Source organism: Schistocerca serialis, chromosome 1 (genome assembly GCF_023864345.2).
Source record: "Schistocerca serialis cubense isolate TAMUIC-IGC-003099 chromosome 1, iqSchSeri2.2, whole genome shotgun sequence".
NCBI classification, from domain to species: Eukaryota; Metazoa; Arthropoda; class Insecta; order Orthoptera; family Acrididae; genus Schistocerca; species Schistocerca serialis.
This window is the reverse complement of record NC_064638.1, coordinates 590,421,644-590,493,732: the sequence shown is the minus strand read 5'-3', so window position 1 is coordinate 590,493,732 and position 72,089 is coordinate 590,421,644.

Here is a 72,089-nt window from a genome sequence, read left to right as displayed (position 1 = left end):
AGATTAAGTAGTGTGTAAGCTTAGTGACCGATGACCTCAGCAGTTTGGTCCCATAGTCCTTACCACAAATTTCCATTTTCCAGTCCATGGACCCTTTATGTCAGAAAAGGACAGTTCAGGCTGGTGGAAACACTTTAATGGTGTGGGGCGTGTGCAGTTGGAGTGATATGGGATCATTGATACATCTACATACGACTCTGACAGGTAAGACATATGATCACGCGCATCCATACATATCCATTGCGCAATCCGATAGGCTTCGACAATTCCAGTAGTACAATAAGTCACCCACACGTACAGAATAGCTACAGAGTGGCTCCAGGAACACTCTTCTTGGTTTAATTACTTCCGCTGGCCACAAAACTTCCCACACATGTACATGATTGAGCATTTCTGAGGTGCCTTGCATCGACCTCGACCCCTTCGTACTCTTACGGATTTATGGACAGACCTACAGAATTCATGGTGTCAATTCGCACCAGCACAATGTTGACATTAGTCGAGTCCACGACACGCCGTGTTTCTCCACATCTCCGTGCACGCGGTAGCCCTACACCATATGAAGCAGGTGTACCAGTTTCTTTGGCTCTCCAGTGGTTAAGAGTACACCAATTTTAAGGCAAAATGTGCTACTACCTTTTAGTACATTTTTAAACATGCCAACAAGCAGAAGGATGACGTAAAATCCTTTAAATCATACTATGTAATGATAAGTTTCAATTACAAATAATTTTATATATGAGATATTTTCAAGGTAACATTCACACAGTAACGATGGTGCTTTAGTTTCACCATATGGCCATTCCGCAATATCTTTCTGCAAGATAACATCCTTTCTCTCTTTTCTTGTCAGTTTTTGATACAGAATCAGAACCTAGAATGTTCAGCCTGACGTAAGAGCCACTTTTTACTCTTATCAGTTAAATGGAACAGTTTTAAATGTTATTGTATGACGACTCAAAAACAGGAGTTAAAATGGGTATAAAAAGTCTGGCACGTATTTGTTGTTCGCGGAAGTGCATAGGACTCGTCTTCCCAGGTAGTAGTAAGCGCCCCTCTAACCGAAGAGCAAACTGCGAAATAAGCAATGATTTTATCTTGGAACTCTTCCATTTGATCCGTGTTTGCATAGAAAAACAGTAATATCAGAAACTGAGTTCGCCTTGATGCAAAAAACCTTAATATTCGTTTATTTCTTTACTATCCCAAACTAGTTTCGGCGACAAATATCACCCTCATCAGTGGGTTTTTTTTAAATCTAAAACATGCAGAAAATAGCATGGTTATACAATCTCAGTAAAACATTATTGCATGTTTACTATTCGTCTTTTAAAATATAGTTTTATGTTGAAACATTCATACTACCTTATTCATTGTATGTTACAGCATGTTTTAAGCAATTATTGGCGCTGTCTGCAACATATTTTTTGTGCTCTTTCTCTTCTCTGTTGCCGTTTTTCTACTTAGCGAACATCACATGATCTGCAACCACGTGAGCGACTGTTAGTAAACAAATGCAAAAAGGTGAACTTCGTATGTCAGCAATATACAAGGTAAGTCACCGAACATCACCGCTGGATATATTTCGTAAACCACATCAAATACTGACGAATGAATTCCACAGACCGAACGTGAGGAGAGGGGCTAGTGTAACTGGTTAATACAAACCATAAAAAAATGCACGGAAGTATGTTTTTTAACACAAACCTACGTTTTTTTAAATGGAATCCCGTTAGTTTTGCTAGCACGTCTGAACATATAATTAAATACGTAATCATTGCCGTTTGTTTCATTGTAAAATGTTAATTACATCCGGAGATATTGTAAACTAAAGTTGACGCTTGAGTACCACTCCTCCGCTGTTCGATCGTGTGTATCGGAGAGCACCAAATTACGTAGGGATCCAAAGGGAACGGTGATGGACCTTAGGTACAGAAGATACTGGAACAGCACGTTAAGTTCACATGCTAACACCTTTTTATTGGTCTTTTTCACTGACGCACATGTACATTACCATTAGGGGTGAAGTACACGTACACACGTGGTTTCCGTTTTCAATTACGGAATGGAATAGAGTGTGTCCCGACATGTCAGGCCAATAGATGTGCAATGTGGTGGCCATCATTTGCTGCACACAATTGCAATCTCTGGCGTAATGAATGTCGTACACGCCGCAGTACATGTGGTGTAATGTCGCCGCAGGCTGCCACAATACTTTGTTTCATATCCTCTGGGGCTGTAGGCACATTACGGTACACATTCTCCTTTAACGTCCCCCACAGAAAGAAGTCCAGAGGTGTAAGATCAGGAGAAAGGGCTAGCCAATTTATGCGTCCTCCGCGTCCCATGAAACGCCCGTCGAACATCATGTCAAGGGTCAGCCTAGTGTTAATTGCGGAATGTGCAGGTGCACCATCATGCTGATACCACATACGTCGACGCGTTTCCAGTGGGACATTTTCGAGCAACGTTGGCAGATCATTCTGTAGAAACGCGATGTATGTTGCAGCTGTTCGGGCCATTGCAATGAATGGGGGTGGTCGGCAATGATTCCGCAGCATACATTTACAGTCCACGGTCGCTGTCGCTCTGCCTGTCTGAGCCAGCGAGGATTGTCCACGGACCAGTAATGCATGTTCCGTAGATTCACTGCCCCATGGTTTGTGAAACCTGCTTCATCGGTAAACTGGTAGAACTGCAACGCATTCTCTGTTAATGCCCATTGACAGAATTGCACTCGATGATTAAAGTCAACAGCACGTAATTTCTGATGCAGCGGCACATGAAACGAGTGAAAGCGGTGACGATGCAGTATGCGCATGACACTACTTTGACTCAGTCCACCGGCTCACGCAATTTCCCGTGTACTCATGTGTGGGTTCATGGCAACAGCGGCTAACACACCAACTACACCTGCTTCTCCTGTGACGGGCCTGTTACGGACCGGTTTGCGTGCTACGACCCCACCTGTTGCATACAGTTGGCGGTAGATGTTTTGCAATGCTGGATGCTCTCTGTCCGGGTACCGTTCTGCATACACCCTGCAGGCTTCAGCTGCATTTCGTCGACACTCACCATAGATGAGTATCATATCCGCCTTTTCAGAGTTCGAATACACCATGGACGCAGTTCCTACAACACTACACTATCGCAGACGATTGGTAACAGGGTGTACTACAGTTGGTCTGCGTGCGGAGACGAATGCAGAATAACAATAGCAGCAAACGCTACATGCGGACACTGCGACAGCTACACCAAACCACAGCAGTGAACTACAGCCACACTCGTAAACACGGTGCAGATGCTGCTCACCGGCCGTGGCCCGTGTTTGTTACAACACGCAACTGAACGTCTGAGGTTTCAAGCGTCAACTTTAATTACAATATCTCCGGATGTAATTAAAATGTTACAATGCAAAAACGCGCACTGATTACGTATTTGTTTATATGTTCAGATGTGCTAAACTAACGTGGTTCCATTAAAAAAAACGTAGGTTTGTGCTAAAAAACGAACTTCCGTGCATTTTTGTATGGTTTGTATTAAACAATTACACCGGCCCCTCTCCTCGGTTCGTCAGTATTTGATGTGGTTTACGAAATATATCCAGCTGTAACGTTAGGTGACTCACCCTGTATACTTGTGGTTGTGGTAGTGTTGTGGAAACCCACTATTTGGTGTGTACTGAGCTCTTACTTAGCTATTCGTGTACTCACATTCGTTGGATAATATGTGGCGGCTTCTAGACAGAGAAAAACAATACATTTGCACTTTGTTTCTGATCCAGAATATTACGCCATCTTGCTGTTCGCGTGTGTCGTGAGAGGCGTATTGCGTGTGGCGAGAAAGGCTGTGACTGTAGCCCGAATTACGACGACTTCTGTTCATTGTTTATGTCTCTGTGTGTGCTGGGGAAGTGGTTCTTTTGCGTGTGTGTGCTATCTGTTCTGTGTCCTTGGTCAGTTCTCTCAGAGCGGTGAAGAGTGTGTTGTTGCAAAGTGTTGTCGGTGTAGACTGTTGCTGTTTCTCAGAATGCTTATGACAAACAAGCAGAAATTTCCGAACGATGCACACAGAGCACATGTGAGCTCTAAAAATTGACAGCACACATTGAACTTTTGCAGAACATGTAATGAACAAAAACCAAAAGCCCACTAACATCGAAAACGATCTACGTATTCTGAGAAACAGCAACAGTCTGTACCGACAACTAACAATAGAAGAAAATTACTACATATAAAAGGCTATAGTCGAAGGGAAAAATGTAATAAATGAAAACACAACACTTTGCAACAACACACTCTTTACAGCTCTGAGAGAACTGACCAAGAACACAGAACAGAAAGCACACACACGCAAAAGAACCACATACCCATCACACATAGAGACATAAATAATGAACAGAAGTCGTCGTAATTCGCGCTACAGTTTTTCATACCCTGGTTTCCACAACACTACCACAACCCCGAGTATACATATTGCTGACATACGAAGTTCACCTTTAAGTATTTGTTTACTAACAGCCACTCACATGGTTGCAGATCATATGATGTTCGCTAAGTGGAAAAACGGCAACAGAGAAAAAAAAAGAGCACAGAAAGTATGTCGCAAACAGCACCAATAATTTCTTAAAACATGCTGTAACATACAATAAATAAGGTAGTATGAAAGTTTCAATATAAAACTATATTTCAAAAGACGAATAGTAAACATGTAATGATGTTTTACTGGGACTGTATAACCACGCTATTTTCTGCATGTTTTAGATTTTAAAAAAACCCACTGATGATGGTGATATTTGTCGCCTAAACTAGTTTCGGATAATAAAGAAACAAACGAATAACAAGGTGTTTAGCATCAAGGCGGACTCAATTCCTGATATTACTGCGAAATAAGGGTAGGAGGACTAGAGGATTTTTTTCGTCCTTTTACAAACTGTGACATTAACGTATTTAGTCACACCTAATTACATCGAACAGGCAGGCCTTCAATTATAACAGCATAAGTTAAGTGAAATTACCAAATACCAACTATCAGGCATTTAATAACGGCTTCAGTAAAGTAAGACTACCAAATACATAACTGGCAGGCCATCATCGGTACTTATTTCAGTTAAGTAACCGAGAGTTTGATTTGCCTCCTAACAAGGGGTTCACCAGAAGGTTTATACGGAAGGAGCACAAGACTACACCAAATAGGGAGGCCAACGTAGGTTACAAGGAAAGTAACGGCTTTCCACGGCCATTTTAGTTGCGTGCAGACCGACAAAAGGAATATTAACACAGTAATGGTAATTACGTGTAAGCAAAAATAGCTAGGCAAACGGTATACCCGCGTCACAGCAAGATACCGCCTCTACAACAACAGCGAAAAGCCCGAAAGAAAACTAGGCTGCCAAACCCGGTTCCATTGCCTCAGTAATTGCAAATATTAGGACGCAGGCACCTCCTAGAGCAATATAATTAACAGAGCGATTAGGATTACAGTGCCTGAAGGTATCTCGAAACGAGCACCCGGGCCTATTACAAGATGAAGGTACTTATCTGGTGTTCGAAGACGCTTTTCAAGGTGCTGGGCTGACACCCAAACGTCCAGGTAGCAGCGCGTGACGACGGGGGGTGAGGAGGGGGGGGGGGGGGAGGAGGGTGGAGGCACAGCATTTAAGAAACCACCTTATCACCCGGGATCAGGAAACACCATCGGCTCACACAGTTTAAGACAGCTTGTTAACAAACAACCAAGGCTAGTATCGACTCAGGAGAAGCAAACAACACCTGCAATTCAAAGAACCAACTGGTGGTGAAATAGATGAGAGATAAGAAATCGCAATGATCGCAACAGAACTATAGGTATCAGTAAGAAATTAACAGTTAAGACCTCAAAGTCCAAAACTTAACTGAAGTTGACAACTCTAAGCTGAAGCTTGCCACTTCCAAAGGGGGCTCAGAATTCAGCGTAGCGTAACTGCCTTAACGTCTCTCATCGGTTTCGCACGTCCCAGCGCTGGCTGGCCAGGCTATGAATGAAGACGGCTCTCGAAGTCAGCCACGGATTCAAATCGGCCCACAAATTTAATGCCCAGCAACCACTCGCAGGGCTCCGTGCCAAAGATGCCTGTGCAAGTGCTCACCTTAGTCGCCGGGTGGGTATCTGACACTGTCTTTGATCCATTGTTGTTATTGTTGTGGTCTTCAGTCCTGAGACTGGTTTGATGAAGCTCTCCATGGTACTCTATCCTGCGCAAGCTTCTTCATCTCCCAGTACCAACTGCAACCTACATCCTTCTGAATCTGCTTAGTGTAGTCATCTCTTGGTCTCCCTCTACGATATTTACCCTCCACGCTGCCCTCCAATGCTAAATTTGTGAGCCCTTGATGCCTCAAAACATGTTCTACCAACCGATCCCTTCTTCTAGTCAAGTTGTGCCACAAACTTCTCTTCTCCCTAATCCTATTCAATACCTCCTCATTAGTTACGTGATCTACCCACCTTATCTTCAGCATTCTTCTGTAGCACCACATTTCGATTCTATTCTCTTCTTGTCCAAACTAGATATCGTCCATGTTTCACTTCCATACATGGCTACACTCCATACAAATTTTTTCAGAAACGACTTACTGACACTTAAATCTACACTCCCGGAAATGGAAAAAAGAACACATTGACACCGGTGCGTCAGACCCACCATACTTGCTCCGGACACTGCGAGAGGGCTGTACAAGCAATGATCACACGCACGGCACAGCGGACACACCAGGAACCGCGGTGTTGGCCATCGAATGGCGCTAGCTGCGCAGCATTTGTGCACCGCCGCCGTCAGTGTCAGCCAGTTTTCCATGGCATACGGAGCTCCATCGCAATCTTTAACACTGGTAGCATGCCGCGACAGCGTGGACGTGAACCGTATGTGCAGTAGACGGACTTTGAGCGAGGGCGTATAGTGGGCATGCGGGAGGCCGGGTGGACGTACCGCCGAATTGCTCAACACGTGGGGCGTGAGGTCTCCACAGTACGTCGATGTTGTCGCCAGTGGTCGGCGGAAGGTGCACGTGGCCGTCGACCTGGGACCGGACCGCAGCGACGCACGGATGCACGCCAAGACCGTAGGATCCTACACAGTGCCGTAGGGGACCGCACCGCCACTTCCCAGCAAATTAGGGACACTGTTGCTCCTGGGGTATCGGCGAGGACCATTCGCAACCGTCTCCATGAAGCTGGGCTACGGTCCCGCACACCGTTAGGCCGTCTTCCGCTCACGCCCCAACATCGTGCAGCTCGCCTCCAGTGGTGTCGCGACAGGCGTGAATGGAGGGACGAATGGAGACGTGTCGTCTTCAGCGATGAGAGTCGCTTCTGCCTTGGTGCCAATGATGGTCGTATGCGTGTTTGGCGCCGTGCAGGTGAGCGCCACAATCAGGACTGCATACGACCGAGGCACACAGGGCCAACACCCGGCATCATGGTGTGGGGAGCGATCTCCTACACTGGCCGTACACCACTGGTGATCGTCGAGGGGACACTGAATAGTACACGGTACATCCAAACCGTCATCGAATCCATCGTTCTACCATTCCTAGACCGGCAAGGGAACTTGCTGTTCCAACAGGACAATGCGCGTCCGCATGTATCCCGTGCCACCCAACGTGCTCTAGAAGGTGTAAGTCAACTACCCTGGCCAGCAAGATCTCCGGATCTGTCCCCCATTGAGCATGTTTGGGACTGGATGAAGCGTCGTCTCACGCGGTCTGCACGTCCAGCACGAACGCTGGTTCAACTGAGGCGCCAGGTGGAAATGGCATGGCAAGCCGTTCCACAGGACTACATCCAGCATCTCAACGATCGTCTCCATGGGAGAATAGCAGCCTGCATTGCTGCGAAAGGTTGATATACACTGTACTAGTGCCGACATTGTGCATGCTCTGTTGCCTGTGTCTATGTGCCTGTGGTTCTGTCAGTGTGATCATGTGATGTATCTGACCCCAGGAATGTGTCAATAAAGTTTCCCCTTCCTGGGACAATGAATTCACGGTGTTCTTATTTCAATTTCCAGGAGTGTATATTGATCCATTACCAATCCCCAACTCGACACGCCACTACACTACCTGTTCCCCCCTCAACAGCTTCTTGCAAAGATCTTAGTGGCCTCAAACCAGGCAGATATCTCACGACATATGGAGCTAGTGGCACCAGAAATTCGAAAGGCGACGCCAACAACCCTGACGTGTGTCAGTGGGCTTTTTCTGAAATCTGTCTGTTACTTTATTAATCCACTATACACTAAAAATTCGCAAGTGAAATCAAGTTAAGCAGAAGTATTATCAAAAAATTGTTAGGAGTTAAATACATTTGAAACTTTAGATATCAGAAACTAACACAAATTACGATCTTCAAGAATGGTCAGATTGTTAAGACATTAACGAAACTCAGTACATTTGTAAATGTCAAATGTCCAATGGTAAAACGTCTTATTGCATATCACGGCACAAGACGGTTCACAACCGACGAAGTACTGGCTTAACCGCACACAAGTCAAGCATTTACTTTAACAGTAAACCAAATTGTACTAGCTATAAAACTCTGTAACTGAAGAATTAGCAATACGGGGTGTTTAAAAACAAGTATTATGGTTTTGAGGCTTCGTAGCATTTATTACATTCCCCTTACAGTTATAAATAATAGATCTAATGAAAGAGGTATTCAAAGTTTTTCCTACAGATGTTCGATGTGAGCACCATTCGTCAAATGGAACACAGGAAATTTAGGTGTGAGCTCTGGAAAATTAAGTTTTCTCCAAATATGAAAACGCGTTCCAGGGTGGAACGTGGTCAAGCATCTACGATAAAATATTCGACTGATATTTAAGAGTGGTGATTCAAATCTGTTTCTTAAGACAAATGGATATACATGATACATTATACACTCCTGGAAATTGAAATAAGAACACCGTGAATTCATTGTCCCAGGAAGGGGAAACTTTATTGACACATTCCTGGGGTCAGATACATCACATGATCACACTGACAGAACCACAGGCACATAGACACAGGCAACAGAGCAACATCAATGTCGGCACTAGTACAGTGTATACCCACCTTTCGCAGCAACGCAGGCTGATATTCTCCCATGGAGACGATCGTAGAGATGCTGGATGTAGTCCTGTGGAACGGCTTGCCATGCCATTTCCACCTGGCGCCTCAGTTGGAGCAGCGTACTGGACGTGCAGACCGCGTGAGACGACGCTTCATCCAGTCCCAAACATGCTCAACGGGGGACAGATCCGGAGATCTTGCTGGCCAGGGTAGTTGACTTACACCTTCTAGAGCACGTTGGGTGGCACGGGATACATGCGGACGTGCATTGTCCTGTTGGAACAGCAAGTTCCCTTGCCGGTCTAGGAATGGTAGAACGATGGGTTCGATGACGGTTTGGATGTACCGTGCACTATTCAGTGTCCCCTCGACGATCACCAGTGGTGTACGGCCAGTGTAGGAGATCGCTCCCCACACCATGATGCCGGGTGTTGGCCCTGTGTGCCTCGGTCGTATGCAGTCCTGATTGTGGCGCTCACCTGCACGGCGCCAAACACGCATACGACCATCATTGGCACCAAGGCAGAAGCGACTCTCATCGCTGAAGACGACACGTCTCCATTCGTCCCTCCATTCACGCCTGTCGCGACACCACTGGAGGCGGGCTGCACGATGTTGGGGCGTGAGCGGAAGACGGCCTAACGGTGTGCGGGACCGTAGCCCAGCTTCATGGAGACGGTTGCGAATGGTCCTCGCCGATACCCCAGGAGCAACAGTGTCCCTAATTTGCTGGGAAGTGGCGGTGCGGTCCCCTACGGCACTGCGTAGGATCCTACGGTCTTGGCGTGCATCCGTGCGTCGCTGCGGTCCGGTCCCAGGTCGACGGGCAAGTGCACCTTCCGCCGACCACTGGCGACAACATCGATGTACTGTGGAGACCTCACGCCCCACGTGTTGAGCAATTCGGCGGTACGTCCACCCGGCCTCCCGCATGCCCACTATACGCCCTCGCTCAAAGTCCGTCAACTGCACATACGGTTCACGTCCACGCTGTCGCTGCGTGCTACCAGTGTTAAAGACTGCGATGGAGCTCCGTATGCCACGGCAAACTGGCTGACACTGACGGCGGCGGTGCACAAATGCTGCGCAGCTAGCGCCATTCGACGGCCAACACCGCGGTTCCTGATGTGTCCGCTGTGCCGTGCGTGTGATCATTGCTTGTACAGCCCTCTCGCAGTGTCCGGAGCAAGTACGGTGGGTCTGACACACCGGTGTCAATGTGTTCTTTTTTCCATTTCCAGGAGTGTACTTTAAAACCCCAATGTTAAGAATCGCATACCGACAGTTCAGGTGAACGTGTATCCCATGCGAAATAAAAACTGTCATCCGGCTACTTTCAGCCAGTCCAGCGGTCGGGTAAAAGGTCGTTTAATTAATCGTAACTAATAGCGTGCTGAGTTATGCCAGAAGTGCATTGCTCCATCTTGCCGACAAATAAAGTTCTGTGGTGCACCCTCTTCCAATAGCGGATAGAGCAACGGGATAAGGAAATCCAGTTACAGATGGTACACCGAAAAATAAAGGTCCATAAACTCTGATAGATGGACATAAAAAGTACAATTTTAGGGAAACTTGTTTCAACTACCTCATCTCGTAGGGATTTGGTGGCCCCAGATGCGCACATTGTGTGTGTTTACGTTTTCTCTTAGGTGAAATGCCGATTATCACTGACGACGACACGATCCAGAAAAATCATAGTCAGGCATTCCGTTTGCAAAATTGGCAAGTAAACCTTAGCCTGTAGACATTACGGCTTGTAACAACTGCCACCGGTAAGGTGTACTAATAGATTCCGTCGATTTGTTGTTTCATTTGACGTGTTATTTGTAATTGTAACTTGAGTGTAATAAATGCTACAAACTCTTAATACACCGAGATTCCTTTTGAAAGTCCCGGTGCACCCTAAGTAGGTTTAATGTATTATACAGAACATAAATATGTAGAACTCTAAATATTTAAAATACTGTACAAAACACAACCCCATGTCTACCAACAACAAAAACTTAAGAAATTGGCGAAAACTGCTTATAGCGGTCTCTAGTGCAAATTGCTTAATGTGATTCTAAGATCAATCACTAGCGTGAAGTACGTACCAAACCACATCATGTGCTCCTAGGTACGACGCTCTTTAGGAACACCGTTCTCTTATACAAGCTAGTTGAACAATGACAGAAAGAATTATTCTTTCATTGATAGATACGTAGAATATAAGTGAGCTGCACAGTGATTGCTTTACAATTGTCAGACATTATCAGGATCATCCTACAATCATACGTGAATATACATGCAGTGGGTGTGATACGTTGAGAGTTGTGTGTGTAAACTAATGTAAGAATTTTCGTTGTTTTGAAATCACGCTCATAAGGTTTGAATAGCATAGATATTCGCACGCAGCCTCAGCAGAGAAGTTGCTCTGGACAGAGATGATCTTTGCTCTGTGAAGTTTAGCGCCACATTTATCCGTCGATTGCGACGAGAGGAGAGGAGACTGACAGTTCAGCTTTGGTGTTAGATGTGAACAGTCGAGTTTTGGTATAGTAGCTATAAGCAGCAAACAATGGATATTTTTGCGAATTACATTATGGATAATTTGTCATGGAGGGAGAAGAAATTGGATTTTACTATGGTGCAATTATACGCTTTGTGAGAAATAGATTACAGGTATGATTAAGTCTGTTTTATTTGAGGCAGCAATTTGATAATGCAGCGTTCTTACTTCGTCATGCTTCCAATCAGGAATATTTTTGTTTTTCGTTTTTCGTTGGGCTTTATCGATCATTGTGAGTGAAAGGGATTTTAGAACTAGATTTTCGAATTTTATCCAGGAAAAGGTTATATTCTTGAAGTTTAATTTTTGAAGTTCTTGGATTATTTCTACAGGATCTCACAGTAGGCTAACTGTTCTGGAAGTTTTATCAAATATTATTAAGTCAAATGATAAGAGATTGCTACTTAACCAAGAGGTATTGTCCACATCCCAAGAGTCAATTTCTTTCCAATTCATTTCAAACCAATATCAGAAATAAAGAACCAAGTATGACAGCAGTGTTTTTAGAGAAGGTGTAGCACCTTTGCATATCTCGGTAGTCTGATTTTGCAGCTATGTTGTCGAGACGCGCTGCAGCTATGAGAGCAGTTTTCAGTGCTATGCAGTGCGAGTCACGTAAACCAAATAAGGTAGGAAATCGGTTCTTTCTTTAATGAGGTTGCACAGGGACCAACTTAAATTTCCAACTAATCAGTTTTTCCTGAAATTTCGTAGCCATATTTTGTGAGAATAAGAGGTTTCAGACAGGATATGATTTTCTTAGAATTCTCGCAATCAGGTATTTGTGTGCACTCTCGCAGTTTAATTACGTCACAGTTATGGTAACATAAGCCGAATAAACGATCAACTTAGGACATAAATTACAAAGAATGAAGTCAACAATGTTAATATATTACCAAAAGCTGCATAGCCGTATGAAGATGTTTTAAACGCAACTACCGGTTACACATCAGTATAGACGCATTTTCAGGTTTATCTGTAAAAAATACAAATGATTGAGTGAAAGTTTTGAAATGGGAAATACAGATCGATAGTGTTAATATTCAATAAAAAACAACTGGAAACACCTCATCATTCTTGACTTTTAGTTATTGTAAATTTTATGGCAATTTAAATGATTACCAAGTGTTTTCGAGAAAACATGGATGCTTTTCGTTAAAAAAATTTAGATAAATCCACATTTGCCCAACATGTAGCAGAAGAAGAACATCAAGTAACATACATATCCCATAACCTACAAGTTCTCCACCTAGCCAACAAAGGAAAAAGAATGAACCTTCTAGAAGAAATCGAAATTTACTCACATAAACATGCATCTCCTTCTGACATACTTAACAACCACATACTAAGCACACTCAAGAATCTTTGTATAAATGTGTTATGTTAGTTTATTATCTTCAATACTGCCTAAGTAACAAAATAAAATTGCATACATCGTACTTAGGATACTTCTATCACCCACGTCAATGTTAAGTAAACAGTAGCTTAGCTAGAGCCTCAAAACTTTGGTAAAAAAAATTTTTTTTTAAAGTGTAACTCTGTCCATAGATAAACTGCTTGTATGAAAACAAAACTGTCAGTCGACAACGTGACGGATATCGCAGTGTGCCTGTGTAAAATACGTGACAAAAAGTGTTTGTGCTGTTACAAAAAGAAGAACAGCCAAGATAAAACCAGGAGAGGAGAATGTAAGTAAAATGAACAACCGATAGTGCGTAACTTTAAACTCGCGAAATTGAAGTAAATGATTGGAGTCGTTGCTTTTACACTGGACAGCTGCAGCATCCAAACTGCTGTCGATATTGTACCACTGTAGAAACTGAAGATACATGTAATTTGCCAGCTGAAGATGGGTGCAAACCCGAAATGCATATTGGCATAAATAAAACGCATTTTAAAAAGTGGCTGGTCGCTGTATTTTTATAGTAAAATACCATTATCCACGGCCACGGACCTCAACAGTCCAAATAAAATGGACAAATTGCTATTCCCCAGAAAGTGGTTTGTATGTTACACGAGCTATCAACCTTAAGGTCTGGTATGAGCAGCAATCAGACCAGGAACCAGAAGTTTAGCATCTAAAAGACAATTTAACTTTAAAAACACAAGCAATATTACAAGTCCACTTTCAGCAAAATAAATTTAAACGTAAAGCGTTCAAGCTTTTTACAAAAATATGTACCAAGATCCATCACTAACGTGCACCAGTAGCAGTCGTCTACAAAGCATCATTAGAGTCATAGGAAGAACGGAGGTATCTGCAGCGCCACTCTGTGGAGACGACGTATGCCGCTGCAATCCCTTCCAGGCAGCCAGAGCTCTGAGCCTTGCGGGCCCCCGCCTTCGAGCCACACTTCCCCACCGTCCAGCCTCCCTGGTTTCCTCCAGTTCTGCGCATTCGCGTGTACGACGGGGATTTGTCGGCCTCTCCAGCCGACATCCAATTAGGCCACTTGTGCCGCAGCGACTGCCTCATTCCGCATTCGCTGAAGGACACTCCGGCCAGCGCTGATTAGTGGGACCGACCCGCCCCGTAGATCCACCCCTCCGGATAGTTCGCCTCTGGCCTGCACAGTCTGCAAACTCCTCTCGGTAATTTGATGAGCGGCTTTGTCGGGAAAAAAAAGAGAATCCGCTGTATAAAATTGAGCATATCAACAGTGCCAATTCAGAGCTGCAGTGAAAACAAGAATAGGAAAAATTGTTATGATGCTGTTCACAAGCAGACCTAATTCAAAGCCCGCTGCCGTCGACCAACACTTAATCTGCTTCTCAGAATACATAATAAGTGTACATGGTTTCAGAAACGCTCTCATTTTCCTGATAGCAACCATGGCTCATATTATTCTAGAGATCGGTGACCGCAGCCAAAGTTGTACATGGTGAATAAATATTCAGCACTGGATGTTAACAAAGTTTTATTAAGAAGTCACGACAGGTTTCGCATTAGTGAAGATACGTCTTCAGGTGATAAGTGTCTTTTCTTTTTGTTTTAAGCAATCATGGCGCGGCAAAGTAAACGCTACGAGCCAATTACCACCGTTCATCATCAAGATTAAAAGAATAGTGCGCTAAAAGCGGTTGAAAATGGTGGAACTGACAACCGCTGTTAGCTCGCTGTTGGTTTAACCTTGACGATGAACGTAGGGAATTGGCTCGTAGCGTTTACTTTGCCGCACCATGAATGTTTAAATAAATAAAGTAACTTATCTACCGATGACGCATCTCGACTGATGCGGAACCAGTCTTCATAGCCAGTATGCACCATAAACATGCCACAATCACTATTTTACAAAATAATTTGTATCGTAGCTATTTTCATACTTAGTCGACGTTCATATCTGTGTACTTGTCGTAACGCTCCATAAGCTTTCCTGTGCCTTCTGGATGCATACTTGCTGCCAAGTTGCTGCGCCCGTCAGTGACTTCCACTTTCTCTTCGTTGTTATTTTCGTAGAGCTTCCCGCCAAAAAAAAAAAAAAAAAATCCTTCAGTTCGGGACCAAGTCATGACTATTAGGGGGGTACTAACGAACTTTCCAAGTAACTGTCTTAGGAAATCCTTCTTCTATTCACCAGTATGTGGACGAGTATCCTCATGAAGAAGGACAAAGCCGCTGGGCATGGACATAGCCAGGATTTTGTCAGATAGGGGTTCGATTTCGTAAGGAGGACCTTGAAAACTTTCACGTTTTTCATTTCTTACGAAAACACATTTATTTACGTTCATCGGAGAAGCACACTAATTCACAATTAGATATTTCTTAATTTGGCAATATCATAACTTCTCTCTATTGGCAAACCAAGCAAGCCAGAATTTCTTCAACACAATTTTCTCAATTCAGTCTCAAATGTTATTAAAGCGACTTTCATTCAATTAAAGTTATTCATTTACCATAAGAGACGAAATAATTTCTTAAAATTATTGTTTGAACAGTCAACTTCAAACTATCGCAACCAATTTATTTATAAGAGAAAATGGAATATGCAAGTACTATGAGCTAGAGTTTTGAGATCTTACCACTGATTCACGCGTTGATTTCGACTAGACTTCTCATATATCTGACCTAAAAAAAGAATTTGTATTTATCCATAATAATATGGTTATATAGTCTATGATGCTAATAAGCTCCTCTATGACGTACAAAGTTTGTTGTCCTTTGTGTGGCGTTTAGTTACAAATACATTAGAGTTGTTCTAGTTGGATAGTGTTCCTAGGATATTAAGAATAAGACATTTCACAGCACAACGTCGTTCTAGCAGTAAGCCCTGAAGACATGATATATCGCTGTTCCACAAGTGGGGCATCTTTATGCGCAGTACAAAATGACGATCGCTCGTCGCCTTTAATGTAAATACCGTTCTACGCCTACTGATGAACTATTGCGCAAACCTACATTAAAATTAAATACTGTCTACCTGAGAAATAAATATATATACCTGAAAGAAAGGTAAGTATTGTTGCAAAAATAACGAAAAATTTATATCACTGTTTATACAACTTATAAGCCGTACAGTTTGAAGATAAGAGCAGAACGCCTGGAAAAGAAAAAAAAAATGCTGAACAAAAGAATATGAGTAAAGATAATTAATTTGAATAATTTTTAGTAGATTAGGCACTATTTAATCCACAGTTCAGTCATAAAAATCGGTATGTACGTGTCTTGTATATCAATTATCCTTACATGATAGCCATAGGCAGATTGTAAACTTAGTTAAGCAGCCTAACGAAAAATAACTTAATGTAGCACAGTGAAATAAAAGTATTATTTCTTTATCTGTACTTGTCAAGAAATCAGAATACTATTTGAGGATCAGTTAGGTGAAAGATGGACTTCTTAAATAATTAATTACTTACAAATATGTTGCTGTAATTGAAATTTCTCAGTAATTTCTCTAAAGAACATTAAATCCGTTTCATGTACCTATCAGCACAACAGATCTGTGTTTGACAACTATAGTAATAGTCTTTGCTCCCCTCCTCTTACCATTACATTTAAGACACCATCTCCTGTAAAAGGAAGAGGATAGTGTACAGATTTTAACGCTAGTGAGCCTAAGTAATGCCAAAAATGGACAATAATTGCTCTTGGCAAAGAAGCATGGGCGAAAGCCTTATTACCAAGAGCAATAATGCTGTCGATACATCGATGGTCTGAATCTATAGAAGGCCCGGCTCACAGCTGAAAATGCCTATCCCTTTTTCGTTGTATGACTGAAAATCAAAATAGCCTGTCTTTCACTTTCACTACACGGCAGCTGGATCCAGTGTAACTTAATTTAGGTGATAGCGGGGTCCGGCTTCTTTGCTTTTGCTGGCGATAGTGAATTCGTCATTCTATTCACTAGCACTTTGCTTCTGGACTTTTATGCAAATCTCAGGTTCTGTCATCAGTAGCAATGAGGTTGAAAAACTCCTCATTATCCTTGACTGAGAGATTGTGAAAAGTTAGTACTGCTGCCATTCGTTGTTTCACTGTTTTCATTTGCCAAAATCTCCACTAACAACTTCATAAAGATTTTTTTTATTTATTTCCAAAATCCGTCACAGTTACGATAATAGTCATTTACTTGCAACGACTAGTTTCGGACCGTCACGGACGTTTTAAAATCATAGCTGTAAACAATACATATGGTTTTGGGTGGAGTTCCCCTTTAGCAAAACATAATTTTGTTTTTTGTCCCAGACATGTTTCACTGCAGTTGCAGCATCATCTGTGGGTTTTTTGTTTTACGGATGTTAAACATAAGGAGTGTTCTGTACTGTTTATATACATGTCAATATTAGTTTTTAAATCGCAATTACAGATTTTTTAACAGCTCATAAGAATATGTAATCATACCTTCTTACCACATGGTGCGCTTTTCCTGCAGTATTACGTTTCTATTGTGTCAGTTTTTCTGTACATTATTTTATTACTTCTATTACAATCATAATAATAATAATGATAAATTCTAAAACCTACTCTCTCTACCCCCCTCCCCCCCTCTCTCTCTCTCTCTCCATCACACACACATCACTGAGAGATTCAAAACAGCCACTAATGACATCTTTAACTGTTCCACTGTCCGCCAATTGGTTTTCACACCTTCAATTGTTCAATCGTCCGTCATCTTGTTTTTACATCTGGTAAACATTGACAGTGACAACTTAATATACAGAATTTCACAGTCAAGAAGATGAGGAAAAGAGGAAACGTAAGTGAGACATAATGTAAACAGACACATACACACAACGTTTCACAAAAAGTAAATTAATTTCAGATGTAGCCATAACAGTTTCGAAATCGTATTTTTTGAGTAAATATGTTGTCTACATTATGTTGTATATGGTTGCAGGTGACAAGCTGTAAAGAAATACATTATATGATCTGCTGAAAGGAATGAACAGTCTAATGAGTATATAGTATGAATTTAGAGTAAATCGAAGAAAGAAGAACGTAACGAGAAATAGTAGAAATGAGAACAACGAGAAACTTAACATCAGGATTGATGATCACGAATTGAGTAATTCTGCTACCTAGGCAGTAAAAGATATAATGACGGACGGAGCAAGGAGGACATCAAAAACAGACTAGCAATGGCAAAAAGGGCATTCCTGGCCAAGAGAAGTCTACTAATATCAGTTTGCCTTAATTTGAGGAAGAAATTTCTGAGAACGTATGTGTGGAGTACAGCACTGTACTGTAGTGAAACACGGACTGTAGTAAAACCAGAACAGAAGAGAATCGAACCATTTGAGATGTGGTGCAACAGATGAATGTCGAAAATTAGGTGGACTCATTAGGTAAGGAATGAGGAGGATCTGTGCTGAATCGGTGAGGAAAGGAACATGTGAAAACGCTCACATGGAGAAAGGACAGGATGGTAGGATATCTGTTAAGTAATGAGGGAATGACTTCCACGGTACTGAGGAGGCTGTATAGGGCAAAAACTGTCGAGGAAGACAGACATTGTAAAACATCCAGCGAATAATTGAGGACGTATGTTGCAACAGCTACCCTGAGAGGAAAGGTTTAGCACAGGAGAAGAATTCGTGATGGGCTGCATCAAGCCAGTCAGAAGACTGATGACAAAAAAAAGTGAAAAAAAAAACAGTTAGACTCCATGCGGGAAGATCAGAGCCTTTAAAAATCACATAGGTGGTTAGATTCACTTGGTAAATTTAAGTGTAAGGAAAAATTATCTTTTAGGTAGAGGAATGTTAGGTTATGAAGATATGGCACTATAGAAGGAAGAGAAATAAATTATTTTACTGTGTATGGCATTAGAGAAGGAAGAGAGAGAAATTATTTTACTGTATATGAATAGGAGTAGGGAGGGATTGAGAGCGGCGTTGGTTTTCACCTCTTCAAAGAATTATTCTGACATCTGTGCTAGCGATTTAGATAAAAGTATGGAACACCTACATCTCACCGGCTATATTAGAACTGCAGCGCACTGAAATGGGAGTGCGGGTTCCACTAGGCTACATCCCCTGGTAGGTGCAGATTGGTACTTAGGTGAAGGTGATTAGGTAAACAGAACGCGTTCATATCACAGAGCCATCGATGCCACAAATAATGAAAGTTAGAATATTAACACAGCAAGCAACTGTCAACAGCATATGTAACCACAGAAACGGCAGAAGAGAAAAACTAACATTAATGGATCATTCTCAATAAATATGTTGATGTACGTTTTGAAACAATAGGCCGAAGTAAACTGACGTGATCGATGAGAATCTACATTTGCATTTGAAATGCAGTTATCATAGATCAGATTTCAATGGTAGAATTATTAAAAAACACAACAGTCACATATAGAGCATCAATTTCTGGCATTAGCTATATCTTTGAACAAAATTAATAGAAGAATTTGTAAGAATACTCATCTGAAAAATTGCAGCTACTAAGTGTGCTGTAACACTCAAACATAGCTATGTGACGTTTGATTATTTTCTGATTACTTTTTGGCTATTTTCGACTAGAGTACAACGTTTGTTATCTCTGGATGAAGGCTTAAAATTATCTTGTTACAAGCGAGGGGGCGCAGGGGTTCTTTCTGTTATTTGTATGATGGCTGGAGGTTCATAACATTGTCCATATGGAAAGGACATGGTTCTCCAGGGCACTGCAGCTTGTGGACATCTACATCTACATCTACATTTATACTTCGCAAGCCACCCAACGGTGTGTGGCGGAAGGCACTTTACGTGCCACTGTCATTACCTCCCTTTCTAGTCGCGTATGGTTCGCGGGAAGAGCGACGGCCGGAAAGCCTCCGTGCGCGCTCGAATCTCTCTAATTTTACGTTCGTGATCTCCTCTAGAGGTATAAGTAGGGTGAAGCAATATATTCGATACCTCATCCAGAAACGCACCCTCTCGAAACGTGGACAGCAAGTTACACCGTGATGCAGAGCGCCTCTCTTGCAGAGTCTGCCACTTGAGTTTGCTAAACATCTCCGTAACGCTATCACGCTTACCAAATAACCCTGTGACGACACGCGCCGCTCTTCTTTGGAACATCTCTATCGCCTCTGTCAACACGACCTGGTACGGATCCCACACTGATGAGCAATACTCAAGTATAGGTCGAACGAGTGTTTTGTTAGCCACCTCCTTTGTTGATGGATCACATTCTCTAAGGACTCTCCCAATGAATCTCAATCTGGCACCCGTCTTACCAACAAATTATTTAATATGATCATTTCACTTCAAATCGTTCCGTACGCATACTCCCAGATATTTTTCAGAAGTAACTACTACCAGTGTTTGTTCTGCTATCATATAATCATACGATAAAGGATTCTTCTTTCTATGTATTCGCAATACATTACATTTGTCTATGTTAAGGGTCAGTTGCTACTCCCTGAACCAAGTGCCTGTCCCCTGCAGATCTTCCTGCATTTCGCTGCCATTTTCTAATGCTGATACTACAGCATCATCCGCGAAAAGCCGCATGGAACTTCCGACACTATCTACTCGGTCATTTATATATATTGTGAAAAGCAATGGTCCCATAACACTCCCCTGTGGCACGCCAGAAGTAACTTTAACGTCTGTAGACGTTTCTCCATTAAGAACAAAATGCTGTGTTCTGCTTGCTAAGAACTCATCAATCCAGCCACACAGTTTGTCTGATATTCCGTAGGCTCTTACTTTGTTTATCGGGCGACATTGTGGAACTGTATCGAACGCCTTCCGGAAGTAAAGGAAAATGGCATCTACCTGTGAAACTGTATCTAGTATTTTCTGGGTCTCATATACAAATAAAGCGATTTGGGTCTCACACGATCGCTGTTTCCGAAATCATCCATGTTGATTCCTACACAGTAGATTCTGTGTTTCCAGAAATGACGTCTACATCTACATCCATACGCCGCAATCCACCATACGGTGCCTGGCGGAGGGTACCTCGTACCACAACTAGTATCTTCTCTCCCTGTTTCACTCCCAAACAGAACGAGGGAAAAATGACTGCCTATATGCCTCTGTACGAGCCCTAATCTCTCTTATCCTATCTTTGTGGTCTTTCCGCGAAATGTAAGTTGGCGGCAGTAAAATTGTACTGCAGTCAGCCTCAAATGCTGGTTCTCTAAATTTCCTCAGTGGCGATTCACGAAAAGAACGCCTCTTTCCTCAAGAGACTACCACCCGAGTTCCTGAAGCATTTCCGTAACACTCGCGTGATGATCAAACCTACCATTAACAAATCTAGCAGCCCGCCTCGGAATTGCTTCTATGTCCTCCCTCAATCCGACCTGATAGGGATCCCAAACGCTCGAGCAGTACTCAAGATTAGGTCGAATTAGTGTTTTATAAGCGGTGTCCTTTACAGATGAACCACATTTTCCCAAAATTCTACCAATGAACCGAAGACGACTATCCGCCTTCCCCACAACTGCCATTACATGCTTGTCCCACTTCATATCGCTATGCAATGTTACGCCCAAATATTTAATCGACGTGACTGTGTCAAACGCTACACTACTAATGGAGTATTCAAACATTACGGGATTCTTTTTCCTATTCATCTGCATTAATTTACATTTATATACATTTAGAGTTAGCTCCCATTCTTTACACCAATCACAAATCCTGTCCAAGTCATCTTGTATCCTCCTACAGTCCATCAATGACGACTCCTTCCCGTACACCACAGCATCATCAGCAAACAGCCGCACATTGCTATCCACCCTATCGATAAGATCATTTATGTAGACGGAAAACAACAGCGGACCTACAACACTTCCATGGGGCACTCAAGATGAAAGCCTCACCTCCGATGAACACTCACCATCGAGGACAACGTACTGGAGACATGAGATGCGAGCAAAAAACATGTTCTAAAATTCTTCAACAGATCGATCTCAGAGATATGAGCCTATAGTTTTGCGCATCTGCTCGACGACCCTTCTTGAAAACTGGGAGTACCTGTGCTCTTTTCCAATCATTTGGAACCATCCGTTCTTCTAGAGACTTGTGGTACATGGCTGTTAGAAGGGGGGAAGTTATTTTGCGTACTCTGTATAGAATCGAATTGGTATCCCGTCAGGTCCAGTTGACTTTCCTATACTGAGTGATTTCAGCTGCTTTTCTATTCCTTGGACACTTATTTCGATGTCAGCCATTTTTTCGTTCGCGTGGTGATTTAGAGAAGGAACTGCAGTGTGGTCTTCCTCTGTGAAACAGCTTTGGGAAAAGGTGTTTAGCATTCCAGCTTTACGTGTGTCATCCTCTGTTTCAATGCCATCATCCCGTAGTGTCTGGATATGCTGTTTCGATCCACTTACTGATTTAACGTAAGACCAGAACTTCCTAGGATTTTCTGTCAAGTCGGTACATAGAATTTTAGTTTCTAATTCACTGAACGCTTCACGCATTTCCTTCTTATGCTAACTTTGACATCGTATAGCTTCTGTTTGTGTGAGAGGTTTTGGCTGCGTTTAAACTTGCAATGAGGCTCTCTTTGGTTTCGCAGTACTTTCCTAACTTTGTTGTTGAACCACGGTGGGTTTTTCCCGTCCCTCACAGTTTTACTCGGCACGTATCTGTCTAAAACGCATTTTACCATTGCCTTGAACTTTTTCCATAAACGCTCAACATTGTCAGTGTCGGAACAGAAATTTTCGTTTTGATCTGTTAGGTATTCTGAATTCTGCCTCCTATTACTCTTCCTAAACAGATAAACCTTCCACCCCTTTTTTTATAATCCTGTTTACTTCCATATTTAGGAATGCTGCAACGGCCTTATGATCACTGATTTCCTGTTCTGCGCTTACAGAGTCGAAAAGTTCGGGTCTGTTTGTTATCAGTAGATCAAAGATGTTAACGCCACGAGTCGGTTCTCTGTTTAATTACTCCAGGTACTTTTCGGATGGTGCACTCAGTATAATGTCACTGTCCCTACCACCCGCCCTAAACATCTGGGTGTCCCAGTATATATCTGGTAAAGTGAAATATCCACCTAAGACTATAACATGCTGAGGAAATCTGTGTGAAATGTATTCTATATTTTCTCCCAGTTGTTCAGCCACTAATGCTGGTGAGTCGGGAGGTCGGTAAAAGGAGCCAATTATTAACCTAGCTAACCTCCACCCATAATAATTCACAGGAACAATCCACTTCTATTTCACTATAGTATAAACTACTACTAACAGCGACAAACACACCACCACCGGCTGCATGCAATCTGTCCTTTCTAAACACCGTCTGTGCCTTTGTAAAAATTTCGGCAGAACTTTTCTCTGGCTTCAGCCAGCTTTCCGTACCTATAACGATTTCAGCTCTTGAAGTTCCGGTACTTTACCAACGGCCGGCCGGTGTGGCCGTGCGGTTCTAGGCCCTTCAGTCCGGAACCGCGTGACCGCTACGGTCGCAGGTTCGAATCCTGCCTCGGGCATGGATGTGTGTGATGTCATAGGTTAGTTAGGTTCAAGTAGTTCTAAGTTCTAGGGGACTGATGACCACAGATGTTAAGTCCCATAGTGCTCAGAGCCATTTTGAACTTTACCAACGCAGCTTCGACAGTTTACAATTACAATACCGACTGCTGCTTGATCCCCGCACCCTTTGATGCTGTTGCCCTTTTTGTACTTTCCCGAGGCCATGTAACCTAAAAAACCGCCCGGTACACGCCACACAACTCCTGATACCCGTGTAGCCGCCCGTTGGGTGCAGTGGACTCCTGACCTATCCAGCGGAACCCGAAACCCCACCACCCTATAGCGCAAGTCGAGGAATCTGCAGCCCCCACGGTCGCAGAACCGTCTAAGCCTCTGATTCAGACCCACCACTCGGCTCCATACCAAAGGTCCGCACTCAGTCCTGTCGACGATTCTGCAGATGGTGAGCTCTGCTTTCATCCCAATAGCGAGACTGGCAGTCTTCACCAAATTAGATAGCCGCCGGAAGCCAGAGAGGATTTCATCTGATCCATAGCGACACACATCATTGGTGCCGACATAAGCGACCACCTGCAGATGGGTGCAGCCTGTACCCTTCAAGGCATCCGGAAGGACCCTTTCCACATCTGAAATGACTCCCCCCGGTATGCACACGGAGTGCACAATAGTTTTCTTCCCCTCCCTTGCAGCCACATCCCTGAGAGGCCCCATTATGCACCTGACGTTGGAGCTCCCAACCACCAATAGGCCCACCCTCTGCAACAGCCCAGATCTTGCAGACTGAGGGGCAACCTCTTTTATAGGACAAGCAGCCATGTCCGGCCGAAGATTAGTATCAGCCGGAGACAGAGCCTGAAACTGGTTCATCAGACAAACTGGAGAGGCCTTCCGTTCAGCCCTCCGGAATGTCTTTCCCCCACTGCCATACCTCGAGGCGACCTCCCACTCTACCACAGGTGAGGGGTCAGCCTCAATGTGGGCACTATGCCGGGCAGCCACAGCCGAACAGCCGAAGTCCGATCGGGGGATGCGTGGGATGAGCTGGCTGTCCCTGACAAACCCCTGTCCGGACCCCCACAGTGATGCCCATTGGCAACAGCCTCAAGCTGTGTGACCGAAGCCAACACTGCCTGAAGCTGGGAGCGAAGGGATGCCAACTCAGCCCGCATCCGAACACAGCAGTCACAGTCCCTATCCATGCTAAATACTGTTGTGATAAGAACGTCTGAACTAACCTACAGAGAGCACAAACAATTCGACACAAAATTTAAATGGTTATTAAAATACAATATTGATTAGTAAATGCAATAATGCTGCTACTTGCGCACTGCTGACACACTGCACGGTGGCAGAAGGAGACTACGCGATTTCACACTATTGAGGTACTAAAACGCGTTGCTGCAACTCTCATATACTATAATACGCCAGAAATTTGTAAATTAAACAATACAAGTACCCAAAAACACCCAAAGAAATTAGGGATTAAACTATTAAACAAGTAAGTGAGCTAAGAGTATACGACTTGCTGCTGGTAGCTGCTTATCCAACGGCGGCAGTGAGCACACTGGCTGTGACCACCTGACACTGGCCGTTCAAAACAAAAACAGAAGACAGACGACTACGCTATTCACGTACTAAAACGCGATGATACAACCTCTGGCGCAGTAAACCCCTGTTCCTAACATTGTCAGAAAATACGGTTTCCTCTTTTAAAGGCAGTCCGCCGCTAAACTACTGCAAGTCTTTGGTGTGCGGAACTCGCTTGTTTGCTCGCAAAGTAATCGACGAATGAGGGGAACACGTGAACATGGCTAGCAGCTGATGCAAACCTCTTCCAAGTTGAGATGTTGTAAGTAGTCTGTTTAGGTTTTTTTTATTGGTAACGCCACCTCTGTATGAAAATCACTGGCTGTGCTGTGTGCAGTCTGTGGCTGCTTTGCATTGTCTGTTTAGGTTTTTTTATTGGTAACGCCACCTCTGTATGAAAATCACTGGCTGTGCTGTGTGCAGTCTGTGGCTGCTTTGCATTGTTGTAATACTCGCCATTGTAGTGTTGGGCAGCGGCAGCTGGATGTGAACAGCGCGTAGCGTTGCGCAGTTGGAGGTGAGCCGCCAGCAGTGGTGGATGTGGGGAGAGAGATGGCGGAGTTTTGAAATTTGTCATGACCTGCTATATTTATATATGATGATATCAAGGTAAATACATTGTTTGTTCTCTATTAATATCTTTCATTTGCTAACTATTCCTATCAGTAGTTAGTGCCTTCCATAGTTTGAATCTTTTATTTAGCTGGCAGTAGTGGCGCTCGCTGTATTGCAGTAGCTTGAGCAGCGAAGATTTTTGTGAGGTAAGTGATTTGTGAAAGGTATAGTTTAATGTTAGTCAGGGCCATTCTTTTGTAGGGAATTTTGAAAGTCAGATTGCGTTGCGCTAACAAAATATTGTGTGTCAGTTTAAGCACAGTCATGTATAATTGTTCAAAGGGGACGTTTCAATGTATACTGAAAGCCAAGAATGAAAATGACAAATTTCTGCATTGGTCGCTTGTGTTCAGAAAAATTAAAATAGCAATGACTGGATGTTCTCCCGTCCATGTAGAGTCTTTCTAAAGGAGCGGAGTGAGGATGGAGGAGGATAATTCTACAATGTCAGTACTGAGTGCCTGACGAACTTGGCAAAAAAGGAAGTTTTATTGTTTGCAAAAAGAAAGGTGATGGGATGATGTGGCATGACAATTAATCATCGCCAAGAGAGAGTTGATTCTTTTTGTGTTTTTTTTCCATGGCTATTTTTGAGGAGAGTACAAGGCTCTCTACCTCAGGAAGAATGCTTGTTAAGGAACTAGCGGGCTCAGGAATTCATCCAGTGACCTAGCTTGACCACAGGTCAGTCATCAAGGCTCTAGAGGAGGAATGTCGGTCACCAGGGCACTGCAGTTTGCCAAAGTGGTTGCAGTAAGCGCTGTTCGACACTTTGGCGGTATAAGCGGATTACACCTTTTAAGGAAGTCTGCCACCAAGCCACTGAAAGTATCATTGTCTGGTACGAATTCACCTCCCTATACGAAGATCGAAGAATGGATCGTCTCGGCTGCTTCACTACCGATTTTTTTGTGTGATCAAATAGATCTTGCCCGCTACTGTGCATAGGTGCAAATGGCTCCAAAAAACCAGTGGATCATGGCTAGCAGCTGATACCAACCTCTTGCATGTTAAGATACTGTCTGTAAGATAAGAATGGCAAAATTACATTTAAGTCCATTCATCTGAACAGTTACGCCGGTTTCAGTAATGTAACAAGGGAAGTATAATGTTAATGGATTGGATTGTCTTGGTGTAAACCAATCTCTTATAACTTCTATAGACATACCGACCCAAAGCAATGAAAAATGAAACAAAAGTTTTTTGCATACTGTCAGTATTAGGTGGATTGTTATACAACGCTGATGGGACATCAAAGCATCCTCTGCAAAATCACTTAATGCAACAACTATTAACTAATTTACAATGACGTATTTGATCAATAATTGATGCAGAAAAGATAGGCGTACAACATTTAAAATACTGAATTCTTTACATTTAATTGTTTATCGGATTTACTGTTCTGGTTTGTATCGTCGATATTATTCCGAATGTCTGATTGTATGCTTCTCACCTTTGTAGTTTCCACAAGACTACTTAAAAAACCGTTCGTTGCCTATTTAACGAATAATTTAAAAATACTGAAGAACTGTTGTCTATGTATTCCATCTTTATTTAGTCTTACACAGCTCTCTCAAACTCTGAGCCTAACGCTGTATCCCCTAAGCCTTCCATATCGGCTGCCATTCTTATTTTCGCACTACACAAGGTAGTTTTTTCTCCTTGTAGAGTCCTTCAGTGTATTTTGTTCACCTATCCACTCTCTCCTCTGCGTTGAAGAGTGGAGACTCACCATCCTCTATCACTCCTAGTGTTTAAACTTTTCTATTAACTTCACTGAAATTTGTCTTCGTGCCGAATACTGATACATTGCTTCGGATCACCGTCTCAATTTCGACTTCTTCATATTTTTCCTGCAGCTTAGTTCCTTGCATTTCCCGTTCATTTAATTCCTAAGTGAATCGTATTTCTGTATTCCTCTATATACTTGAACATTTTTGTACTTCCATCTTTCATCGATCAGCTGTAGTATTTCATCTATTCCTTACAGTGACATTCCTTGTTCATAAATCTGCCCCTTTAAGAGATGCCCATTCCTCTTAATATAAATTGGCCAATGTGTCGTTCATTATCCTAGTATCTACACCATTAGAGAAGTTTAAACGCATTTCATCATTCCTCAGCAGGGGAGATTGTTGTATTTTGGAATGCTTTTCATGCTTTCGCCCCTAGACAGCGCTGCAATAGAAATTTAATATACTTTCTTATTCCATTTTTGGACTATACCATTGCCTTCATGTAGTGTAGTTTTTTTCTGAAATTGCAAAAATTACTCCAGAAAAATATGGTTTTTCCAAATATTAAAATCTGTCCCAAGGTACAACTTGATCATGAATATAGGAACAAATCGAGAAAATATTGTCAATACTGTCTTTAATAGCCGAAGGTAACCGCTGTCGGGCTGGGCTAGCACTTGGGTGGGTGACCATCCTGTCTGCCGAGTGCTGTTGGCAAGCGGGTTGCACTCAGCCCTTGTGAGGCAAACTGAGGAGGTATTTGATTGAGAAGTAGCGGCTCCGCTCTCGGAAACTGACGTACGGCTGAGAGAGTGGTGTGCTGTCCAGACGCCCATCCGTATCCACATCCAGTGACGCATGTGTGATTTGGATGACACGGCGGTCAGTCGGTACCGTTGGGCCTTCATGGCCTGTTCGGGAGGAGTTTCGTTTTAGTTTTTATATAGAATAATCAGTAAGTGAAATTACGTTAAGAAGAGATGTTATAGAGAACCAGTTACAAGTTCAACATGTCTTTCAATCGAAATTATTGACAACTAACACAAATCTTCATTTTCGAGATAGGGAAAATTTGAAGACATTAAAGGAATTCTGTTCATCTGCAAAACTCACGTGTTCCATGGTAAAAAGGCCTTCCATGTCTTGTTACAAGATGATGCATCACTGACGAAGTGTGACTTAACCATCCACACGTTAAGTAACTAATTTTAAAATATATAAAATTTTACTCACAATAAAACGCGTTAACTATCTATTTGTAATATTTGCATAATGATTTAATATAACGTACAGGGTTTAAATATGTAGAACTAATAATGCCGCCGGCCGGGGTGGCCGAGCGGTTCTAGACGCTAGAGTCTGGAACCGCGCGACCACTACGGTCGCAGGTTCGAATCCTGTCTCGGGCATGGATGTTTGTGATGTCTGTAGGTTAGTTAGGTTTAAGTAGTTTTGGCTCTGAGCACTATGGGACTTAACTTCTGAGGTCATCAGTCCCCTAGAAGTACTTGAACCTAACTAACCTAAGGACATCACACACATCCATGCCCGAGGCAGGATTCGAACCTGCGACCGTAGCGATCGGGCGGTTCCAGACTATAGCGCCTAGAACCGCTCAGCCACTCCGGCCGGCCAGTTCTAAGTTCTAGAGGACTGATGACCTCAAAAGTTAAGTCCCATAGTGCTCAGAGCCATTTGAACCATTTTTGGTAATGCTTACAAAAACAGAATTTAACGCAACCTCAGGTTTCATAACAACTAAAACAGTAGGAAATGCCAGAAACATCTTATGGTCGTTTCTGGTGCATTTTCCTTCATGTGATCTTAATATCGGTCACCAGATAAAACACCAACCAGGAAACATCACGTACTCTTAGGTTAACCATCCTCCCAAAATCCTCCAGGTACAGCTCTAGCCCATATTCCGTTCCGCATTGATTGTTTTAAATTTCAATCTTCTTTGCATCTTTTCTAAATTGGGATCTGCTTATAATCTTTTTCTGGGTACGCCTTACAACCCAGTATCTCAGTTAGGCACACAGGCATGCATATAAACATCATATGTGTGTTTTCTTTTCTGAAGAAGGCTTTCACCGAAAGCTAAAAAGTATAACAGTCTTTTTGCTATGTCTGTCTGCAAATCAACGATTAATCTTCACAGTAAGTATCGATCTGTCCTTTTACTGATGCTGTTAATTACATGTTCAACATCTTCTCTTAGTTCCTCAATGTTTTTGTCTTTTGCCTGCGCATTTTGTATCAATATCTGATTATATATATTATTCTGCCACTGCGAGAGAAATATATGTGAAACAAGTAAGAAAAGTTCCTTTATCATGTAGTGACTACTTCTGTTTTAATTAATGAATCTAATAGATTTTTCTGTAACTACACTGATTTTCTTCACTAACTCGACTTCGTACATCAAGGACGTTAAAAATGTAGTTGGGTGAGTCATAATAAAGTATTTAGGACTACAAGTGGCGGTTCAGTATGTGAGTTAACAAGCGTTTCGCTCTCATTTAAGTATATGACAGAAAGAGACAGTCTCCCAGGAAATGTGAAACGAATCCTGTCGTCCAGGACCGTGTGCCACAAGGAGCGCAGATTCACCACGAGATGGGGGAATTCACACATGTCTATTGCGCTGTATGAGGCCATGCTTATCAGGTCTAAGCGCTGTTGTGTGCGAGGGAGACAGGCGAGAAGCTACACCGCAGGGAAATGCCGTAGGAGCTGTTTGTGCCCAGGGAGGCGTAACAATGTTAAATATGACGGACCTATGATCGACCATAAAGGGAAACGTTTATGAAAACTAATTCTGTAGTAATTCAGGGAATGAAGACACAATAATTTTAATCTACCATCTTTATTAAAATTTTCATGGTTATCCCAATAAAACTTGAATATTGACCACATCTATAATAGTTTAGGATTTACTGTTAAAGTCAAAATAACAAGTTTTGAAACAAAGACCTGAACGCTAAAATCTTAAAGCTTTGGTCCATTTTAACGATATAAAAGCGCATCATTAAAATGACAAATGTTGTAAATATCAACTCTGTAACTTTCTTTGTTTAAAATATATACTAAATTTAAGTTATCAGTATTTTCATTTCAGCATCAAATCATCATTTCCTCCACACAAAACGCATTGAACGATGACAATATGACACCTTCTTGAATCATCTGGTAATAGAATATTTGTTATAAAGTTTAGTGCGTAGTAGTTACTTTTGTTCTTTATTTATTCATCAGGAAGCACACTGGTTCAAGACTACTGACCGTGACATTCAAAGTTCAGAAGGAAATTCTATTTGTTTTATGTAAAAGAATTTAACGTCTAATATGCAATGGATGTAATTGTTACTTTATTTAGAACCTGGAAGTGGTCAAGCTTTGATTATGTAAAAGGTAAAATGATGTAGAATAAGCTGAAGCCACTCAAATGGACGGCTTCAGGGAAGGGAACTGCACAAGTCAGTTGAAAGACAATGTTCGGCACGCAAGAGACGCGGCCGGCGACGGGTAGAGGGACAGTGCTGATGGAGACGCGAAAGCGGACAGTCAGTCTTTAGGTAGCTAGGAAGTGAAACGGCATAGAAAATTTCGTGTTGTGTGGTATCGTTGGACTTGTCTCTGGGCGGTGAGCAGCCGCGAGCGTGGTATAATCTCCACCTTTTCGCGTAGATAACGGGATGGAGTACTGGATTTATATTTCGGGATCGAATGTAGCAGTATCTCTAAATACGGCCACTTTCGCTATTAGTTTGTTTTCTCTAACGAAACCACAACTGCGTGGCCGGCATCAGTTACGGGTCGTTAATTTAGTTCCCGATATTATTATTACTGTTATTATATGTCACATTAACGTTGTTTGTTTCACACAATTTCTCCAGACAATTTAACCAAAGGGTCACAAGTGCCTAATTTAGGGCGTGTAACGCGACAAGTGCGGTTCAACCCCTAGGCGAGTCTGAGCGAAGACATTCCGACGAAGAGGAGCCACTGCGAGAGAAATATATGTGAAACAAGTAAGTAAAGTTCCTTTATCATGTAGTAACTACTTCTGTTTTAATTAATGAATCTAATAGATTTTTCTGTAACTACACTGATTTTCTTCACTAACTCGACTTCGTACATCAAGGACGTTAAAAATGTAGTTGGGTGAGTCATAATAAAGTATTTTGGACTACAAGTGGCGCATGTGAGCCCGAACATCTTCGGGATGTTAGCTCGCAAGTAGACGGTGACAATGTGAAAACAACACAGTGACAAATTACCATTACTTATACCTAAAAATCCTTCATTTTTATGGTATACATAAGTATATATCCCCCTGAAAGAATAACGTACCAAGAGAATTGGAAGAATCCTTGCAATTATAACGAGAATTGTTGCAAAGACTATTGGAATAAACATTTTCACTTCCAGTGCCACTGTATTTTACCTGATTATTTTTAGTTGACGGTAACCTGTCTGCAGGAAGCGGCCATGCGAAAACGTGCCTCTCAGACAGCCATACCTGGGCTCACAGCAATGAAGTTTCAGGTGACAGGGGCATTTCTGAGCCCTTTAAGTATCTGCTGCTAACGATGTCGTTACCTAGACCTCCCGAAACGGTTTCTGATTTCACTCTAACTGCGAACAATAGAGGCAGTACTGAATCAGCAAGCTCAATAACGGGCTACCATTACGGCACCTGAAAGTATATCTTTTCTGAGGCCGTTGGTGATGTTCAGTATCAGCACTCAGCTTGAAGCGAACATTACACCAATTTCATTTCTACATATCGCTAGAAGAGTATCTGATATTATAGTGTGAGACAGTGTACTTAATACACTGTTGTCAAATGTTTGTATAGCTCTCAGTTTCACATTAGTTTACGAATTATGCCTAAGTATTTTAAAAATTTCCAGTGCTAAATCAGAGTATAAGAAATGTTGATTACTGCAAAAGCGTAGTACTAGTAGTTGTTATGGTCTTCAGTCCAGAGACTAGTTTGATGCACCTCTCCGTGGTACTCTACCCTGTGCAAGCTTCTTCATCTCCAAGTACCTACTGCAAACTGCTTCTTTCTGAATCTGCTTAGTGTATTCATCTCTTGGTCTCCCTCTACGATGTTTACCCGCCGCGCTGCTCTCCAGTACTAAACTGGTGATCCCTTGATGCCTCAACACATGTCCTACCAACCGATCCCTACTTCTAGTCAAGATGTGCCACTAATCTCTCCTTTCCCCAGTTCTATTCAGTACCTCCTCATTACTGTCATGATCTACCCATCTACTCTTCAGCATTACTCTGTAGCGCCACATTTCGAAAGCTTATATTCTCTTCTTGTCTAAACTACTTATTGTCCATGTTTTACTTCCATACAGGGCTGCATTACATACAGATACTTTCAGAATAGAGTTCCTAACCCTTAAATCTACACTCGATGTCAACAAATTTCTCTTCTTCAGAAACGCTTTCCTTGCCATTACCAGTCTACATGTTATATCCTGTCTACTTCGATCATTATCAGTTATTTTGCTCCCCAAATAGCAAAACTCGTCTACTACTTTAAGTGTCTCATTTCCTAAATGTGTAGTGTAGTTACGCTGCCGTTAACACAGATGCTAGATCCAGTGTTTCACAGCACAATTCCTTGCATGAAATTTATTGCGACTCATCTTGTCCACAACGACAAATATAGTAATATTCGGAAAATAGGATCAATTTCGTTGCTCCACGCGACCATCTGCAGTTTGTAAGAATTCGAGAAAGTTTTGTGTTCGTAGCCACTCAATACTATGGGAAGCTTGTACAGTATGTCTAATAAGTACTATGATATAAAATAGTAATACTAAAAGTATGGTGCTGTGATATTTAGTTGGGAGAGTGGTACGATGCCGCTCTTCACATTAGTGTGCCTTGTGCAGGTCCCTTCATCTACAGGCCTACCTAACTACTCAAGCTACATCTATTTCAGCCAGCTTACTGTAGTCAGCCCATCGCCTTCCATCACAGTGATTATACCATCCCTCTTCTCCACATTTATTACCAAAACGCAGATTCCCTGACAGCTCAGTGTAAGTCCTATCAACCAACGCCTTTTTTTATTGAAATTCAGCCATACATTTATTCATTATCCAATTTCAATCGGTACCTGCTCATCAGTTACTCGATACCGCCATCCAGTGTTTGGTATTCCTATGAGCCACGGCATTTCAAAAGATTCTGTTCTCTTGTTGTCCGAAGTGTTTGAAGTATAAGTTTCACTTTCGTACAAGGCAACATCCCAGAAAATGCTTTGAAATCGGTTGGAAACAAAGAATTTTTCCATTTCAGAAAGTACTGTTGCTATTAGAGAGTCCCATTTTACTTCGGTCATCGCTAGTTATTTTTCTGCTCCAATAACAACACCCATTAAGTACATTTAACGTGTCATATTCTTGTATAGTTCCACTCAGCATCACCAGTTTTAATTCGGCTACATTCCACTACCATTATATTATTTTTGTCGATGAAACTTCTTTTGACGACATTATCCACATAGTTCAGCCGTCCTTTACCTTCTCAAATAGAATGACAATGTCACCGGAAAACCCCGAAGTTTTAATATTTTCTCTTAGGACATTCATTCCCTTTTCAGATTTCTCTTTGATTTCCTTCACTGTTTTTTAAATTAAAGACTGAATAACAATGGACACAACCTTTGTCATTCCCTTCACGACTACAGTTTCCTTCATATGTCCCTGGAATCAGGTTCTTATATAAGATGTAGATGAACTATCACTTCTTGTACCATGTCCGTGTTGCCTATATAGTTTCAAACAGTGTATTTCAGTTCATATTGTCAAAACGTTTATCTAAATATAATACTGATATAAATATTGGTTTTCTTTTCTTTTAAGATAGCATAACATTACAAATCCCTACATTTCGTCTCAATTCAAACTGAACTTGCCCGAGATCGGCTGCTGCCAGTTCTGCATCCTTCTCTACGTCTACGTCTGCGTGATTACTCTGCTATTCCCAATAAAGTGCCTGGTAGAGGGTTCAATGAACCACCTTCCAGAAGATACTCACTGTTCCACCCTCGGATGGCGCGCGGAAAAGACGAACACTTACATCTTTCTGTGCGACCCCTGATGTCTCTTATTTTATCGTGATGATCATTTCCCCCTATTTAGATGGGTGCCAACAGAATTTTTTCGCAATCGGAGGAGAAAACTGGTAATTGAAATTTCATGAGAAGATCCCGTCGCAACTCAAAACGCCTTTGTTTTAATGACTGCCACTCCAATTCCCGTATCATGTCTGTGGCACTATCTCCCCTATTTCGCCATAATACAAAACGAGCCATCTTTCTTTGTACTTTTGCGATGTCATCCGTCAGTCCCGCCTGATGCGGATCCCACACCATACAGCAATACTCCAGACTGGGGTGGACTAGCGTGATGTAAGCGGTGGCTTTAATAGACCTGCTGCACTTTGTAAGCGTTCTGCCAGTGAATCGCAGTCTTTGGTTTGCTCTACTCACAACATTATCTTTGTGATCATTCCAATTTAGGTTATTTATAATTGTAATCCCCAAGTATTTAGGTGAATTTACAGCCTTCAGATTTGTGTGACTTAACGCATAATCTTCTAGTACTTATATGAATAACTTCATACTTTTCTTTATTCAGGGTCAATTGCCGCTTTTCGCACCATTCAGATATCTTAGCTAAACTATTTTGCAATTCGTTTTCGTCATCTCATGGCTTTACAAGATGATAGATGACGGCATCATCTGCAAACAATCTAAGACGTCTACTGAGATTGTCTCCTATATTGTTCTAGGCGCTACAGTCTGTAACCGCGCGACCGTTACGGTCGCAGGTTCGAATCCTGCCTCGGGCATGGATGTGTGTGATGTCCTTAGGTTAGTTAGGTTTAAGTAGTTCTAAGTTCTAGGGGACTGATGACCTCAGACGTTAAGTCCCATAGTGATCAGAGTCATTTGAACCTATATCGTTAATATAGATCAGGAACAATAGAGGGCCTGTGACACATTCTTGGGGAACGTTGGATATTACTTCTGTTTTAATCCATGACTTTCCGTCTATTACTACGAACTGCGACCTTTCTGACAGGAAATCCGGAATCCAGGAGCACAGCTGAGGCGACATTCCATAAGTACGCAGTTTGTTTAGGAGACGCTTGTGAGGAATGGTGTCTAGTGCCTTCTGGAAATCTAAAAATATGGAATCAATTTGACATCTCCTGTCGATAGCACTCATTATTTCATGAGTATAAAGAGCTAGTTGTGTTTCGCTAGAACGATATTTTCTGAATCCGTGCTCAATATGTGTCAATAAATCGTTTTCTTCAAGGTACTTCATAGTGATTGAATACAGTATATGTTCCAGTATTTTACAACGATATATTGTTAAAATAGTAGTCCGACAATATTCGCAACTGTTGGCAACTGTCTTGTTTGCAAAAGGCTTTATTTAATCTGTCTCGCGTTCAGAGACTCGGCAAATAGATGGAAACACTGAAAAATACAACACAGTACCATATTCAATACGGTGAAGGAAACACATTGAAATTGAGATCAGCTTTAACTCGTCTAGGAACGGATACATAAATGCCCAGTATGGTTTTGGATAAATACTGTCCCTGTATGGTTTTTGAGCGACTCAGCACCACTGTTCATGCAAAATTATGGCAAGTTTATGTGATGCACGCAACTTCTCTCCAAAGTAGAGAACAAAGGCTCAATAACACTGACGTCTGGTGACTGCGGTGGTCAGGGCAGACGCGATATTTTAACCTAGTGGTCAGAAAAAGGTCTCTAATGATGCGACCTGTGTGGGCAGGAGCCATATCATGATGTAACATAGCAGCAGAATTGGGGAACAAATACTGAGATGGACCTGATCAGCCAAAATGGTCACATAATAATTGGCAGTATTAAAACGCTGCAGATCAGACGCTGGGGCCCTGGAATACTACAATATGGCTGCCCAAATCATCTCCTAACCTCTGCTATAATTTACTCTTGGGACATAAACTTGTTCAGAAGTTGGAAACAATATGAAACAAGACTAAAATAAATTTCTTCTATTTCCTCATAGTCTAGGTTTTATGGTAGCGACAATACGGTTTAATCTGAAGGGCATTTGCACCATTTTTTTTTAATTCCAGCTCGTCTTGCTACTACCAATGTATGATTTTGTTGTCGACCATCTCGCGACTTTTGCAGCTGTCATCCGCTTATTTTTCTTCCTGCTCTTCAATGACCGTCTGTCACTATCAATGAACACATTCTTACATCCGCACTGCGACTTAGAGGATGACGTTTCTCCGTTTTCCCGATGTGTAGTATAAATATTTTATGCGGTGCCTCTCGAAACACCAAATACTTCAGCTCCCTTGCTTACGGGAGAGATTTTCATCAAAATGGACGCCCCCAATCCGAAACATACTAATATACTAAAAAGAAGCATTGGCAGAGAAACAATTATAGCACTGAGGCATAACCTTGGTACAGATGGGTGGGAAGGGTGAAACCCTGTTACATTAATAACTAACAAAGAGAACCAATGACCCTATGTCAACTGAAAGTAGGGAGTACACCAAAAGATTGGAGCGAACACCGTAAGACTGCCGAAATGCGTACTGAGAGCAAAAAGCTGGATGCGTGACTTTGAATTCACGTACTGGGCTCCTGAAAGCAGCGAGTGAAATTTGCGTCTGAACAACACTGTCAGGTGCGACGATGGCTCTTATTACTAGGCACGCACAGCGGCAGGTGGACGATGCCTGCTTAATGCTTTGTACAGACGTCGTTCTAGTGGCAGTAGGGCTCGTCTCACCGGTCATCCCTCCCGTCCTAACCTGAAATCTTAGCCTGCTGAAAATCTAAAGTGAAGTGTTTACTTTACCAAGTACTACAGTCAACCTTACTCCATCTAGTCGCCTTGGAACTCCCAGTTCTTTCCCAGAGCAGAAACTCGCTGACCAATTGTGGTGGCGCGGTTCCTTTCCGTCCTTATACCTGCACCTACCTATGAACTCGTCGCAGCAGATCGCCGGTAGGAAAGCCGAGCAGAAACCTACCTTACTGCGACTCGCACCAGGCTGCAATCAACGTAACTATTCCAAAAATCGGGGAAAGGTCTTAATTTTCAGTGAAAGGTGGAAATAATGGCAAAACGTCAGTATATTCTGAAGTTGAGAATTACAGGTTTACTGGCAAGACAGCGCTGATCCTAACACAGTCGTACACAAACCCTTTCATTCACCTTAGCAAGTTTATGGTAACGTATTTCCCGAAATCTAAACAGCTACTAAATACGGATTGTTCTTAAATGAAATTGAGGAAACAAACAATTTGCACACGTTAGAATTCTCTTAGCTCTGAAAGAAAAAAAGGTTCAAATGGCTCAGAGTACTATGGGACTTAACTGCTGAAGTCATCAGTCACCTAGAACTTAGAACTACTTAAACCTAACTAACCTAAGGACGTCACCCACATCCAAGCCCGAGGCAGGATTTGAACCTGCGACCGTAGCTGTTGCGCGGTTCCAGACTGTAGCGCCTACAACCGCTCGGCCACCCCAGCCGGCTCTTAGCTCTGACAGCTCATTTATAACTATACTCCGTTCTTCATAAGAATAAACCTCACGTAAACATTACGCTACGTACCCTTCAGTGTTTGCTGGAACCTCATTGAATTTCGTTCTACGTGGAGCAGAGGCCAGTCTGTCTCGAGTACATCAAGTAAGATAACGAGCATACGTTTTATGCTGTGCCTTAATCGTACATCGACTCAGCGATTATACGCAACAACAGCTCAACCGACGCATTTAACTTGGAAATCATTGGCCAGCCACCCGGTCCAAGTTGCATTGATGTGATTAGCTGTAGTAAACGAGTAAAAGGCGACGAGCAGAGAACAATATCGCCTAGGGTGTCATTTAATTTTTGAACTGAAGGAAATAATGCTAAAACTCAGGCCATTAACTTCTTAGATGATCTGAAGGAAAACATGCTCTCGATCTTAGCCAACATAATACTACATTAAAAACGGGAGTCATGAAAATTCGTGACTTTAGCAAGAGTAATTTTTCTGCTGGAGCTATGTGCGACTTAAAAGCGGACTTCTGGGATTTCACCACGTAGTTGTGCGTCCCGATAGCTGAGTGGTCAGCGTGACGGATTGCCATCCTACGGGCCCCGGTTCGATTCCCGGCTGGGTCGGGGATTTTCTCCGCTCAGGGACTGGGTGTTCTCTTGTCTTCATCATAATTTAATCCTCATTCGTCTAATGTGGCGTCAAATGCAGTAAGACCTGCACCAAGGTGGCCGGACCAGCCCCGTAAGGGGCCTCTCGGCCAATGACGCCAAACGCTCATTTCCATTTCACCATGTAGTTAAATATTGAACCCACTGAAGGTATTACAGTCAGTCACCTGGTAATCTCTGACCTTCCATATCAGACTCAGTGGAAAGCGGTACATTCCAGTACTGCTACGCTGATATCGAGGCGATCAACAACAGAATTACTAGCCACCAAAAAGTCCACTATTCCTTCTCCTCCTCTGTTATTAGGTGCTGTGTACATTTCGCCATCGTTCGGCAGTGACGTGTCATCAGGATTGGTGCATTAATTCCAGTATGTCTGACGCCTGAAATGTCGTATTTGTTGCGACAAATAGCTTAACTTCGCTACAGATTAATTCTGTCGGACAGCAGTCGTACGGTGACAATCGTAAAATTACAGCATTTGTACAGTGCTCGATGCCATGATAATTGTTTTCTGTGTTTCTACGACGCTTATCACTCTGCCTCGTCTTACAACGCAGAGTATTTGATTTTACATTTTTCTCGAAGAAAAAATTTATTGTGTAATGTTTTCTTAACTTCAAAATCTGTAACAACCTTTTATAATATATCGATGATTAAGAAAGTGTATTTGCAGTGAAAACCAGAGGAATGCTTCCTATTCTCTTGGTGCGTTTTCCTTTCACGGGTATACGTATTTATTTATACCATAAAAATGAAGGATTTTTGGGCATAAGCAATCGTAATTTGTCGCTGTGCTATTTTCACGTTGTCACCGTCTACTTGCGAGATGTTCGGGCTCACATGTGGCTCCTCTTTGTCGGAATGTCTTCGCTCAAACTCGTCTGGGGGTTGAACCGCACGTGTCGCAGTACACGCCCTAAATTAGACACTTGTGACCCATTGGTTCAAATTTCTGGCTGATGGCAGGTTTTGCGAAATTGTATGAAACATAATGAAGTAAATATGACATATGACAACAGTAATAATAATATCAGGAGCTAAACTAACGACCCATAAATGATGTATGCCACACAGTTGCGATTTGGTTAGAATAATGTTTACTGAGAAAGCAAACTAATCGCTAAAGCAGTCGTATTTAGAGTGACTGTTACACTCGAGCGCATATCCATTTGACACAGTTCGATCATTCACAATCTCATCACGAAATATCAGCCCATTACTACGTTTCGTTACCTACGCGAACCAGCCACGCTCCGGCTCACCGCCCAATGACAAGTCCCAGGATACCCCATAATGCGAAATTTTCTAAGTCGTTTCACTTACCCTCCGCTTTCGCGTCTCCACAAGCACTGTCCCTCTGCCCATCTCCGGCCGCGTGTCTCGCGTGCCCAACATCGTCGCTCAACTGATCAGTGCAGTTCCCTTTCCTGAACCCGTCCATCTGATTGGCTACCGCTTAATCTACATTATTTTACATTTTCAAATATTTCAATAATCAAAGCTTGACCACTTCCACATTCTAAATAAAGTAACACTAATATCCATTACGTAATAGACGTAAAATTCATTTACATAAAACGAATACAATTTCCTTCTTAACTCTGAATATTATGGCCAGTAGCAATGCACCTATGTACTTTCTTATAAATAAATAAAGAACAAAAGTAACTACACTACTGGCCATTAAAGTTGCTACACCACGAAGATGACGTGCTACAGACGTGAAATTTAACCGACAGAAAGAAGATGTTGTGATATGCAAATGATTAGCTTTTCAGAGCACTCACACAAGATTGGCACCGGTGGCGGCACCTACAACGTGATGACATGGGGAAAGCTTCCAACCGATTTCTCATACACAAACACTAGTTGACGGGCATAGCCTGGTGAAACGTTGTTGTGATGTCTCGCATAAGGGGGAGAAATGTGTACCATCACGTTTCCGACCTTGATAAAGGTCAGATGGTAGCCTATCGCGATTGCGGTTTATCGTACCGCGACATTGCTGCTCGCGTTGGTCGAGATCCAATGACTGTTAGCAGAATATTGAATCGGTGGGTTCAGGAGTGTAATACGGAACGCCGTGCTGGATCCCAACGGCCTCGTATTACTAGCAGTCGAGATGACACGCATCTTCTCCGCATGGCTGTAAAGGATCGTGCAGCCACATCTCGACCCTGAGTCAACAAATCGTTTGAAGGACAACAACCATCTGCACGAACAGTTCGACGACGTTTGCAGCAGTATAGACTATCAGCTCGGAGACCGTGGCTGCGGTTACCCTTGACGCTGCATCACAGACAGGAGCGCCTGCGATGGTATACTCAGCGACGAACCTGGGTGCACGAATGGCAAAACGTCATTTTTTCGGACGAATCCAAGTTCTGTTAACAGCATCATGATGGTCGCATCCGTGTTTGACGACATCGCGGTGAACGCACATTGGAAGCGTGTATTCGTCATCGCCATACTGGTGGATCACCCGACGTGATGGTATCGGGTGCCATTGGTTACATGTCTCGGTCACCACTTGTTCGCATTGACGTTACATTTAAGATGTGTTACGACCCGTGGATCTACCCTTGATTCGATCCCAGAGAAACCTTACATTTCAGAAGGATAATGCACGACCGCATGTTGCAGGTCCTGTACGGGCCTTTCTGGATACAGAAAATGTTCGAATACTGCCCTGGCCAGCACATTCTCCATATCTCTCGCCAATTGAAAACGTATTGTCAATGGTGGCCGAGCAAATGGCTATTCTCAATACGCCAGCCACTACTCTTGATGAACTGTGGTATCGTGTTGAAGCTTTACGTGCAGCTGTACCTGTACACGCCATCCAAGCTGTGTCTGACTCAATGCCCAGGCTTATCCTGGCCGTTATTATGGCCAGAGGTGGTTGTTCTGGGTACTGATTTCTCAGGATCTATACAGCGAAATTGCGTGAAAATGGAATTACATGTCACTTCTACTGTAGTATATTTGTCCATTGAATACCCGTTTATCATCGGCATTTCTTCTTAGTGTAGCAGTTTTAATGGGCAGTAGTGTATGATGCACTAAACCGTACAACATATATTCTGTTACCTAACGATTGCCGGCAGCGGTAGCCGAGCGATTCTAGGCGCTTCAGTCCGGAACCGCGCGACTGCTGTGGTCGCCGGTACGAATCCAGCCTCGGGCGAGTATGTGTGTGATGTCCTTAGGTCAGTTAGGTTTAAGTAGCTCTAAGTTCCAGGGGACTAATGACCTCAGATGTTAGGTCCCATAGTGCTCAGAGCCATTTGAACCATTTCAACCCAATGACCCAATAAAGTGTCATGCTGTCATCGTTAAATATGTTTTGTGTGGAGGATATGCTGATCTGATGCTTTACTGAAATTACTGATTATTTAAATTTATTGTATCTTTTAAACAAAGTTACAGAGCTGAAATTTACAACATTTGTCATTTTAATGAGAGGATTTTATATGAAATGGCGATAGATAAGCTCGACCAAAGCGTTCATATTTTGGCGTTCTGATCTTCGTTACAAAATTTGTTAATTTCACTTTAACAGTAAGTCCTAAACTATTATAGATATGATCAATATTAGAGTTTTATTGGGATCACCATGAAAATTTAAGAATGTTGTTAGATTAAAATTATGCCGGCCGCTGTGGCCGAGCGGCCCTAGGCGCTTCGGTCCGGAACCGCGCTGCGCTACGGTCGCAGGTTAGAATCCTGTCTTGGGCATGGATGTGTGTGATGTCCTTAGGTCAGTTAGGTTTAAGTAGCTCTAGGTTATATGGGACTGTTGACCTCAGATGTTAAGTCCCATAGTGCTCAGAGCCATTTGAAACATTTGATTAAATTTACTGTGGCTTCATTCCTGAATTACTACAGAATTAAATAGTTTTCATAAATGTTTCCCTTTCTTGGCCGATCTTAGGTCCGCCATATTTAACACTGCTACAACTCCCTGTGCACAAACAGCTCCGACGGGGTTATGTAGGTTCTCGTCTGTCTCACTGTCACAATACAGCTTTTAGACCTATTCAGCCTGGCATCATTCAGCACAATTGACGCCTGTGAGTTTCCCCATCTCGTGGCGAATCAGCACTCTTTGTGGCACACGGTCCTGGATGGCAGGATTCGTTTCACAATTCAAGGAAGTCTGTCTCTTCCGGCCACATACTTAATGAGAGCTACATGCTAGGTAACTCACGGCGTTCATTACCACATATTGATAAATTTCTTATTTAAATGATTTAGGTAATCAGACGGAATAAAAATGAATTTGTGATTACTATCAGTTTCAAACTACTGCCCACTAATCCGCCCGATTATCACTAAACGACGCTACCGATCAAGCCAAGATTGTAGTTGCTCCACAGTAGATTTTATTTATTATATCATGTTTTCAATAAACGTCAAAGCTCATTTTTCTCTGCAACGTTGTGGAAAAAATTAAGAACAATTAGTTTCTAGACATTCAAGGTGTATTGCTCGCGTGTTTCGCAGGAAGCAGTGACATTATATTTCCGGTAGATATGAACAGTGAGACAAAGTAGCACTTACCAAGACTGTGACTGTACACGATTTTTGAAATAAAAACTACGTAGCTAAAGTGTTATTAAGAAAAACTTTAATGGCTTTTAATGCATCAGTATGTCTTAAAGTTTCATTTACAGTGTCGTACTAATAAAATATCTAATACCTAAGTATGACCTACGCTATGTGATCAGAAGTATCCGGACACTTGGCTGCAAATGACTTAAAAGTTCGTGGTGCCCTCCATCGGTGATGTTGGAATTAAATATGGTGTTGGACCACCCTTGGCCTTGGTGACTGCTTCCATTATCGCAGGCATACGTTCAATCAGGTGCTGGAAAGTTTCTTGGGGAATGGCAGCCCATTCTTCACGGAGTGCTGCACTGAAGAGAGGTATCAATGTCGGTCGGTGTGGCCTGGCACGAAGTCGGCGTTCCAAAATATCCCAAAGGTGTTCAGTAGGATTCAGGTCAGGAATCTGTGCAAGCCAGTCCATTACAACAATGTTACTGTTACGTAACCACCCCGCCACAGGCCATGCACCACGAACAAGTGGTTGATCCTGTTGAAAGATGAATTTGCCATCTCCGAATTATTCTTCAAAAGTGGGCAGCAAGAAGGTGCTTAAAACATTATGTAGGCCGGTGCTGTGATAGTGCTACGCAAAACAACAAGGGGTGCAAGCCCCCTCCATGTAAAGGACGACCACACCCTCCAAATTTTACTGTTGGCACTACACACCCTGGCAAATGACGTTCAACGAGCATTTGCCACACTCACACCCTGTCATCGGATGACCACATTGTGTACCCTGATTCGTCACTCCACACAGCGGTTTCCTGCTGTTCAATCGCCCAATGTTTAGGATCCAACACCAAACGAGGCGTCGTTTGGCATTTACCGGAGTGATATGTGGGTCATGAGCAGCCGCTGGACAATGAAATCCAAGTTTTCTCACCTCCCGCCTAACTGTCTCAGCACTTGCAGTGCATTCTGATGCAGTTCGGTATTCCTGTGTGGTGGTCTGGATAGGTGTCTGCCTATTATACATTACGACTCTCTTCAAGTGTCGGCGGTCTCTGTCAGTCAACGCAAGAGGTCGACCTGTACGTTTTTGTGCTGTACGTGTCCCTTCGGCTTTCCACTTCACCATCACATCAGGACAGTGGACCTAGGGGTGATCAGGAGTGTGAAAATCTCGCGTCCAGACGTATAACACAAGTGACACCCAATCACCAGACCATGTTCGAAGTCTGTGTGTTCCACGGAGGCCCCCATTCTGCTCTCTCGCCATGTCTAATGACTACTGATGTCACTGATATGAGGTATCTGGCAGTAGGTGGCAGCGCAATGCACCAAATATGAGAAACGTATGTTTTGGGGCTGTCTGGATACTTTTGATCATATAGTGTACTTCCAAAAGCGGAACAACATCAGTGTTCCGAAGCTACAGTTAGTGACCAATCATCGCGTTAATGTTTGTTTACATCAGGTTTATTCTTATGATGAACGGAGTATAGTTTCCGCGTTTAAAATACCGGCGTTGTGCTACCGATCCAATTCCGTGAACAAATGGTCACTATGTTCTTCGTAGGAATAAACCTTATGTAAGCATTACACCATGAATTCTTCAGAAATGGTTCAAATGGCTCTAGTCACTATGGGACTTAGCATCTGAGGTCAACAGTCCCCTAGAACTCAGAACTACTTAAACCTAACTAACCTAAGGACATCACACACATCCATGCCCGAGGCAGGATTCGAACCTGCGACCGTAGCTGTCGCGCGGTTCCAGACAGTAGCGCCTAGAACCGCTCGGCCCCTCCGGCCGGCCAGCCAGAGGTCCAACTAATCTATAATGATGTGAGTAGTTGCAGTTCAGACGTAAAAAGAGACAAGTAAAGAAATAATATGGCTTCGAATATTATTTAATTTGTAAGGCAATGAAGTAATATTCGGATAAACTGCAGCACTACCGCGCGCTTCTTAGACGACCAGAAGGAAACCATAATATGTATTCGTTCTCACCTGACGTAGTATTCTAATTAAAAACAAGAATGATGAAATTTTCTAACTTAAAAATAAAACATTTTCACTTCTTCTTTTATGACGTGGCGTTCTATATCCCGAGACAGTTCGGCAGTGGCATGTGAAAAATCTGTGTGCGTTAGTTCTAGTACATCTGGCAGCTTAAGAGTCTTGTTACTGCTCTGGCCAAATTCTGCAACTTGACTACATATCAATTCTGTTGGGTTCATATTGTAATAGTACAGTAGCAAATGTAAAAATGCCGTATTTCTGTGATGTGCTCGATGCTGTGAAAATGATTGTTTTTCATGTTTCTGCGATACTTATCTATCTCTGTGGTGTAAAACGATGGACACAGTACAAATAAAGAGGATTTGGTTTTTCATTTTTGCCTTAAAATTAAATTATGTTTTGTTAAGTTAATCAACTTTTATGAACAGTCTTACATTAATCATCGATAATTCAGAATTTGTATTTGAAGTGAAAACAGGAATTTCACGCCCATTATGTGATTACAAACAAGAAGACGTTCATAAAAAAGGATGATGAATTTTATAAGACGGTCTGCGCGACTTCCCCCTTCGGAGGTTCGTGTCCTCCCTCGGGCTTGGGTGTGTGTGTCGTCCTTTGTTTAAGTTAGTTTCTGTTATATTAAATAGTGTGTAAGCTTAGGGACCGATGACCTCAGCAGTTTGGTCCAATAGGGAACCTCACCACAAATTTAAATTTGAACGAGAAAAAAAGATGACACTGAACTAACGAACCACTAATTGTATTGGGTCACACTCCATTACGCTTCTTCTTTTTTTATTTGTCTAGTTTTTTTTTTTTAATTTTTCTTTATTAGACCTCTTCCACTTCAGGCGTTGGCCCTTATCAATCATATTACGCCCAAAAACCTTTCTAACCTAAAAACAGAGACAAATCTAGTGCCATCGCCACTATCACCCTAAAAGCTAACTAGGACGGTTGTTTGCCACCACTTCCGGCTCAGTCCATGAACGAAACTGATACATGCCTCTTAACGTTTCGTTAAAAAAAGAAAAAGGTAAAGGAAGGGGTAAAATACTTGCAGTATATTTTGGTTTTCATTTTTATTTGAAAGTTTTTGCTTTTGTTTTTATCTTCTTTCGGGGGTGTCCGCTGCAGCCAGACGGCGCGATGTCCACACCCGGTACATCTCAACGGTCTGGAGGGCGCGTAAACAACGACCTGAAGTAATTCGCAAAGAACAAACCATACGACGCTTTGCCACGTAAAACCGTGTAGTTGCCGGTTAAATGATGCCAAAAATCTAACAACTCTGCAACGCTCTCACTAAAAAAGTATGACAGTGCCATACCTTTAACCCACACCGTGGCGTTATGACGAGTAGCAGGTTAGAAAGTGACGTCAGGATGGATCAGTGGGCTCCACGGACTGCGCCATCCGTCGCAGCAACAATGCCAATATGCACCGTGTGAGGAGCCAGCAGTTGGCAGCCGTACGAAACGGTGCATGTCGGCGTCGACAGCGGCGTATCTGGGGAGAGAGGATCCTTGGCAAGAAGTATCATGTGTAAACGTTGTCGGGTGGGAAAGTTTTCAGTTGTTCTAACACACAACAGCGCCCTGATCGTGGTGGGAAGGAAAGATGAGTGTATGTTACTCCACACCCACCTACAGCCAACCGCCGGATGACGGCGTTCAATCACATTAGCTGGCAGTGTCCGCTGAATGTAGTGGTCCTTGGTTCTAGGATCGCACGCGGTCGGTAAGACGTCGTACAGAAAACTTATGTCGACCTGATAGGTGCAAATGTGACGCAGTGCCACAGTGCCGGCGTGATATGTCCAACAGGAATCGGCGGCCGGATGGATTGAGGCAACACCTCTAGAATCAGTGTACCAGGGAGCAAGTCCTGGCCCGACGTAGGCGATGCATCATCCCCAGAAAGAGAGCGCGTGCCCGGTTGTACACGCTTATCATTCCAACGTCGTCTGCATGTGTCGGCAACGTTAGCGTCTCTTAACAGTTCTTGAACACCCTACACTCGCTGACGAATTGACCTAAGGTCGCCTGGAATTTGGCAGTTACCGTAGCGGCCATTGGGAGAAACTGTGTGTAATGATTAAGTTTCGGAGCGAGGCAGACATTGACAAAATGTAGCCACACGATCAAGTCAAGTGTTCGAAAGTTATGGAAGCGAACCTACATACGGATCATCACATTAGGTAGTCTGCGATAATATCTGCTGCTGCAAGCTGCACGTTCCCACGGAAGGTCACTCCCAAACATTTCATCGCTGGGGCCTTGGAAATGGGCACTGTCGTACTCATATTGCGTCCTCTGCCCACATCCATGTAGGTCGAATTTCGCAGGTTAATACGGCTGCTGGATACCTTGCCATAACGCAGAAGCCACACGATCGCCATAAATAAATCTTCTGCCGACCCCGCCAAGAATATTATATCGTCCACATAGGCACAACATTTAAAATGCACATTGCGGAGGCGAAGCCCTCCAAATGCTGTCGTAGACCATGAAGTGCAGGATCGAGAGCGACGGTGAAGAAAAAGGCTGAAAGAGCGCATCCTTGTCGCACTGAGTGCTCAATGGTGAACGGTGGCGAGCGGTAGCAGTTGACCACGACTGTGGAAGGGGCTTCGTGGAAGAGAAAGAGAACCACACTTGCCGATACTGGGGACACTGCCATCTTATCTTAGACAGCCTGCAACAAATGGTGCTCAACTCGGTCATATGGGTGGTCTAGGCTAGCTGCCACGAGGGCGCCTTTCAAGCAACATGACGACATAAGCGCCACCGCATCTCTATAAGAGCTTAACGCTGTATGTTTATTACTGGCACCTCCCAGAAACGTCTGGTCGGCATGAATGGGATCTTTGACAATAGCGAGAAGGGGAGCTCAAAGAATTCGGCCGAAGCTTGTAATCCGAATTCAGTAACATCAACGGCCGGAAGTCTTGCGGTCGGCACCCCCTGTTTGATGATGGGCCCTCCGAACATTCGGTGAGGGCGCGAAAGTCTGGATCCAGGAGTCTGCAGCACATCGACCGCCAAACGTCCCCCATCATGTCAGAAAAGGTTATAAAATTCTAGTGAAAGACCATCAGGTCCAGGGGATTTGCTTATCGCGTCCCATGACAGTGCCATGTGCATTTATTCACACGTGACGGCCTCCAAGAATGTGGCGTCTCCTTGCGCCCTACCCGAAGGTGGCAGGCGTGCAGGACGTCCTCAGAGTCATTGTTACGCTGTTGATCTTCTAGATAGAGAGTGCGGTAATAATCTGTGAGGGCATGGGAGATGGCGCTGTGTGTCTCTGCACGTTACCCATCCGCCGAAGTAACTGCCGTGATGAGTCGTCTCTGTCGATATCTCCGTTCTGTGACGATGTGATGAAGAGAAGCACTTTCCTCTGGGACGGAATGTTGCAGTCACGTTCGAACACAAGTGCCGTCCAATCTGTCAGCCGTGGTCTGCGGAAGCCGTGCCCATGTGTGGTGGACGGACGTTTGGCGCTCTGGTGAAGGTTGTTGCGACGCTAGTTCTCGCAAGACTGTGTACTAAAACTCAGAATTCGATGGGAGCTAAAGCGCCCTGTCTCGTCCATACGCCACGAGTGAGCAACGAATAGCTGGTTTAGAACAGTATGTCCACCTTCGTGTCGTGGAATCATACTTGTGCAAGATAGTAGTGACGGCTACACGGCAAGCTTCTTCCTGGAGATTGTAGACCCTAAGAGCCCAAGTCCTCTACTACGGCTCGTCTGTTGTGGTGGAAAAGTCACAGCGCAGATGAGGGCCTGATGGTTGGGAATGCGGTGGGTCACAGCTGGGCACCGACGGTCACTCCCCGAAGACCTCGGGAGACGTAAATCTTGTCCAACCTGCTAGCCAAGTGGTTGGTGAAGTGTGTAGATCCGCGTCGGTCACCTTGGACGAGTGTCCATGTATCATGCAAAGCGAGATCCCTGACCAGAGCTTGAAGGGCAGGACATGGGACATGGTGAGGGATCTGATCCTCAGGACGGTTCTCAGTGGAGTAATAGATTGTTCCCTCTCGACGTTTCACAGTACCAGACGGGGCATATAGATTCACAAGACGGACTACGCTGATGGTGAGCGCAATGCCTCTCGCTGATGGCAAATACTGAATATACGTTGGTTCGATGCCATAGCGTAGTAGTATGGCCGTACCACCACAGGCGTCGGAAGTTGGGTTGATGCGTATCCGTAAGCATCCAGGCGCAGGTCATGCGGTACCTCTTGAAGGCAGACGATGTCAATGTCCGCCGCCCGAATCACGTCCTGTTGGGAGTTGGAACGCCATATCCCGACAATGTTAAATTCAGTGACTTTCTTCCCTGTATTTCAGGGACCACTGTAGCCATTGACATTAAACGTTTACAGGACATTAAACCGTAAGTTCGGTTTCTACTGAACCACAATAACTGCATTTCAGCCACTGCCTTCGGATATACAACTTTTAATGACATGGTTAAAATTTTGTGTACTTTATTGTATGTTGTCCTAAATGATTTTAATTATGCATAACATTACGTTCTTCTTTTAGTTCAGTAGACTCAGGATATGTACGTTATTTCTACCCGAGAATTTGAATAACTTACTCGCCGTGTTGGTTTAGCCGAGCGGTCTGAAGGCGCTGCAGTCATGGACTGTGCGGCTGGTCCCGGCCGAGGTTCGCGTCGTCCCTCGGGCATGGGTGTGTGTGTCTGTCCTTAGGATAATTTAGGTTTAGTAGTGTGTAAGCTTGGACTGATAACCTTAGCAGTTAAGTCCCATAAGCTTTCACACACATTTGAATACTCTACTCGTAGAGGTTTCTGAGATTTAGGGGAATATGCAACAGAAAATGTAAATTTTCTGGAACGGATTCTTAAGTTTCAGAAGACTCTAATTCACTTAATATATGCTTATTTTTTATTTTTAGTCACTCAGAAGCACCCTGCACCATACTATATAGCATCCTCTTGACCTTTTTCCAAGTATTTTTCTTTTCTTCTTTCTGGACTCCTTAGTTGCCAACTGTGCTGCATACTCTGCTTTATCATTGCTAATCTTGTCAGTCTGTTCAAATTCTCTGATGGAGTTAGCTCCAGGACTGATTCCCATATGCTGTAGCACTTTCACCCCACCAATGTTGCCATAAATACTCGTAAAAGCTATGACAGCATCACTGACCCCCACACTTTGGTGTCTTCATTCTAACACAAATACTTTTTGGTAAGCGAGTCCATATAAGAATATTGAACGGTTCAATGGGATTTTGAGTCTGACCTCACATAGACCACTTCAGTAAGTCAGGGTTTGCAGGTTCTCTGTAAATAGGTTTTATGATATCCAAGACTGATGTTGGGATGGAATATTTATGGTTGTATGAACTGTTTGAGTACTGGGCATTGCGGTAATTGCACCATGAATCAGGTCTAGGAGGGCAAAGGAGGTGTACTGGCTTTTCATCAGTTGACAGTCTGTGAAAGAAGGTAGCCCATATTTCTTGCTTCATTTTCAACAAATCGCCGGTATTATTTATAATGGCTGCCCATAATGCTGCTGTAGTTCATAAATCATGTTGTCTGTCAGCCTGCCTCATTGATTCTTGTTATGTGATAATCTTCTCACCATAAGGATGGGCGCTACTACACTCATATATGCTTTTGAGTCTCCATCACCTAAGACCTTAGTGTAAAAGACACCCCTTTCGTTCACATATCGAATAAAAATTTCAATAGCTGCAGAGGCCTCCATACTGTTTTTTCGTAATTTCTCTCACATACATGCCCTTCTTAATTCCCTGATTTACACTTGTAACAATGTTTGGTGAAAATCTGGTAATCTACTACCTTTCCAGTATCCACATTGGTCAGGGTAGCAACAGAATTCTTAGAACTGTAGCCGCACTTCTGCCAAGCGCCATCAAAAGCTACTGGTATGTCAGTCATACCATCATTTATTTCAGCAGCCTCGTTTGAAGCACCCTTCATTGACTCACATGCAACAGATTCCTCAGCAGCTCCAATAAATTGTATCGAATGCGAAACATCCCACAGTTGCACTAAATTACGTTTATTTTAAATCTTGACCATGGTTTCTGCTATAATGATAGTCTTCCTTATAAGTCATACACACTAATAAATGAAAAATGTCTTAGCCCAGCAGCTGGGTCAAGACCAATAAAATAAACAGACGTAAGCCTGTTTCAAACATAAGTAAAATTACAGATGACACCGTATGTCATCCGCTACTATTTCTGTTATACAGTTGGTTCTCTACAGCCCTCACTGTACCATCTGCCAAACCTAGGCACTTTTCTTCTTTCGTTTTCTTTGTTTCCATTTTCCAATCTCCTGTAGCATGGAGCACAGCGAATGCTCCAGAAGCAGCAGTATTTTCTATTTACACACAGAATTGAGTTTAATTTTAGTTTCCACATGCTTCTGCGAAGAAGTTACTTGTATCATTTTAAAAGAGTAAGCCACAAATTGACTGCGTATTACTATATTTATCATCTCCACCATGTAGATTTAAGTTTTTATACCATTATCAAGTACAATGCTAAAATCTGTCACACCACTGTTATGTCATATCTGTTAAGGCAGTCCATAGCGGATAAAAAAACCTAACACATGTCTTTAAGATGTAACTGAGGTGTATCTGTTCATTTTACTGCGATAAGAAGTTTTAACTTGGTTCATATGCATTGTTTGAGCTGTCTACGTGATGCAGTTAAAAACAAGAGTGGAGTGCCAGTAACAGCCTCCGTCCAGCGATTGTTTGTTACCTCTGTGGTTCAGATAAACTTTGATTAAAGATAAGTAGGGACTGCGTATGAATATAAGGGGATCTTGCAACGTTTCTAGTCCGTTGGACCGTGATTTTGACGATAAGTCAATTTTTCCTAAAATTTAAAGACCTATGCACGAATATAGGTACTGCAAGCTAGGAAAATGTATTTTTATGCTGCATGTAAAGACGTATTAACATCTTTCTTAACAGTAGTTTATATTTCGAACAACTTTTACTGAAACACAAAACTTTTTCGTATCTTTAAGGACACAAAAATAAAAACATGAAAATGTTGCTCAAATGACGTCTCAGGAGATATTGTCGGCAACAAACAGAACTATTGCAAATAGTTTTCTGTTGTTGTACAGGGTACAAGGATTGAGTATGATATTTTTAAAAAGCCTAAATTGATGAATATTCTAATCACTGTCTTGTCTAAGGAGGCACATGACCGAGAATTTCAGTGTATTCAACACATCGTGTATGTCAATGGATACGATTCCATTGATATAATGATTATTAATAATGGTGTACTGCGTAGAAAAGAACTCTCTAGGATTACGCAGAGGTCAAATGGTAATGAAATCACACTAGGGATGTAGGACGAGGTGGAAGACGGGTTCATCGGCAAGATTTCACAAAAAGCAGGCTAGACGTTAATGTCAGAAAAGATAAAACCATTGTTCTTTGTCCCACAGAATCTTGGCCACAGGCCTCGGCACGGAGAAAAAGTAGTTTGTGAAACGTAGGTCGCTACTGGTGAATATTGTATCAGGTACCGCAGGTTTTCTTCTAGGTACGAAGGGGAGAATGGCAAAGGGTTTGTTATTAGGTTCGTAGAACACCTGATGAATTCAAAGTCTCCTTTAAGTAGCCACTTGCGTCATTCTGGCCACTACATAAGAGGTGTAGATAATAATCGAAAAGTCTTACACACAGAAATAAAGGGTCAGATCTCAAACAATCTGAAAGGGACAGGAATTATGCGGAGTCTGAAGCTATATCCTAACACATGCTTTGTACTGAGGTGGAGATAAGACATTACAATATATTTTCTAACATTGATAGCCTTTCAAGGACATCATGTCACCGTTGTTGGACTGCTTCGTTATTGATCCTAGGCTTGTTGTAATATGCTCTTGCGTCTGGTCTGTTTGATTCAAATGATGAAATGTGTGTGATTTCCTAAGGGACCAAACTGCTCAGGTTATCGGTCCCTAACTTATGCTAAGAACAACACACACACCCATGCCCGAGGGAGGACTCGAACCTCCGGCGGAAGGGGTCGAACAACCCGTGACATGACGACTCAAGTCACGCGGCAACTCCGCACGGCTCTGTTTAATTTTAACGATTTTAACGCTGAATTATTTTACTGGTTATACGGTTGTGCTGTGTAGCGGGAGCCTCAGTCAGTCCTATGATATCTGGATAAATGCGAAAATGTTGGCAATTTCTCCCGCTGTGTGTGTGGTGGCGCTAGTGCCCTCCGTGAGACACATAAGTACATTGACGAGCAGTATGGCCCTGCATGGCGACGCGCTTGGAAGATTACTGTCCTCCATTCGCTGGTGTAAAGTGAGTTTCCTGAACCATAGGCTTTCAGTATTGCTAGATGGGGCCTTATGTCTTTTCTAGTTTTCTAATTTTTTTCAGTATAGGTTAAAACTTTTAACAAGTCAATTTTGCCACTGGTCTATTTGAACTATGACGACCAGCTAGTTGGGGGTAACATTATTGTATTTTGTGAAGGATGAGTCCCCTCCTTCCCGTATCAGGGCTTAAATGTTTTAGTGACGAATGAGTATCTCATACAGGTTGTCATAGAGCGTACAGTATTAGTATAGGTGTCTACATTTTCTATTAAGATGTTGATGGTATGTTTCCTATTCTGTAGATAAAGCTGAAGATCTGATTTGACGTTACGAAACCGGTCGTCTTCCTATAAAGACGAAAGCGTTTTATTTCGGAATCAGAGAATAATTGCTACAAAGCGTTATTTATCAGGACTATAGTAGACAAGCAGCGTAACACACTAGTCGGTTCGCCGACTAAGACACTGTTGTACGGAGTCGACAAAACATACTCGAAGCCAAAGAAAGTGGCTTCCGATGGAATAAACTTCGCGCACGTTGTCGGCACATACTCAATCTGGTTCAACATTCCGAAAGTAAATGCCTCCAACAGCATGAAGTTGCAAGATTTTGTTTGTAATTTTGGTGAGAAGTTCTTCGTCACTGACGGGAGAAATATTATTTTGTAAACTATGAGAAGTCAAAGTTAGCGCAGAAAACACTGTACAGTGAAAAATCCATTAAATGCCGTCAAACACAGCAGCTGTGTGAGGAGAGGTGCTGATAATGACAGCAGGCAAACGCCGTTATTTGAGCAGACAGGTCCACCTTTAACCGTATAATCATTTTCCAAGGGCTTGAGGCAGATGATGATGTCTTACAACACACTGATATAGAAGCCTAAGAATCCACTGTTCAGTTGTTGGATAAGTACACTACACATCCAGCTCCAGAGAAATCTACATTGAGAAGGAACAATTTATCCGTGTGCTAGGAGGAAGGTCTCAAAAAATATGAACTAGGGTTGCTGACCAAAAGATCTGAGTGCACTTAGATGAAACCACCAATCTGGCTTGGTATTATGTTGCAAACGCTGCTGTTGTAGCTCTAAAATTCGACGGGTCGTATCTCCTACGTAGGCCATTAAATGAAAGGTAATGTTATAATTTCCTCGCCAGCGCATTGCCGGAGTTTCTGGGTGACGTGCCCCTCGTTACAAAGCAGCGCACATGGTTCCAGCGTGACGGGGCACCGGCACGTTTCAGTCGTCCTGTACGTCGAATCCTGAAGCGACAGTTTCCAGGAAAGTGGATTGGCTACAGTGGTTCTGTACATGACCTACTCGATCTCCTGCTTTAACTAATTAGGATTTCTGTGTGAGGAGAGATGTGCAGCTTTGTTTACATAACCGCTGTTGAATCAGAAGGGAATCTGGTTGCCCGGACAGTGGCAGCTGCAGTAGGAATTAAGGACACTCCTGCTGCCTTTGACCGTGTGAGACAGAATATAACCCACCGGTGTCACCCCTGTTTACAAATCGACGGAGGCCTGCCTACACTACTTTTGTCCGTCTTCATTTGGAGTACTGCAGCACGGTTTGGAATCCTTCCAAGGCAGGATTACGTCCAGTACATCGAGAAAGTTCACAGAAGAGAAGCACGTTTTGTACTATCCAGGAAGAGAAGAGAGAGTGTTACTTACATAATACAGGATTTGGGCTGGAAATCATTAAACGAAAGGCGTTTATTCGTTGCGGCGGAATCTTCTAATGAAACACTCACCAACTTTCTCCATTGAATGCGAAAGTATTTTGCTGACGCCAGTCTACATAGGAAGAAACGATCATCATATTGAAATAGGGGAAAACAGAGATCGCACGGAAAGATGTAGGTGTTCATTTTTTACGGGAACTTTTCGAGATTGGAATAATAGAAAAATTATAGTGAAGGTCGTTCGCTGAACCCTCTGTCAGGCAATCATGTGTGGCTTGCCAATTGTCTTGTAGATTTAAACGTAGATCGTTTCGTCATCATCGAAACGCAAGTCACCCATTGTGGCATCAACTGAAAAGATTTAACCTTCGGCAGCTGATCTCCACGTGGAGGACTCTCGGAAATCAATGCCATGCGATAATTTTTTTTTCAATTCAGGCATATGTATAGTTTTTAAGTCTGTACCTAGGTTTTTTCCGTGAAGTAGACTATTTTCAAATGTTAACGGAGTTTTGGATCATCCTATACCTAAAGGGCTCGTCGTTAGCAATTAACAAACAATAATAATTACACACAATTGTTAAACGACAGTAGCAAAGCAGTACAATACGTTAGTTCACTAACAAGGACAACCGGTAAGTGAATAGTATCGGTATAAAAACAGCATTGCTAAATGCCGTCAAAATAAAAAAAAATGTTTCAAATGGCTCTGGGCACTATGGGACTTAACTGCTGAGGTCATCAGTCCCCGAGAACCTAGAACTACTTAAACCTAACTAACCTAAGCACATCACACACCTCCATGCCCGAGGCAGGATTCGAACCTGCGACAGTAGCGGCCACGCGGTTCCAGACTGCACCGCCTAGAACCGCACGGCTACTCCGGCCGGCTCAAAATAAAATCTGATACTTATAAGTCACCCCGTAATTAGAAGCTATTCACAATTTCAATGTATCAAAGTGTATAAAAGAGTTTAAGCCTGCAGAATGAATTATCACTGTGCAGCGCAGGGTGTGCAGTTTTGAAAGTCCGAGTCTTCCATTTATTCAAGTTCCTATCAGGCATCCAATTACGGTCTTTCAGGAAGTTGAAATTAGCGCACACTTGGTGGCAGAGTGAAAATTTGTGTTGGAAACAATCGCCTAGGTTATGGCTAAGCGGCGACTACCCTACAGCCTTTCATCCAGGAGAGCTACACCCGTGTGCAGAAGAAGTTCTGCGAAGTTTGGAAGGAACGAGATGAGTACAGGTGGTACCCCAACAGTGAGGGCAATTCGTGAGACATACTTGGATAGATACGTCGTTAGGCCACTTGCCCACGAAAGGCAATGGTCTCATGATCGAGCTTCCGTCCAGAATACAGTTTTAATTTGGCAAAAATATTCAGTATGAACCCTTCTAGGGAAGTGTTATTAAATGTGTCCTGCCAAAATTCCTACACAGTGGACCCTCTAGTAAGTGTTAAAGGAAATTTAACGGAAACTTTGTTGGTAAGGTACATGTATCTTTGTATTTTCAGATGCAGCACTTCTCGTTTCTGCTGTGGCTTGACATGCCATGTTGATGAATATTCCTAAAGTACGCCACTCACATACATTCAGTCATAACAGGGAAATTCCGTCACATTCACTCGAATAATACGGCTTTGACATCTTATTTACAGTAATTAAATTTTGTATATAAATAGTGTACTGAAATGTGGAATTTTCAACTAATATAAGTACACACACTGGACGGGCCAGATGCAGAAATGCATTAAATATACATAAACTTTTCAAGCTATATCATACAGCACCCACTAACAGTGGAGCGTATAGGGAGGGAGGGCGCAAAACCGTGCTATCGTAGTCATAATGCCGAAACGAAGCAATTTATCTGAAGTCTACAAGGGTATGATCATTGGCTTTCTGGCCAAGGGTGGCAGTATTTCCGAAACGGCCACGTCTGCGAACGGTTCGCGTGCCCCTGTAGTGAAAGTATACAGTGCATGGTAAACAGACGACGGCATCGATCCATATATGGTGCCTCACAGGCCGTAGGTGACAAGAGTGAGCGCCGGATGCGGAGATGTGTACGGGCGAATGGACGTGCAATGTTGAGAAACTGATGGTCCATATAAGTCAAGGGGCTACCGACAGTGTCTCCTCACCGATCTTTCAGCGAACTTTGCTGCAAATGGGACTCCGCAGCAGGCTCCTGGTTGATGAACCACTGGTGACTGCTATTCGTCGGCAACGGAGGCTCGAATTTACACTCTAGTACTGTAACTTGACTTCCACTAAATGGTGACAGGTGGGGTCTATCCAGATGACATGGCCGTTAGCGTGAACGGCGTGAAACGTCTGGAAGCAAACGCAACAGTCCTCGGTAGTATCCAGGCTTGGGGGGTGGAGGAGTGTTATGGTTTCGGGAATGTTTTAGTGGCATTCGCTGAATGATGTCGTTAGTCTGGAAAACACTGTGGGTGAACACATGTACGCTTATACCCTTGGGGACCATGTCAGCTGGAACATGCAGGTGGTCACAGTAATGCAACTAGACAGTGTCCGACATATCTTGCGCCATCTGATGTTGTTGTTGTTGTGGTCTTCAGTACTGAGACTGGTTTGATGCAGCTCTCCATGCTACTCTATCCTGTGCAAGCTTCTTCATCTCCCAGTACTTACTTCAAACTACATCCTTCTGAATCTGCTTAGTATATTCATCTCTTGGTCTCCCTCTACGATTTTTACCCTCCACGCTGCCCTCCAATGCAAAATTTGCGATCCCCTGATGCCTCAGAAAATGTCCTACCAACCGGTCCCTTCATCTTGTCAAGTTGTGCCACAAATTCTCTTCTCCCCAATCCTATTCAATACCTCCTCATTAGTTATGTGATCTACCCATCTAATCTTCAGCATTCTTCTGTAGCACCACATTTCGAAAGCTTCTATTCTCCTCTTGTCGAAACTACACTCCAGGAAATGGAAAAAAGAACACATTGACACCGGTGTGTCAGACCCACCATACTTGCTCCGGACACTGCGAGAGGGCTGTACAAGCAATGATCACACGCACGGCACAGCGGACACACCAGGAACCGCGGTGTTGGCCGTCGAATGGCGCTAGCTGCGCAGCATTTGTGCACCGCCGCCGTCAGTGTCAGCCAGTTTTCCGTGGCATACGGAGCTCCATCGCAGTCTTTAACACTGGTAGCATGCCGCGACAGCGTGGACGTGAACCGTATGTGCAGTTGACGGACTTTGAGCGAGGGCGTATAGTGGGCATGCGGGAGGCCGGGTGGACGTACCGCCGAATTGCTCAACACGTGGGGCGTGAGGTCTCCACAGTACATCGATGTTGTCGCCAGTGGTAGGCGGAAGGTGCACGTGCCCGTCGACCTGGGACCGGACCGAAGCGACGCACAGATGCACGCCAAGACCGTACGATCCTACGCAGTGCCGTAGGGGACCGCACCGCCACTTCCCAGCAAATTAGGGACACTGTTGCTCCTGGGGTATCGGCGAGGACCATTCGCAACCGTCTCCATGAAGCTGGGCTACGGTCCCGCACACCGTTAGGCCGTCTTCCGCTCACGCTCCAACATCGTGCAGCCTGCCTCCAGTGGTGTCGCGACAGGCGTGAATGGAGGGACGAATGGAGACGTGTCGTCTTCAGCGATGAGAGTTGCTTCTGCCTTGGTGCCAATGATGGTCGTATGCGTGTTTGGCGCCGTGCAGGTGAGCGCCACAATCAGGACTGCATACGACCGAGGCACACAGGGCCAACACCCGGCATCATGGTGTGGGGAGCGATCTCCTACACTGGCCGTACACCACTGGTGATCGTCGAGGGGACACTGAATAGTGCACGGTACATCCAAACCGTCATCGAACCCATCGTTCTACCATTCCTAGACCGGCAAGGGAACTTGCTGTTCCAACAGGACAATGCACGTCCGCATGTATCCCGTGCCACCCAACGTGCTCTAGAAGGTGTAAGTCAACTACCCTGGCCAGCAAGATCTCCGGATCTGTCCCCCATTGAGCATGTTTGGGACTGGATGAAGCGTCGTCTCACGCGATCTGCACGTCCAGCACGAACGCTGGTCCAACTGAGGCGTCAGGTGGAAATGGCATGGCAAGCCGTTCCACAGGACTACATCCAGCATCTCTACGATCGTCTCCATGGGAGAATAGCAGCCTGCATTGCTGCGAAAGGTGGATATACACTGTACTAGTGCCGACATTGTGCATGCTCTGTTGCCTGTGACTATGTGCCTGTGGTTCTGTCAGTGTGATCATGTGATGTATCTGACCCCAGGAATGTGTCAATAAAGTTTCCCCTTCCTGGGACAATGAATTCACGGTGTTCTTATTTCAATTTCCAGGAGTGTATTTATCGTCCATGTTTCACTTCCATACATGGCTACACTCCATACAAATACTTTCTGAAACGACTTCCTGACATTTCAATCTATACTCGATGTTAACAAATTTTTCTTCTTCAGAAACGCTTTCCTTGCCATTGCCCGTCTAGATTTTATATCCTCTCTACTTCGACCATCATCAGTCATTTTGCTCCCCTAATAGCAAACCTCCTTTACTACTTTAAGTGTCTCAATTCCTAATCTAATTCCCTCCACAACACCCGACTTAATTGGACTAAATTCCATTACCCTCGTTTTGCTTTTGTTAATGTTCATCTTATATCCTCCTTTCAAGACACTGTCCATTCCATTCAATTGCTCTTCCAAGTCCTTTGCTGTCTCTGACAGAATTACAATGTGATCAGCGAACCTCACATGATATCAGTACCTAAACTGGATCTAAAAATCAGTATGACAAATACCACAAGAGTTTCTCTCCTCCTTTACATTTCCTAAAGGTGTTGCCTTTCTTCATTTCTTTCGTTTGGACCAACACTTATTCTTTCTCACTGAACAACTCATTTTTTCCAAATATCTGTCGGTTTATTTCTTATTCATTATCGAAGTTCCATACCAGTTCCGCTGAATCGTCTATCCATATGATTTCTTAAACGTCTCTTGCGTATTTATGCCATATACATGAACTCAGAAGGCATATCTTGCCCAGGAACTTATGTTTCCCATTATGTAAGTTACTAAATTAATTTGTTATGTTCAGAGACAATATTTCATTGGCACCATTTTATGTTTGGGTTTGATTGTGGATTTTTGATTATTATGTATACGGCAATCTGTTGAAAACCACTGCTAAAACGTTCTCCATCTAAACATTTTACTGTCTCTGTGCATACCTTCCACTTTGTACTATTTGAGACATACGAAGAAAAAGTCCAGAAATACCATGAGAATATGATTTCACTGTGTACCAGTCCAATACGAAGTGAAAAATTCATTATTCTGGTACGTTGTTTGACTCAACAGGTTTCAATGCATGTGAATGCACAGTAGCCAATAAACTAGAAAGACTATAAGAATGAGTGCCAATTGTTATTAGTTGCACTTTCTCTTACGTGAATACAGACGATATGGAGGTTTTCAATGGACAAAGAAGGAAATCGGCCGTTTCATCCAGACACTTACCAGATGTGGTTCAGGAAATTCATGGTAAATCTAAATTTTGGTGTTCAGACAGTGCCGTGGAACATAATCCTTTAGAATGGAGTGACATACAAGGGACAGTGAAGGAGAAAGAAAAATGTTACAGCTAAATACAACGAAAGAAAAAAGACAATATAAGAAGTGGTCAGATTATTTACACACAATGTATCTGAAGAATATTGAAGGTAATTTAACACGAATGGTTGACCTTCTCTGTACGTTATTTACAGATTAATTGAGGAAAGTAAATATCAAATTTTTTGAATTTGTAAGGTAAGAACAGTTTGGATCAGGAATCATAAAGCTGTCTGTAAGGAAAGATTGTCGACAAACATGTGTAAGAGAAACATTAACTTCTCAGAATAAAGTAATAAATTCATAATTGTACCTCTTAACAAAACGTAAAAAAAAGCAGAAATACAACTCTAATCAGATTTAAACGAACAACAATATGATAAGCAGATGGAAATGCAATCGGAACAAAGGAAATTACTAGAAAAGAAGAAGAATTTCAGGTCGAGTATCAAACGTGACAGTAACTAGTCCACTCTGATATCAACTATCAGTAAGTTTACTGAGAATTCAGTTCACGAATATAAAGCACGTGAAAACCCGTGAACCATAAAAACCGACTGAAATTGAGTCTCGTCTTTTGCTCGACAGGATTACCAACCGCAGTATTCGTCCGTGCTCCTCGTACTTAGATCCGATCCAATATCAGTCATGAATCTCTAGGACCGGAGGCTGTAAAGTCTTTTCCCTGCGGCTCCCCACATTTACATACAAATAGGAAGCGGGAAAGCCTTCAGAGTCGAACTAGCAAGAAGAAGAATCTGGGAAAGACAAAAGAGGACACAACTCTCGGGTAATCTGCCAGATGCCATCTGAGCACCGCCAAACTTTAGCGCTCCTCGTGTAATTCTGTACCAACTCATCACTTTCTCTGATCCATAATATTATTTTGATGATTTCTGAGTAAAGTATGAACGAGAGAGCTAATGTAAGTTTGATTAAAACGACTTTTAATAAAAGAAATGTAGAGCATAATTTCACAATTTCAACACATTTCGGTTGAATCGATCTGTGGAATCATCATTTGTTGACAATACACCAGAAGAATTATTAAATGGTACATCAGTCTCTTGGCATACTGCAGCATAAGCTTGAGGACATAACAATGAGGGACTCTTATTAATCACTATGTGTTGATTCTTGTATGGCTTATCCTTATGGAGCTAAACTGCAGTTTTGAGATATTTTAACATTCAACGTCCATTTTCTTCACCTTTCCGTCTAACATTAAACAATGCAACACCGCTTCAGCCATTAAATATTTCCTTTATTCATTTGTGTTAAAACTCCCTATTCGTATAAAGCACTTAAAATAACATGCACATTAAAAACTAGTGGTAAACCCTCGATACTTTAAACAATCGAACTCCCGTGTATAAAATAGCTTCACAGTGCTGAATACTTTACTAACGAGTTAATGTTTTACATATTTGCCGTTAAGGATGAAAGTGAGAAGAAGGTTAGAAAAATTGTGAAATTATGCTTAAAGTTTGCTGAAAGCCCCTAAGTGCTCTCATTGTGAATCACTTGGTGTGTATAGCCTGGATAATTTGCTCTCCATTTAAATCAAGAGCAAATTTCTTTGGCGCATCGATCAGTTTGTAACGTCATATGCCGGGTACAGTGTGCCGTACGATGATATCATTTTGCCGATACACTCAGTGATCTATGTACATACTGTCTGCAAAGTGCGTTGCGAATACAGTTAGTAGTAACAAGGTAGTAAATTACAATTTCATGCCAGATGTTGAAGTTTGACTGTGCTACGAAGTAAGGAGAAGTTAGAATTTTAGGCACTTAAAATGTCTATGAAGTCACAATTATCTCCAGTGGGACCCACGAGAAATACGGTCCTCGCAACGAAACTGTGACATCACCCTAGTCGGCTTGCCCACACTTCGCGAACATCATGCTCCGTCCAGGGCGCACGGGAACTCATTATGTCAATGAATCGGTGTTGTTTATAGGTCTTAACTTGGTTGCATGCTATCGAGATCTTGCATGGATTATTAAACTCATCTAAAATAGTTTCTTGCTCCCCACTGGAGATGGCAGCCGGTGCTCATAAGATGTGTAGTGTAATTTGCTGTGACGTACGCGGCGCGGCCTGTCTTTCTAGTGGGAGGTGACCATGAGGAAAATACTAAATAACCAACGAAGGGATAAAGTTCTACGAGTCGGGGCGTGGAATGTCAGAAGCTTGAATGTAGTAGGGAAACCAGAAAATCTATAAAGGGAATGCAAAGCCTCAAACTAGATATAGTAGGTGTCAATGAAGCAAAACGGAAAGAAGTCAAGAATATTTCGTCAGATAGATGTAGGGTAATTCAACAGCATTGAAAGTAAGCAGATAGTGTGTTACTGCGAACAGTTCAGTGACAGGGTTGTGCTTATCAGAATCGACAGCAGATCAACACCAAGAACAATAGTTGAGGTATACATGCCGACGTCGCAAGCTGAAGATGAAGAGATAAAGTGTATGTGGATAGTGAAAGGGTAATAAAGTCTCCTAAAGGGAGATGAAAATCTGATAATGACGGGGGACTGGAATGAGGTTTTAGGCGAAGGAGTAGAAGAAACGGTTACAGGAGAATAAGGGCTTGGGACAAGGAATGAAAGTGGAGAACGATTAACTGAGTTCTGTATACAATTCAGCCTGTAACAGAGAATAATTCGTTCAAGAATTACAAGAGGGGGAAGTATTTTTTGAAAAGGTCTGAAGTACGGGAATAATTCAGTTAGATTGCATCATGGTCAGACAGATATTCCAAAATTGGATACTGGATTTTAAGGCACATTCAGGAGCACATACAGACCCATATCGCAATATACTAGTGACGAAGTTTAAGAGCTCGGTAAGGAAGAATCAATACGCAAATAAGTGGGATACTGAAGTACTAAGGAATGACGCGATACGCTTGATGTATCTAATATTACAGATACAGCAATAAGGAATAGCTCAGAAGGCAGTATAGTTGAAGAGGAATCGAGATCTCTAAAAAGGACATCCACAGAATTTGAAAAAGAAAAAATTGGTACAAGGAAGGTAACAGAGAAACTACTTCAGTGGATTAATGGAACAAGTAAGTACAAAAATGTTCAAGGAAATTCAGGAACGCAGAAATACATGTCGCCGATGAATGAAATATATAAGAGCTGCAGGGAAGCTAAGATGAAGTTACTGCATGAGAAGTATAAGAAATCGAAAAAGAAATGATTGTCGGAAGGACTGACTCAGCATATAGAAATTCAAAATACCCTTCGATGAAATGAAATGCAAGGCTGGTAACTGTTCTAGCGTAACCACAAACGCCGGAACGAAAATGCGGAACCCAAGACCAGACAAGGGAGTGAGCAAACAGTGGCCAATGGTACGCGGAATGGGCAAGGCGCGCCCCCTGCAAGACGTGAATAAAAGCGACGCTGGTGCTAGCCTCGACTGGCTCAGATCTGCCCGAATCTGCAACGTGATTAGTGCTACGCTGTCGTGATTCGTATCAAGTGTTTCCTTGGCCTCTGTGTATAGCGAGGAGTGTTGTTTTCATGTTGCCTTTCGCTAGCGACATTTGCTATAGTAAACTTAAGTATTGTCACTTTGCTTTCTAGAAATAAAACTACTAATGCTGTTTGTTTGAATTGTTGTATAGCATTCCGAAAAAGCAACATCCTCCAACCACCCTATAAGCAGCGAGTGGGCAAGACTCCACAACTGGCGATGAGTCATACAACCGAACTACTGCCTGCCGGGCACGGACTTCAGATTTTTGTGTATATTGTGCCGGTGCCTTAATTCTCTCTTGTCTTTACTTTGCAGGAGCGCTCGCTTTGCTTTACCAGTTTCTTGTCGTATTTGCTAATCAGTGTTTTCAGATGGGTGCTGCAGAATATTTTTTTGATTTTGTCGTTTTCCTTGTATATTTTTTGCATTGGTGTCTTCCAATGTGGCCACCCCACCTGGTCCGCCCCTTGCTCAGGCGCCGCAGCCGCAAGTGTTAGGTGCCACACAGCCATTGCAGTTGTTTCAGTTTCAAACGAACCGGATATCTACTCTTCTCACCACAGTGTAGCAGCTACTCTCCAACGCTGGTGCGCCCGACAGACCGAGCACCTTCGACTGCAGTTGCTATACCATCTTTTCGGCCGGCCGGAGTGGCCGAGCGGTTTTAGGCGCTACAGTCTGGAATCGCGCGACCACTACGGTCGCAGGTTCGAATCCTGCCTCGGGCATGGATGTGTGTGATGTCCTTAGGTTAGTTAGGTTTAAGTAGTCCTAAGTTCTAGGGGACTGATGACCTCGGAAGTTAAGTCCCCGAAGTGCTCAGCCATTTTAAACCATCTTTCGACAATTTAGTGATCAAGACGAAGAATGGCTCGAGTGCTTATAACAGTTTGAGGCACATTTACTAGCCCACAATGTTGCAGGTACCGTGAAACGTCCTTATCTACTACCGACAGTAGGGAGTGCGCTGTTCCGCCTCATTGACAAACTATTCCCTAACGCCACTCCGAGTGAACTGGCGTACGACGCGGTGATAGACGCACTAACACGCTATTATGATAACGAACAAGTGAATGTGGTAGCAGCTAGGTATCAATTCTTCAATTGCAAAAAACCGCTAGAACAAACATATCGCGATTGTGTAACGGATTTGCAGGGTATGACAAGGAAATGCAAATTTAAATGTGCTTGCAGTACTTTATATTCAGACATTATGTTGCGTTATGCGATAGTGTGCAATGTGCCTGATGTCAAAAATCAGAGAAGAAAGTTTGACACAGTCCGATCCATCATTTCAGCAGGTAGTGCACATACTAGATCAGTACGATTCCGGTGCCTGAGCAGCCAGCTATTTCTTGGGTTGAGTCCCCTAGTCGTGATCACCCCATTCCGCACCGGTGGCGTGCGCTCGCCACGCCAAGTAAACAACCTTCCACGCCTCGTAAGCAGTTCGGTAAACAGGCGGCTACACAGGCGAACAGTATTAAGCCTTGACATCGCTGGTATACACGGCACAAACGCGACGACTGCCCCTCCAGACAGGCTCAGTGTTACGCGTCTGTTGGGATAGGACATGTGCAATCCGTGTGTTTGTAATGGAACAAACACAAGAATTCGGCCCACTCACATAAATCTAGCCACCAGGCTCATCTCACTAACGCAGCATATTCCAAGTCTGCAACAAGCAAGCGTGCAGTCTCCTGAGAGATACGTCAGTCAAACAAAATTTTAGTTCATTTACTGATTTGTGAGAAATGTACAAAATTTCAGTTGGACACGTGTGCCTAAATTGTCACACACATGAACTGTTAGGATGTCCACGTCTGTCTAAGACTAGCATACAACTGACGGCCTATGATGGACACGACATTCTCCATCTCAGAAAATCTACAGACGCGAACAGTGATATTTACAGTGCTACAATCACGCGAGTGTGAGAACATACTTTGACCTGACTCTTTTGACTTGTTTGGCCTAAACATTCAGAACAATGTGTCGGCAGTGAATGCAAAAGGCAGTGTAGCTAGCTTGCTAAAATAATTCCCAGAACTCGTTTCTGAAGGTTTCGGCAAAGCCAACAATTTTGTTGCGCATATTACGCTGAAGGACAATGCTGAGCTGAAATTTTGCCGAGCCAGAACCGTTTCCATTGCATTACAGGAGAAAGCCGTGGCTGAACTTATAGAATTGCAAGATAGTGGAGCTATTGCGCCCGTATCAGCTAGTCAATGGACAAGTCCACTGGTTTTGCTCCCCAAACCTTCAGGCCGCATTCGCCTCTGTGTTGACTTTTAAGTCTACAGTCAACCGACAAATAGTCATTGATACTTATCAATTGACACACCCGGAAGATCTCATGGACAAATTAGGTACTGGACGCTACTTTTCTAAAACTGATTTGCGCGACGCGTATCTGCAACTACCGCTCGATGACGAATCTCAAAAAAGTGTGTGTAGTGAATACTCTCATGGGTTTGTTTAAATATTTGTGTATGTCTTTTGGTAGTGTTTCTGCACCCGCCACTTTCCAACGGTATTTGAAAGAGCTGGCTGTCCAAGTGCCAAGCTGTTCGAAGTATTTGGAGGGTATTCTAGTAGCAGGTCATACACCTGCAGTACATGTTGCATATTTACGTTCTATGTTTCGAGTGTTATCTTCAGCAGGACTAAAATGTAGAATGGACAAGTGTGATTTATTTAAAACTGACTTGCCGTATCTTGAACATGTCATACACAGTCAAGTGTGCATCCTCTGCAGTCGCATTTGTTAGCCATACAAGACTTGCCAGTTCCTTGTAATATCTCAGAATTGCAGTCAGTCTTAGGGAAAATAAACCATTATATTCGGTTCATACCGAATACCGCACAAATCTCAGCTCCATTGCATCGTTTACGTCGCAAGAATGTCCCCTTTGTTTGGACAGATGAGTACCAAGTAGCTTTTCAAAAATTTAAAGCTGCATTGGTGAGTGATCAATGCTTACTTCACTTCGATCCCGAAAGACCAGTAGTGTTGCAAGTTGACGATTCCTCTTACGGAATCGGCGCAGTGCTTCCACACGGGATTGGTGATGTAGACAGATTTATTGTTTTCGCATCAAAAGTGTTGTCCAAAGCTCAGTGTAACTATTCACAAATTGAAAAAGAGGATTTCGCTATTGTGTATGATGTCACCAAATCTCACCACTATTTGCATGGAAGAAAATTCTACGTAGTTGTGGATCACAAGCCTGTGCATTTCTTGTTTCATCCGACGAAACCGGTCCCTGTACGAACTTCCCAAAAATTGCAAAAATGGAAAAAATGGGCTTTGCTGTTGTCTCAGTACCAGTGCGAGATTGTGTATCCTCCAACGGCTCAACATGACAATGCGGACGCGCTTTCACGTCTTCCAATTGGTCCTGGCAGGAACTTTCACGCTTCTGCTGCATCTTGTGGTCATATCGATGCACAGGATTCTGGATTGCTCAGTGTCTGCCGCTGAACTATACGAAAATTGCACACGCCATGGAAGCTGATCCAGATTTGCAGATTTTACTCAATGACATTCGCACATCTTGGCCGCACTCCCTGAACAGAACAAAGAATTCTGTAGTGCGCCGATACTTTGCACGTAGGCAATGCCTCGCTGTAAAGAAAGGTGTAATTCTCTTTCAAAATGACAGTGGACACTCACGTGTGGTTGACCCCTAAAGCTTTGCAAAAACAGAGCAAATGACGTCACAGTCTCACGTATGTGCGGAAAATCGTTCCGCTACGACACAAAAGTTCCCTGCTTGGCCTAAGTCGCAATCGCCATGGCCACGCCAAGACCGGGACCTTTTTGGAACACTTTCTGGTTAATTGATGTTGACTCATATAGAAAATTTCCTTTTCCTGTGCCAATTAACCCGAAAACGTCACGCAGCATAATTCAGCTTTTTACTTCGATTTCTTGCCTAGAAGGTTTACCTGGAGTAGTAGTGTCAGACAACGGACCTCAGCTGACGTCACATGAATGTCAAACATTCTGCGAATGCAATGGTTTACTGCATCTAACTAGTGCACCGGCTCATCCACAGTCAAACGGCAAATCGGAACTTTTTGTCAGGTCATTATAGCAGCAGATGGCCGAACGTTGCTCCGCTCACGCCAGGGATCAAGCATTGCAACTGTTTCTCGCCTCGTATCGTTCGTACCCACGAGATGGGCCATCACCGGCGTAATTGCTAGACGGCCACCGCCATCGGACACTCCTCCACCTGCTCCACCCTCCTCAGCATCTGGCGCCGCAGGAAGGCCGCACGTATCGTTTCGCAACGCGTGATATTGACATTGACAGGGTTTTTAGCGGCCGCAGACAACGGACGTGAGGCGAGTTCGTCCGTCGAAAAGGCGCTTGTGTGTATCTTGTTTCAGGTCGTGATGGCTTTCAGCGCCGCTATCAAAATCAACTTCACCTCCGTACGTACGCTATGATCTTTCTCTTCCCCCAGATGCGCGGATCCAGAAGACAGAGTGGCGGCAGCAGCCGCTGGAGGATATCACGACACCGCGAGACGACCCGATGGAGACGGAGCCTTCACCTCCTCCGCCTACTCTCGTCCTATCTATGGAGCAGGATTCGTCCGCACCGTAGCTGTCGCGGCCATCTTCATGTGGTTCATGGCAGAAGGAGATGGACGCATACCCTTCTGGTCCTTTTCCGGGCCCCCAGAGCGGAGGCCGGATGGCGAGGTACGGCCGGAAGCTGGTCGTCCCCTGCAGCCACAGCGTCCGGCCCTGCAAGACGTGAATAAAAGCGACGCTGCTGCTAGCCTCGGCCGGCTGAGATCGGCCTGAGTCTGCAACATGATCAGTGCTACGCTGTTAGAACGTCGTGACCCCTATCAAGTGTTTGCTTGGACTCTGTATATAGCAAGAACCGCACAGTTTTCATGTCGCCTCTGGCTAGCGACATTTGCTGTAGTAAAAATAACAATTATCCCTTTGCTTTCTAGAAATAAAACTGGTAACGTTGTTTGTTTTAATTTTTGTATAGCATTCTGAGAACGCAACATTCTCCAGGTACCCTATAGCCAACGAGGGGGCAAAGCCCCACAGTAACGTTAAGAGTGCAACAGGAATTCCAGTGACAAACGCAGAGGAGAGAGCGGATAGGTGGAAAGAGTATACTAAAGGCCTCTGTGTTGGTGAAGGTTTGTCTGATGTCATAGAAAAAGAAACAGAAGTCGATAGGGAAGAGATGGGGGATTCAGTGATAGAATCATAATTTAAGAGAACTTTGGAGGACTTAGATCAAATAATGCAGAAGGGATTAATAACACTCGAATTTCTGTAATCATTTTGGGAAGTGGTAACAAACCAACTATTCATGTTGGTGTGTAGAATTTAGGAGACTGAGGATGTACCAACTGACTTTCGGAAAAATGTCATCCAGACATTTCCGAAGACTGCAAGAGTAGACCAATGTGAGAATTATCACACAATCAGCTTAACAGCTCAAGCATGCAAGTTGCTGACAAGAATAATGTACAAGAAAAATGGAAAGGAAATTGGGGCTGTGTTTAATGACGACCAGTTAAGCTTTGAAAAAGGTAAATGCACCACAGAGGCTATTCTGGCGTTGTTGCTTTGGATAAAGAAGAATGTAGGTATGTCCCTAGAATTTGACGAGTTGTAAAGAGCATTCGATTATGTCAGATGGTGCAAGATGTTTTAAATTCTGAGGAAAATAGGGGTAACCTATAGGATGAGACGGGTAATACACAATACGTACAAGAGTAAGGAGCGAATAATAAGGGCCGACTAAAAAGGAAGAAGTGCTCAGATTATGGAGGCTGTAACAAATTACATGATCTGCTGAATGTAATGAACAGGCTACTGAGTGTAGGATATGGGTTGAGAGTAAATCGAAGAAAAACGAAAGTAATGAGAAGTAGCAGGAATGAGAACAGCGAGCAACTTAACATGAGGATTGATAGTCACGAAGTAGATGAAGTTAAGGAATTCTACTACCTAGGAAGCAAAATAACCAGTGACTGGCGGAGCGAGGAGGACATCAAAAGCAGACTGGCACTGGCTGGAAGGCAGGAAGAAGTCTACTGGTATCAAACACGGGCCTTAATCTGAGGAAGACACTTGTGAGAGTGTGCGTCTGGAGTACAACATTATAAACGGTAGTGAGACAAGGACTGTGGGAAGAGCGGAACAGAAGAGAATCGAAGGATTTGAGACATGGTGCTACCACAAATGTTGAAAATTAGGCCGGCTGAAGAGGAAACAAATGAGGAGTTTCTGTGCCGAATCGGAGAGGAAAGGAGCACATGGAAAGCACTGACATGGAGAAGGCACAGGATGATTGACTTCTGTTAAGACATGAGGGAGTGTCTTCATGGCACTAGAGGGAGCTGTAGAGGAAAAAAACGGCAGATAAGAAAAGAAAAGAAAAGAAAAAAATATATTGTTAAGAAGCGGAGAAACTATCTTGATGATATTTTAGATCCTCGCCATTCTATGCTGCAATACATTTATATGCGCCCATATGAACCCGGTTAATAACTCTGAAGCTGTAAAAATAAGAATTTGCGAAAATTGAAATCCCTTTCTTATGATTTCTTATAAAGCTGAGTGAATTTTTGCTAACAGTTATAACTCAACTCGAAATAGAAAACATACGAAGTATCCCAAAATCAAATGGGCGTTTTACTGTTGTGTTGCCAGTGTAATACAAATTGTTGCACAGAACACAAGACACATATGAAGTACGAGCACTATCGTACTGTACTCTGTACATCAAGTTTGCAGCGTCACACCTCCAGGAAGACAGAGTTAGCGCCCCCTAAGAACGCTGACTTGACAAGCTGCCCATCGCTGGTCGGGGCCAGTTCTGTCACAGATTTCGAGAGCATCAGAACTGAGTGTTTGGAAGACAATGCTTATCATGCGTTCTGTGAGTGATAATAGTGTGTAAAAGTAATAGCATGCAGGAAGCACAGGAACCACATCAAGCCACCTCATAACGAGAAGTTAAGTTTCTTTCACTTTTATAAATAAAGTGTTCTATTAATCTGCAAGTTTTATGTACAGATCATTTTGGGTTCCCGCCAACAGCTTTCACAACTTCTCTCCTTCCTTGTTTCTGCCAGTTCTGACTGCCACAGGAGCCGGCACCAAATAAGTAACGTGCATAACATTTACGTTGTTTTCTTCATTCGAATTCCACTCAAAAAGTCTTACAAACTACTTATTCTCTAGGCTGACTGATGAGAATGGAACGTTAATAAGAAATCTGCTGATTCCCAGTTTGCCGGCCGTGGTGGCCGTGCGGTTCTGGCGCTGCAGTCTGGAACCGCGGGACTGCTACGGTCGCAGGTTCGAATCCTGCCTCGGGCATGGATGTGTGTGATGTCCGTCGGTTAGTTATGTTTAATTAGTTCTAAGTTCTAGGGGACTGATGACCTAAGATGTTAAGTCCCATAGTGCTCAGAGCCATTTGAACCATTTTTTTGATTCCCAGTTTCCGTAAGCAATTTGTGTGGACCACTCACTTAAAGGAAATGCTAAGTGAA